Here is a 72,089-nt window from a genome sequence, read left to right on the forward strand (position 1 = left end):
CAGTCATTGACAACACGAGCATCGATCCATGCAATTGGGATCGATGACATGCCACAACCAAGTCAGCGAGCCTGACCACCCGATCCCGTTAGTCGCCTCTTACAACAAGCATAGTCACCTTTTACGGCAAGCATGGGTTGCTGAAGACCTATTCTACCCCGGATATCACGGGCTAGACGGGATGCGATACCCTTGATCTCTGACAATCAAAGCGGACGGCGGATTTGAGTTTCCTTGAGGTAACGTACAGCTTTATGGATAACAAATTCTGGTTTATTGCAAATGGCGACGTTTCCATGTAGATTCTTACACCGTTATCCAGCTCGATTTTATCATTTATACATTATACACCAAGTTTGATAACCTGGAGATCGGTTGACAAGGGATTTATCGCACCGACATTCATTCACAGACCCGGAATATATGTCGTAAGTTTCATCGAGTAAAAAGATTTAGTTCGGCCATTTTGACAGCTGGCAGATGAGAAAAAAAACCAAGTTACTTCCCTTTACACAATGCATTCGGATCAGCTCAACAATACTTATGCGAGATAAACAAGTTACCTAAGGTGTATTCCGATTGATTTATCAGCGGGGGTACATGAGCGGGCTATATTACCTGCTCCTCGCCCAATCAGAAGCTAGTATTTTAATGTAAGATGAGATAATGATGCATGTACCACCACATTCACGCGCCGATTCCAAGGTCGTTTGTGCAGAAGCAGGGTATCAAATGTAATACATGTGTGAAGCCGTTTTCGTAATTCACGGTGGTGTTCACCTACATACCAGTTTGTGTATAATTACTGTTTGCGACTATTTAATCAGAGGCGCTAGATTTAGTGTCGGTTGGAACAAAGCCACACCCCTATCTTGATGACTGAGTTGCTTGAGCTGGGTACTCGTCAGTCACAAGGCTTGAGGTGGCCCAGTTGCGACGTCTTCCAACCTGTCGAGGGTCAGAGACATCATGGTCATACTCGAACGCCGTACCATCTGTAATCAACTTGTCATAGCACATATAGGGGAGGGGGCACGGGTGGCCCAGTCGTCTAAGGCGCCGCGATTCGCTGTGCAGAGTTGCGTCCCTTGGGCACACCAGAAACATATGATTCTCGGTTCGAATCCCGGTTCGCCCCGATTATGTTTCTAGGTTTGTCAGCACCATACCCGTGCTCGTGGGTTTCACCGAAGTGGTAAACGTCTGAGACCTGCATCACTTCGAGCTTTCCTTCCACATTAAGCTGACACGCCGTGATATAACTGGAAACCCAACTCACTCACTACGATCTAATCTGTGGCACTCGCTCAGTTGAAATCCCCAGACACTCTTAATTGTTCATTACTCCAGCCTCCAATATTTCAGATTTATTTTTAAAGAAGGTACCTTTGTCAATCACAGGTCTGTTCCCACTGGGGGCGGTCGGGCAGCCTAGTGGTTAAAGCGTTCTCTCGTCACGCCGAATACCCGGGTTCGATTCCCCATATTGGTACGATGTGTGAATCCATTTCGGGTGTCCCCCGCCGTGATATTGCTGGAATATTTCTAAATGCGGCGTAAAACCACACTCACTCAATCTGTGTGCATGCATCTTGTGTGCCTGCTCAATGCTCGCTGCGCTGACGGCGTTTACGTTTAGTGAGGCGCTCATAAAATCCTCCATTTGTATCCCTGTCTCACTCCATGCTTCACCCTTTCCGTCAAAATCAACCTGAAGCGCAGGGTGATTGAATGAGTGAGTATGGTTTTACGCCGCTTTTAGCAATATTCCAGCAATATCACGGCGGGGGACACCAGAAATGGGCTTCACACATTGTACCCATGTTGGGATTCGAACCCGGGTCTTCGGCGTGACGAGCGAACGCTTTAACAAAGGGCTACCCGACCGCCCCTGAAGCGCAGGGACTGAGCCTCCAGAATATCAGCTTTTATTTCTAGATCTGATACGCGTTTCCTCAACTTGTCGTTTTCCTCCTGTAAGTATCAGGTCTCTCACTATCTTACGAAACCCATCGAACTTCGTCTTGAAGGATGTCATGTGTCAGGATGCTGTTGAGCGATTTCGTGAGGTTACAAAGAGCGCTCTCAGCATCTGGGCCCACTTGCACAAAACGATCTTAGCGCTAAGACTATCGTAAACCTATGTTAATGTATAGGAGTTTAGATCATCTTAGAGCTAAGATCGCTTTGTGCAAGTGGGCCCTGGAGTCACACATTGGCCTGCACGGTAACTGGGAGATAACCTACTTTGTGTGGAGAATCGAACCCGGTTTTTCGGGGTGACGGGCGAACGCTTTTACCTCTACGCTACCCCACCGCCTCACCTAGTATGAATCCCAGCATGGGGAGAACTCTGGGTGTCTCAAGTGGGCCAGGGTTAGATCCAACGCCACAAGGCGTCTAAAAAATTAGTTGCGTCCCGTAGGCGTGCCAGAAACGTGTGGTCGTGTCCCAGTTTTATACTGATCGTGGTGTCATTGGTTGGTTGGTTTGTTGTTTAACGCCGCACTCAGCAATATTCCAGCTATATGACGGCAGTCTGTAAATAATCGAGTCTGGACCAGACACTCAAGTGATTGGTATCATGAGCATCGATCCACGCAATTGGGATCGATGACATGCATCAACCAAGTCAGCGAGCCTGACCACCCGATCCCGTTAGTCGCCTTTTACGACAAGCAAGCATGGGTTGCTGAAGACCTATTCTACCCAGACCTTCACGGGTCTATCGTGGTGTCAGGTTTGCCAGCATCATAACGGTACTTGTAGGTTTCACTGAAATGGTAAACATCAAAGAAATTCATCGCTTCGGGCTCTCTACCCACATCAAGCTTAAACGTCGTGACATGATTCAAAACATCACCGCCAGAGAATAATCAGTCTCGATTATCTACCAAACAGATTTCGCTGGACGTAAATGGCAAATTAAGGATGAACATTATATGACTTCATCACTAAAAATCAGTGATGACACAGGCGTTCGCAAAATTAAAGGGTTAAGCATATCGTGCTTTATCGAAAGCACTCACCACATTCACAATTTCCATAAAAAACCCATGTTTGTTGACTGAAACTGCAACCAGAAAGAGTCCATACGATGGGGACCAACCGATTTCAAACCATACAATCCAGTGATTAGTACAGCTGACTTTCATGTCTCTTCCTGTACATAAACAAAACAAAGTCTGAATGCTTGACGCTTCTCCCCGAATTATTCTGATGATAACGGTAAATGTTTTGTTACTGCACACACACACGTGTTCACGAATTCCTTTTATAGATTGGCATGCATTCCATTTGCTGGGTGGGCGCGAGGATCACCTTCACATTTGACTGCGTAGATTTGCCTCCCTTACTGGATGACTGGATGTGCTGGTCGAGAGTTCGAATCTCGTACTCGTTCAATGATTATTATTATTCTTGGTCTGTCAGCACCTTTCACACGCTTACATATTTGTCCTAAGTTATAAACGCCTAAAGTGATTCCATATGTGTCAGCAATGAAAAAAAATCTTATTCATTTCTAACCGTTGCATTTCAGACAGACTTCGTGTCACCACGAAGAAGGTATTTTACGTAAGCTTCAGACAGTACGCTCTCTGTAGAGTGGTTGAGTCGGATCCTTGTCACAAACATTTCCCACAACTCACTGTTATTTATGTTTCATAATTGATATGATGTGGGGGCACAGGGTATATTTTCAGCATATTTCTTAAACATTTACCACTAATTACAAGAGGTGAGGTGAAATTGGGTTTGACGTCGCGTCCAAGATTATTGCACTTATATAGCGACATGCATCTACGTGTGTGTGTTTGTGTGGCGGCTTGTACTAGTCCGGACTGATGCCGATTTATAGTGCTAGCCCACTGAGATACCATGCCGGTGTTTAACATGAATACCCCACTCAGACACAGTATACTGACACCGAGCCGACCAGTCCTTGTTTTAGCCCCTTAATGCCGAGCGCCAGACAGGGTAACAAGTACCATCTTTTAACGTCTTTTGGTATGACGCGGCCGGGGATCGAACCCCGGACCTTCCGATCTCCGGGCGGACGCTCTACCACAAGACCACGGAGGCGGTCTTCTCTGTAGAAAGTTCACAAGATGTTAGTGGGAAAGTAACCTTGTTGTCAGGATTTTGCGTGTCGAACCATTTGAAAAGTTGAAATGCGAAACTTTTGTTCATATTTTACAAGATACCTTTGACATCTTGTGCAGCCTCATGTACAGAAATCCCAGTGGTCTGGGTTTCATGCCTTGGACGTGTTCGAGATTCGCTCAAACAATTATGTTAACTGACTACAAAAGTCACGTTTCCGCCCTTGCCGAACTACGTGGCCGTTACGAGTTATGTCCCTTCTGTGTCCAGCTATTGACCAATCATGTTCCACCTCTCACATCACTTGCATTTGCTTCAATCAAAATGGCGTCGTTCAGTCAAGACGATCTGATCGATAATCAAGATCTATATTGTAATAAAACGGGCCTTACCTCGGGAAATGCTTCACATCATGGGCGCACCTTGATTTAAAACATGAACAGATTTGGAAACTATCTGTCGTCGCCCGGTTGGCGGACACATGCGTCGCAAATCCTGTACTGAAGATATCGAAATCTGCACTTGAAATCCATGCTGTCTACAAATGGGGGTGTCTAGTTCGTTGAGCGATTTTCATTTCAGCCAAAATGGGACTCCAGAATTTCAGCCTAGTTCGGAGAGGGTGGAAACTGGCCTTCACAGTCAGTTAATTCCCTTGCCTCGGGAGATGTTATATTTGCTGCGTCATCACCATCACAAGAGGAATGTACCTGAAGAAGGGACCCGTGAAGATCCCGTATAGAATAGGTCTTTAGCAACCCATGCTTGCCGTAAAAGGCGACAATGCTTGTCGTAAGAGGCGACTAACGGTATCGGGTGGTCAGGCTCGCTGACTTGGTTGATGCATGTCATCGATCCCAATTGCGTTGATCGATGCTCATGATATCAATCACTGGATTTTCTGGTCCAGACTCGATTATTTACAGACCCTCGTCATATAGATGGAATATTGCTGAGTGTGGCGTTAAACAACAAACAAACAAACAAACAAACAAACAAACCTGAATTAGGAGTAACTTGATGGACCAGGTTGTATTGTGAGGTGAAGTGAAATTAGGTTTAACGTCGCGTTTAGGATTGTTAAACTTAAATAGCAAAGTGCATGTACGCGCGCGTGCGTGCGTGCATGCGTGTGGATGTGCGCGCTTGTAACAGTCCGGACTAAGGTCGGGTTTGTACCGAGATACCAAATGGGGGTCTAACGTCGTGTTCAAGCTAAGATTACTTCACTAAGATTATTGTGGCTGGGGCGGTCGGGTAACCTAGTGGTAAAAGCGTTCGTTCGTCACGCCGAAGACCCGGGTTCGATTCCCGACATGGGTACAATGTGTGAAGCCCATTTCTGGTGTCCCTCGCTGTGATATTGCTGGAATATTGCTAAAAGCGGCGTAAATCTATACTCACTCACTTATTGAGGCTGCCCGTGATTGTCTGGTCTATAGCCGATTTTATAGTGCTAGCCAACAAAGATACCATGTCGTAGTTTAACATGCTATCCAAATCAGCCACATCCGTACTATCCGAGGGGGCACGGGTGGCCAAGTCGTCTAAGGCGCCGCGGTCCGCTGTGCAGATCTAGAATTGCGTCCCTTGGGCACGCAAGAAACCTATGATTGTGGGTTCGAGTCCCGATTCGCACCGATTATGATTCTAGGTTTGTCAGCACCATACCCGTGCTCGTGGGTTTCACCGAAGTGGTAAACGTCTGAGACCTGCATCACTTCGGGCTTTCCTCCCACATTAAGCTGACACGCCGTGATATAACTGTAATACTGTTAAAAGCGGCGTTAAACCCAACTCACTCACTCACTCACTCACTCACTATACTATCCGAGCCGACCAGTCCTTGTTTTATACCTTTAGTGCCGAGCGTCAGACAGGGTAACAACTCGTACCATGTATTAACTTATTTTGGTATGACACGGTCAGGGCAGACGCTCCGTCCACTAGACCACGGAGGCGGTCCACGTGGTAAGATTGAATGCTTTTTGCGTGTATTGTTTCGCGATGGGGAGGATCATTGCTCATGTCTTCAGTCTATGGTGAGTGAGTGAGTGAGTGAGTGAGTGAGTGAGTGAGTGAGTGAGTGAGTTTGGTTTAACGCCACTTTTAACAGTATTCCAGTTATATCGCGGCGTGTCAGCTTAATGTGGGAGGAAAGCCCGAAGTGATGCAGGTCTCAGACGTTTACCCCTTCGGTGAAACCCACGAGCACGGGTATGGTGCTGACAAACCTAGAAACATAATCGGGGCGAACCGGGATTCGAACCCACAATCATAGGTTTCTGGCGTGCCCAAGGGACGCAACTCTGCACAGCGAATCGCGGCGCCTTAGACGACTGGGCCACCCGTGCCCCCCTTCAGTCTATGGCTGACGTTGCCTGTACATTTGTCGTGACACAGCTCTTGTGTTGCCAATAGGGGCTTGTGATATCATAGTCATTGCTAACCGATCTTTCATTCAAAATAGTGTACCCCCTGTGTTAATTTTTGTTAACAGCAATAGTCCGTATCCCAACTGCGTAGATCGATGCTCATGGTGTCAATCACTGGATCGTCTGGTCCTGACTCGATTATCTACAGACCGCCGTCATAAAGCTGGAATATCTCCGAGGGAGCGTTAAACAACAAACAAACAAACACAGATTGTCACAAGCCCGGCTAGTGACAGACCTAACAAAGGATATCTTCACTCACTGAAACTCTGCTCTATTGTCTCTCAGGCTTTCCGAAACACTTGATGGCAAAGATATCAGTGTTGCTGCACTATGCAATTAGAATCAACCGTTTTGCTGGAACACTTGGGACTGGCACGAGCGATGCACGGCAATCAAGGAAGCCAAATGCGCCCCAGTCAGGACTAATCATAGAGTCTGATGTCCAATCAACCAGAAAGACACCTTATAACACGATGTTAGGTCTTTTCCCAAGGCTTGGGGACCAATAATTATGGCTTGACGTTAGCGATGTCTGGGACAAGATCACATTCGTGTCACAAACAAATCGATCATAGAAGATACCCAAGACACCGTTTGCCTGTTTTGTAGAGCTAGCCGTTTGAGATGCCATGGTGTAACATGGATACCCTACTCTGACATCATGTACTGACTCCGAGCCGGCAAGTCCTTGTTTTATCTCCTTAATGATGACTGAAAAGCAGGGTAACCAACACGTAACAACGTCTATCGATTATCTGGCGAAATAGAAGCCATTGGACGTAAAAGGCAAAATATTCATGCAGATTACAAGAATGATCACTGAAACTCGTGTCACGCTGTCAGGACACTTTTTTACAAGGTTGACTGTTAATAATTGTGTCTATGCCATGCAAACCGGTGGGTGATAGCATGAGCAGCAATCCACGCTGTCAAGGTACGATGACATGTCATCGTATCCCAATTACGTAGATCGATGCTCATGATGTCAGTCACTGGATAGTCTGGCCCAGACTCGATTATTTACAGACCGCCGTCATATGGCTGGAATATTGCTGAGTGCGGCGTTAAACAATTAAGCAAACAAATCAAATAGTACCTTAGGACGTGTTCTGTTCATGCTGTTCCCGATTGTAACCAATTAGGTATCTGTCTTTGCAGTCTTAGAGTTAAAGCTTTGGGGTCAAGTTGAAAGATATTTATGGGCAATTATTTAGGGTTCTAGAGTGTAAAAGAATGAATTATCTGCATATAAGGGTTTCCCAAAGGGATAAGGATAGATAAATTGGATTAAGTTGCCATTGCCTGGGGAAAGATGTGCTCCATTAGGAAAGTAATCCCGGTATTGTTACCCTTCTGTACCGTCTCGTCTATCGGTGACACTGATTAAGAACTGAGGCCTACTAAATAATACACTGATACGTCAAATTATTATTCGGCAATCAATTCCACATGTGAAATCTGATTGCGACACAATTATTGACAATACCCATGTCAATGAACCGTGGTCTCGAGTGTCATTTTCAGCTAGCTGAGTATTTTAACACATGGTATTTCCATACAGGACCATTCCCGACTTCGGAATTCCCCACTCAAATTAGAATATGTGTTGATACAACAAAGGCCCAAGTGAATATTTAGTTACCGCCTAAAAGGTAACTAAAGCCGCAAGGGAATTGGGCCTTTAACGTAGTTACATAAGTCATAGAAATAAAATAAACAAAAACAAAAAACACCAAAACATTGGGACGGGCTCTCAGTCGGATCCTTGTCACAAACATTTCCCACAACTCACCGTTATTTATGTTTCATAATTAATATGATGTGTGAGCACAGGGCATATTTTCAGCATATTTCTTAAACATTTACCACTAATTATAAGAGGTTAGGTGAAATGCGGTTTAACGTCGCGTCCAAGATTATTGCACTTATGTAGCGATGTGCATGCACGTGTGTGTGTGTGGCTGCTTGTACTAGTCCGGACTGATGCCGATTTATAGTGCAAGCCCACTGAGATACCATGCCGCAATTTAACATGAATATCCCACTCAGACACAGTACACTGACTCAGAGCCGGCCAGTCCTTGTTTTAGCCCCTTAATGCCGAGCGCCAGGCAGGGTAACAACAAGTACCATCTTTTAATGTCTTTTGGTATGATGCGGTCGGGGATCGAACCCCGGACCTTCCGCTCTCCGGACGAACGCTCTACCACTAGACCACGGAGGCTGTCCACTAATTATAAGAGTGAGTGAGTGAGTGAGTATGGTTTCACGCCGCTTTTAGCAATATTCCAGCAATATCACGGCGGGGGACACCAGAAATGGGCTTCACACATTGTACCCATGTCGGGAATCGAACCCAGGTCTTCGGCGTGACGAGCGAACGCTTTAACCACTAGGCTACCCGACCGCCCCACTAATTATAAGAAGATATTGGGATAGAATATAACCGGACCAGTATAACCTGCCATGTTGACTGACTGTTGATAGGATTTGGTTGATGCATGTCATCGTATCCCAATTGCGTGGATCATGACGTCAATCACTGGATTGTCCGGTCCAGACTCGTGAAGATCCGGTATAGAATAGGTCTTCAGTAACCCATAAAAGGCCTTAAAAGGCGACTATATATGTTTGTCGTAAGAGGCGACTATGCTTGTCGTAAGAGGCGACTAACGGGATCGGGTGGTCAGGCTCGATGATTTGGCATTTGATGCATGGCATCGTATCTCAATGATCGATGCTCATGATGCTCATTATGTTAATCACTCGAATATTTACACACCGCCGTCATATAGCAGGAATACTGCTGAGTGCCTCGTTAAACAACAAACAAACAAACATACAAACAAACAAGGTCTGTTGTGCAGAGTCAGGGTGTGAAATGTAATAAATGTGTCAAGTCGTTTTTTGTGATCAGTGCGGCGTTAAACGGACATGAAAACAAACAAATATGAGTCTCATTACCGGCTGATCCTACACAGGACAAACACACTTCAAGCTGCAATGTCTTTTGTCTGAGGAGACACCGCTTATAACATGTACTTCAGTGTGGAGCAAGAGCGAAGCCCCTTCATGATTTTTTTTTAATACAAGCAATGTTTGACCCATCGAAATCCATCCAAAGATGTTAAAGAAAGACTCGGCTCCATTTCCAGTATTGCCTGTCATATCGCCTTACATTGGCGTTCGCATGACCTACGTATTAATGCTCTCCTTGTCCTATTGCTCCTAATCATCCCCAATCAATGCCCTCCTTGTCCTACTGCCCCTAATCACTGCCTATCAATGATATCCTTGTCCTACTGCTCCTTATCACAGCCTATCAATGCCAACCTTGTCCTACTGCTCCTTATCACAGCCTATCAATGCCCTCCTTGTCCTACTGCTCCTAATCACTGCCTATCAATGTCCCCCTTGTCCTACTGCTCCTAATCACTGCCTATCAATGTCCCCCTTGTCCTACTGCTCCTAATCACTGCCTATCAATGTCCCCCTTGTCCTACTGCTCCTTATCACTGCCTATCAATGCCCTCCTTGTCCTACTGCTCCTTATCACTGCCTATCAATGTCCTCCTTGTCCTACTGCTCCTTATCACTGCCTATCATTGCCCGCCTTGTCCTACTGCTCCTTATCACAGCCTATTGATGCCCTCCTTGTCCTACTGCTCCTTATCACAGCCTATCAATGCCCTCCTTGTCCTACTGCTCCTTATCACTGCCTATCATTGCCCGCCTTGTCCTACTGCTCCTTATCACAGCCTATTGATGCCCTCCTTGTCCTACTGCCCCTAATCACTGCCTATCAATGATATCCTTGTCCTACTGCTCCTTATCACTGCCTATCAATGCCCTCCTTGTCCTACTGCTCCTTATCACTGCCTATTGATGCCCTCCTTGTCCTACTGCCCCTAACTGCTGCCTATCAATGCCCGCCTTGTCCTACTGCTCCTTATCACAGCCTATCAATGTCCTCCTTGTCCTACTGCCCCTAATCACTGCCTATCAATGTCCACCTTGTCCTACTGCTCCTTATCACAGCCTATCAATGTCCCCCTTGTCCTACTGCACCTTATCACAGCCTATCAATGTCCCCCTTGTCCCAGTGCTCCTAATCACTGCCTATCATTGTCCCCCTTGTCCTACTGCTCCTTATCACAGCCTATCAATGTTCACCTTGTCCTACTGCTCCTAATTACAGCCTATCAATGTCCCCTTGTCCTACTGCTCCTAATCACTGCCTATCAATGTCCCCCTTGTCCTACTGCTCCTTATCACAGCCTATCAATGTTCACCTTGTCCTACTGCTCCTTATCACAGCCTATCAATGTCCCCCTTGTCCAACTGCTCCTAATCACTGCCTATTGATGCCCCCCTTGTCCTACTGCTCCTTATCACAGCCTATCAATATCCCCCTTGTCCTACTGCTCTTAATCACTGCCTATTGATGCCCCCCTTGTCCTACTGCTCCTTATCACAGCCTATCAATATCCCCCTTGTCCTACTGCTCTTAATCACTGCCTATAGATGACCCCCTTGTCCTACTGCTCCTTATCACTGCCCATTGATGCCTCCCTTGTCCTACTGCTCCTAATCACTGCCTATTGATGCCCCCCTTGTCCTACTGCTCCTTATCACAGCCTATCAATGCCCTCCCTGTCCTACTGCTCGTAAGAGTAGAGATAGATAGATAGATAGATGTTTTTTATTTCCTCCAGATATTGAACATACATATCATATATGATATTATGTATAATTACAGAGCTGTACTGTAGTACAATGTAACAATATTATGAGAAATGATAATTACAAAATGCATGACAATCAAGTATGTTATAACTGCTTTGTAACAGATACAGCCATTTCCTACAGTATCTTGACACAATAACCATAAGGTCACCCCATAGACATTGAGATAAAGAGCTAACACTCTCAGGCACACCGCCAAGTATTACAGACATGCTTATATCATCGTCCTCACTACATAGTCTTGCAAATGTAGAGACATCTATCACATCAGAAATGATTTCAAATAGTTCATTTCTGTCATTCATATTCAATGTACAATACAAAAAGACATGCTTAATAATATCATGAGCTACAATTCTACATCGACATTCCCTAGATTCTATATTTAGGCATCCCAGCCGTACGAGATGAGACAGGTTTGGGAACTGTTCAGGACGTTCAAGTGCAAGCAGCCAGAGTCTGTGATCTTTACCATTACGTAGCGAAACATATCTATTTAAGTTAAGTCTAGATAGCAGCTTAGAGCATACAGCAAAAATACTTCTTTCCTACATTTCCTACATTTAATTAGATAATTTTCTATTTCTGCATAGAGATTGTATTTTTTGACAAGTCTAAGCATGTTATATTCAGGTGACAAAGCTGCACCCGTTGATAGTGAAAATATGCAAAACGTAAAGGCTCAGAGCGATTTTACTGCATTATGCAGAAGTGGCCAAATCATGAATGACCACCAACCCACGTTCACGGAGGTACAAATGCAAAGTTTCTGGTGTGTTGGAGTGTTAAGTGTTGGTTCCGGAACCGTTAATGTCTCTCTCATTGTCTAGAAGTCTTTTTTTCAAAGCTGACCAAAGACCGATCATACCATTCATATTGGATGATCCCCTACTTCTTTTGGGGAATATATATTAGTAACCACTTTCTCTTAACGTTTCCCATGTGCATATGCACTTCTCAAAGTTTGCTAAGGATAACATTTGCAGTACATGAAAAAAAAACCCTTTGAAAAATACAAATGACCAGGGACTAAATCGTGCAGATAAATGTTTAATTGAAAGGAAATGATTTGAATGTGTTGAAGAAAATGCCAAAGCAAAAAGTAATCGACCAAATCACGGAACAAGTCACTGAGCATTATACAACAACTGTCAACAGCGGGTGTGTGATCCACGAGATGCGATAACAGCCTGGCACCGTCGACTCACGCTTTCAATAAGCGTCTGGGTGGATGCCAAGGGACAACTGGTCAACTCTTGGGTGAGATATCAGAGTTTTTGAGGAGAACCTGGATACACAGGACGACGTGAGATGGGCACATGAAGCATGTTCAAAGGGTGTTCGATCAGGTTGGGGTCCGGTGAACCAGCTTGCCACTCCATACGGACGAACGTCTCTTGTTTAAGGTAAGAATCAACCATTCTTGCACGATGGGGGCGTGCATTATCGTCCACGAGGATGAAGTCAGGACCAACTGCACCAGCATACGGTCTCACGTACACATTCAAGATCTCATCCTCGTAACGCACACCTGTCATCGTGCCCCTCACAACACAAGGAGATCAGTTCTCCGAGCCCGGCTGATTCCACCCAAAACCATTATGAGCCACCTCCCTATATGTCATGTTCGGCTACGTTAGCATTCTGAAATTGCTCTTCTGCTCTACGCCACATCCTAGCACGTCGACCAGTGAAGTCTAAACAGTACCGTGACTCGTCCGTGAAAAGTACGGTCCAATCAGTGATTGTCCAATTTACGTGGTCTTTCTCCCATTCCAAACTTGCCTGTGACGCTGGGTAAGATGAATACTAATGCATGCTCTTGTTGAACGAAGACCAGTCTCCCGCAGGCGATGACGGACTGATTTAAAATGTTTACTCCAGCGGCGTTCCGCAGTTCATTTCTGAGCGTGGTTGCAGTCATCAAATGATAACGTCTTGCAGAGAGCAAGAAAAACTGGTCATCTCGCTACGTGGTGGAACGTTCCCAACCACCGCCATGTCGCTGTGTACTAGAACCTTGAGTCTTCTACCGATTCCATGCCCTGCAGAACATGCTTCGACTCACACCAAGGACGTTGGCAACGTTGCGTTGTGTTGCCAAGTTTCAAGCATCCCTACGCATCTGGCTAATTCATCGACTGTCAAACGACGCCGTTGACGTTTAGGGGACATGTCTGATTTCTGATTGCAATCAACGCTTTTCAAATAACGGAGTGCAATGACAAACAGTCACAACAGAGGCAGCTGTGGTTATCATGCATCACGTGCATAACGTGCATATGGTGTCCATCACTGCATGCCTTTACCAAACATTGTGTACCGGGTGTTATTCCAATATGACTTCATATCATTATTTCATGTTGCATTAAGGGCAGTCGGGTAGCCTAGTGGTTAAAGCGTTCGCTCGTCACGCCGAAGACCCGGGTTCGATTGACGACATGGGTACAATGTGTGAAGCGCATTTCTGGTGTCCCCCGCCGTGATATTGCTGGAATATTGCTAAAAGCGGCGTAAAACCGTACTCAGTCACTCATGTTGCATTAAAGAAGTGATCCTAAGCAAACTTTGAGTAGTATATGTGGTAGAAACCGACATGTTCCTGGAGACCAATAATGTCGGTGTCTGAGTTTTGGTACTAATAATCTGATGCTAATGATGAACTGGACGTATCAATACGCTCCTGTTACCCACAGGGAGATTCCCTTACCAGCTGAAAGTAAATATCAGTTGGGTTGTTGATTGATGTACAATTTGCTCCCGGTTCCAGACTCGTGAACTGTCAACGGAACTTTTCATGTGTCTGTGGTGAGGTGAGGTGAAATGGGGTTTAACGTCGCGTCCAAGATTATTGCACTTACATAGCGACGTGTGTGTGTGTGTGTGTATGTGTGTGTGTTTGTGTGTGTGTCAGTGTGTGTGTGTCTGTGGCTGCTTGAACTAGTCCGGACTGATGTCGATTTATAGTGCTAGCTCACTGAGATACCATGCAGCAGTTTAACACGAATACCCCACTCAGACACAGTATACTGACTCTGAGCCGACCAGTCCTTGTTTTAGTCCCTTAATACCGAGCTCCAGACAGGGTAACAACAAGTACCATCGTTTAACGTCTTTTGGTATGACGCGGTCGGGGATCAAACCCCGGATCTTCCGCTCTCCTGGCGGACGCTCTACCACTAGACCACGGAGGCGGTCCATGTGTCTATTGAAAGGTTGCAATTGGTTGATGTTGACGTTCAGATTCATAGTCATAATCAAGAGAAGTCTTTCCACTTAAGTCCCGACATATGTGTTTTCGGCGTTTGTCGGCGAAAGAACAAGTAATGGATCGGTGAGTTGGGTTTAACGCCGATGTGTTTTTTATTTCAATGAATCAAGTTGTTTCGACGTGTCTGCTTCACGTGGGGAGAAATTAAGTTTGTTTTGATTTTCGTTTTTAACGTCGCACTTAGCAATATTCCAGCCATAGATAATTGTAAATAACTGAGTCTGGACCACACCACCTTGTGATAATGAACATCGATCTACTTAAATGGGATTTGATGACATGCATCAACCAGGTCAGCGAACCTGACTATCCCATCCCATTAGTCGACTCTTACGACAAGCATACTCTCCCCTTATGGCAACTATATTTATTGAGAGATAATGCAGGTATCCCATGCTGATCAATATACCATTCCATCTAAATGATCTGGTAGTGATCACGTACCAGAACACGTACCATCAGTCGGTCCGTGAAGACCCGGGGTATAATAGGTCTTCAGCAACCCCTTCTTGTCGTAAAAGGCGACTTTGCTTGTCGTAAGAGGCGACTAACGGGATCGGGTGGTCAGACTCGCTGACTTGGTTGATGCATGTGTGCATCGATGCTCATGATATCAATCACTCGATTGTCTGGTCCAGATTCGATTATTTACAGACCTCCGTCATATAGCTGGACTATTGCTGAGTGCGGCGTAAAACAACAAACCATCAAACCAACCAACCAACTACGATCAGTCACACCAACGAAGTGAGTGAGTGGGTTTGGTTTAAAAGCGGGCTGAGTTAAACGGTATATTACTTGTATCTCAGCCTGTCGACTTAATGTTGGAGGAAAACCCGAAGTGTAGCTGATCTTAGATCTTTACCACATTGGTGAAAGCCATGGGTACAGGTTTGGCGCTGACAAAAGTATCACCATAATCAGCGCAAACCAGGATTCCAGCCCACGCGTCATTCCCAGGAGCCTGACACGCCTAAGGGTGGTAACTCTGGTTACTCGTGTTTTTAATATCAACTCTGAAATTGGAGTCAGAAGGAGCACTGAAGCCCCTAAGCTACTACGTCTTCAGGGAAGAGAAGAGACACAAGAGATGAGAGCTAGTGTAAGATGACACTCCGGAACGCAACTACCTTCCTCTTAGCATTGAAACGAACGCAAGGTAATACATTCAGCTCGCGTTACTACCCTTGCTGACACACAAAGATTTTACAATCGGAATATTGTGGATTGCTAACGTCGTGTTGATGAGTTTTCACAATGTTGTGGATACATTCTGGATCAGTAACGGCGTGATATTTGTACAGTAAACTACGGTTATAACGTACACGCTTATAACGAACTGACGGATATAACGAATTTACTTTTTTGGTCCCGACTATTTGCTGTGGTTATGCTGTATATGTGCTCATAACGAACTACGGTTATAACGAACTAACATTAGTAGTCCCTTTGAGTTCGTTATAACCGTAGTTTACTGTTTAACGTCACTTTGCAACGTTGTTGCCGGTGAGGTAGCCGAGTGGTTAAAGCGTTCGATCGTCACGCCGAAGACCCGTGTTCGATTCCCCACATGGGTACAATGTGTGAAGCACATTTCTGGTGTCCCACGCCATGGTATTGCTGGGGGCGGTCGGGTAGTCTAGTGGTCAAAGCGTTCGCTCGTCACGCCGAAGACCCGGGTTCGTTTCCCGACATGGGTACAATGTGTGAAGCCCATTTGTGGTGTTCCCCGCCGTGATATTCTGGAATATTGCTAAAGGCGGCGTGAAAGCATACTCACTCACTCACTCACTCACTCACTCACTCACTCACTCACTCACTCACTCACTCACTCACTCACTCACTCACTCACTCACTCGCTCATGGTATTCCTGGAATGTTGCTGAAGCAGCGTAAAACCAACCACTCATTCACTATTGCACAACGGTATAATGTATATGGGTCATCATTCAAGGGAATTGTAATTACCTAATTGCAGGTATAACAAGACAATATATGGCATGCATTAGTTTGTTATTTTTCATTATTCATACTTGGGACAAACAGACACACTGGCAACGTCTGGATGCTGCCTATGCATCACCTCATCAATGCTGTCACCCTGGCTATTATCTTCAATGCCGCCTCATCACACATAACACATTTCATCTTCAATATTCAATTCGACACCGGAAAATCCGCAGCTTCACCGCTCAACGATACAAGATTTTATCAGTGACAATTTGCTTCAATTTGTAGGCACTCAGCCTACTTCAGACGCATTCCCTTCGACACATGTAGACTTGCGTGAGTGGTATAGCCACCCAGACGCCTCTGACTTCCAGATTCTCCTGATTGTCAGTTCAACTACGATCCAAACGTAAATAACCGTTACTTACAGTTTCGCAAACGTACCACTACCGCGATGGCATCGCCAATCTACGGTATACTAACAGTGCTATGCTACTGTGGTATTACTACCATCGTACCGCGGACGTATCCCATTGCCATCGCAAAGAATTCGCGCAAAGTACGCGCAGAGTTCGCGAAGGGAAGTGGCAAATGCTATGAACAGTACGGGAAATGCGAAGAGAAAGAGCACCTTTTTACATTAGTACAGTAATGTGCCGATCTGTACATGTAAACTGTCGGAAAATATATAGGCGTCAACAAAAAATGTCGCCGCTGCATCCTTAGTGAGTGACGTCCATGTTGCTGCTCTACAACGACCCAGTCTTCGTTACAGAAGACGATCCTGTCGCTACTGATGGTATGTTAATCCTTAACTACGTGTGTTACCTGTGATGAATAATTAAGTGTAAGTGATCATGACATACAGATGCGATTTCTTTGCAAATGTCCATATGTATTTCAGAAAAGTGACATTGATGATAACGATACGTTATTTACTGCATGATATCGCTTGATCAGGATAAAAGGATATCCGGTTTTGAATTGTAATATAGTATTTTTTTGCGGAGCATGAGATGGGGATGAGGCATGTCCAAATAGCTTTAATCCTGCATGCCTCGACATCGAGGTGACGGTTTCTGAGAGGAGACAACACGTCTAGAAAAAACGACACCCCCATTTATTCAATATATGACCATTATTCAATAAAGAGTCAACTTCAAAGTGTGTTTTGCTTTTATGGAGGTATAAGCGTAAAAACAACATATCCGAACACTATTTGTATTTACACAATGTGCACACAAGTTTTTTTCACCTTTGTACCTCCCAAAACCCCAAAACAAAACACAAAATGCAAAAAATTGCTTGGTCTGCCAATAAAAAAACATGGAATTACTTGCAATTTCATGACGGAAGTGAACGGTGTGTGAGAAGTCTTACAGTTAGGTATTGGGAATCTTCATTCTCATAACATCCTACAGCTCTGATGTTAAACTTTTACTGGCCATATTGTTGAAACATATATTCTCTGTCAGTTTTTGTTTATCATGAATTACGAGACTAAACAAATGAAACTGAAATGTCGCCCTGTGGCCTTAGATATCGAATAAAATGTCATTATGTCGGTCCTGAGTGAAAAAAACGTGAACTGCCGGAACGCTTATGATAGGTAGTTTTTCAAAGTTTCGTTTTACTAAATTATATTAAATTGAAAAAAATAATTAGCATGAGTATGTTGCATTCGGGATTCGAACACACGATCAGCCGAACCTGGTAGGACTAAGGAAGCAGTAAATTATAGACAACAACTCATCCAACACTCCGACCGATCATGGTGCTGTAGTTCTTAGTGCCTTATAGGTTTTCATATTTGGTGCAGGTTAAGCATAAAGAACACACAGGAATGCACTGCTAGATGTGGAATATTTGCCATTTGTAAGGTTATAATAACTATCATCAGTATTTTCGATGCAGCATCATTTCCCAGAATTCTCACAAATCGGTCAAACTTCCCTTTCCAGCTTACACACAAAACAGTCAAACTTCCCTTTCCAGATTATTCACAAAAAATCAAACTTCCCTTTCCAGATAACTCACAAAAATTCAAACTTCCCTTTCCAGATAACTCACAAAAACAGTCAAACTTCCCTTTCCAGATAACTCACGAAACAGTCAAACGTCTCTTTCCAGATAACACACAAAACAGTCAAACGTCTCTTTCAAGATAACTCACGAAACAGTCAAACTTCTCTTTCCAGATAACTCACAAACAGTCAAACTTCTCTTTCCAGATAACTCACAAAACAGTCAAACTTCTCTTTCCAGATAACTCACAAAAACAGTCAAACTTCCCTTTCCAGATAACTCACGAAACAGTCAAACTTCCCTTTTCAGATAACTCACAAAACAGTCAAACTTCTCTTTCAAGATAACTCACGAAACAGTCAAACTTCTCTTTCAAGATAACTCACGAAACAGTCAAACTTCTCTTTCAAGATAACTCACAAAAAGTCAAACTTCCCTTTCCAGATAACTCACAAAACAGTCAAACTTCTCTTTCCAGATAACTCACGAAACAGTCAAACTTCCCTTTCCAGATAACTCACAAAACAGTCAAACTTCCCTTTCCAGATAACTCATAAAAATTCAAACTTCCCTTTCCAGATAACTCACAAAACAGTCAAACGTCTCTTTCCAGATAACTCACGAAACAGTCAAACTTCCCTTTCCAAATAACTCACAAAACAGTCAAACTTCTCTTTCAAGATAACTCACAAAACAATCAAACTTCTCTATCCAGATAACTCACAAAACAGTCAAACTTCTCTTTCAAGATAACTCACAAAAAGTCAAACTTCCCTTTCCAGATAACTCACAAAACAGTCAAACTTCTCTTTCAAGATAACTCACAAAAATTCAAACTTCCCTTTCCAGATAACTCACAAAACAGTCAAACGTCTCTTTCCAGATAACTCACGAAACAGTCAAACTTCTCTTTCCAGATAACTCACGAAACAGTCAAACTTCTCTTTCCAGATAACTCACAAAACAGTCAAACTTCTCTTTCCAGATAACTCACAAAACAGTCAAACTTCTCTTTCCAGATAACTCACAAAAAGTCAAACTTCTCTCGAAATTCCCCACAAAACAGTCAAACTGGTCTGTGTCGTTTACTCACAAACCAGTCAAGCTGCCTTCCTTTGCAGATACAATTAACTGATACACAATGCCACCAGCTCTTGTGAACTTCTTGTGTACCTTTTTATACTTTTCTCATCTTGGGATTCACATGTCAGGAACAAAAAAGTGACATTCTTTCCACTCTTACGCACTGCCCATAAATTACCAAATTGGACAAGACAGATTTTCAATTTGTCATGATTAGAAAGGATGTTGAGCAAATGATGATAAAGTAGTTTGTTTTCAAATTAAAGCCGGGCAAACAAACTATCAAATTAAAGGACAGAGGACACGTCGATGTCGTCAACAGGCTATCAGTTTTGACATTTTAAAGGTTTTCAAATTTCAGGCGCACTTCACAGAAATAGTAGAGCCATTAATCGCTTAGCTTTCATTATAAGCAGTCAAAACTGTACATTGTAGCTGAGGTTTCAGTCCAAAATGTACATTGAAGGCAAGAGCTTTACTCGGTGCCAATTCATATTGTAAATGTATGTAAGAACTTTACTAGGTTTGTGTCGGGGAAACGGTTGGACCAGTCGTCTAAGTTGTGTCCCCTTGGCACGCCAGGAGACTGTGGTTGTGTGTTTGAATCCCGGTTTGTTCTAATTATGTTCCGAGTTTAATTTGTCAGCACCATAATCGTGCTCGAGGGCTTCCCTCATACATTAAGCTGACACGTCGTTATACTCGAAAACTGCTGCATTAAAGTCCAGTTCACTCACTCACCCACGAGGTTGCAGCCTTAAGTTTACACAATACATTTTTCGATTAATGTCTTTAGTTTATTCTCTATTGCAAGTGTGAACTATACAAAGGTTAAACACCGATGGAGCACATTGTACGTTATATCGGTTGATATTTTCTGTTGAAAAGATTTCCCATTACCTCGTGCGATTAAACAGAAGGGGCAGAGTTCTCAGTTCAGCTGGTTGCGTGTCATCGTAATCGACGATGTGGATGATTTGATCCTGTATAACACGATTATTTATAAGCCATCGTGATAAAGTTGGGCAACAGCCTCCTGTGGCAAATAACATACATGTGCATTCATAAATTCACTCGCATTGAAGATAATAGCATCCGCATGATATTACAATTCACAGTTTCTGAAGAGGAACTCGGACTTTTTTTTTAATGTATCGAAGTGACATTACTATGATTTGTTAATTAAACTAAGATCTTCCATATGTTGACTGTGGTTCCCATGTAGTCTTAGGCGTCACAATTATATATGCAGAGTTGCTTCCCTTAGGCGGGTTCGAATCCCAGTGTTGTTTCTAGGTTTGTCAACACCAGGGTCTGTGGGTTGCACCAAAGTCTAAAGCCTACATGATTATCATCCCCAGGGAACTTGACATGCTCTGATATAACTGAAATACTATTCAAAGCGGTGTCGAACCCAGCTCATCCACTGATAGCTTCACTTCGTGGCAGTGGTAACGGCGATGATATTGCAATAATTGTGTTCTCATCTTAGATGGTAGTCGAACCCACGTCCTTCAATTTTATCAAAATACAAAAAAATATATCGCCTCATCCGTATTGGGGGGCACGGGTGGCCCAGTCGTCTAAGACGCCGCGATTCGCTGTATAGAGTTGCGTCCCTTCGAACGCGCCAGAAACCTATGATTGTGCGTTCGAATCCCAATTCGCCCCGATTATGTTTCTAGGTTTGTCAGCACCATACCCGTGCTCGTGGGTTTCACCGAAGTGGTAAACATCTGAGACCTGCATCACTTCGGGCTTTCCTCCCACATTAAACTGACACGCCGTGATATAACTGTAATACTGTTAAAAGCGGCTTTAAACCCAACTCACTCACTCACCCATCCGTATTGTGGTGACATATTTACAATGAACGTTTCAACACTTGACACAATATTTAATATTTATTTTTTTTAAAGGGATTTATATTTATAAAGGAAAGTGACAACGAGGTTATGTTTAAATGGAAAATGTTTCCAAGTGCGGCGAACCTTTACCGCTCAAAATATTTGATCTGTAATGACTATTCGTGAAAAAATAATCTTATTTTGACATAGTCCAATAGACAAAATATAGAGCAGTTTCTAACATGACAACACGCGACTGCTCACTTCTCTTGACTGCGATATCTGACCAGCGGTCGTTCAACGGAATCCCATATCAAAGGAGTGTTAAATCGTATTGACATGCGAGACGTCAACGTAACGTACTGGGCACCAGATTGACCTCGTTTTCGTTCTCGACAAAAGACGACGTCACGAAACTGCTTCCTGAACCGTCTTGCGCTGAACGAGTACAGATAAAAGTTCACGGCGTGGGTAGAATCGCACATGACGTAAGCGAGCGTGTCCAGAAGGTACACAATGGCTCCTTTCGTCGTGGTCATGGGGGCGGTTAAGGACGTTGAGAGAATGAGAAAGACGCACCGAGGAGTAGTGAGGAGGATCATCACAAACGCCGACGTCACTAGCATGACGGTAATTTGACGTTGCCTATACGACGTAAAATGGCCATTGTCCTTTGCCTTACTTCGGTTTAGATACCTGCTTACCCTTCTAGACATCACAATCCCTGCAACGATGAGACTGTTGAAGAGCAAGAGCAAAGCAAAGGGTAGGATGGCATAGATCGCGACATTAATCCAGTACCAACATTCCGTGATGAACCCAACGTATTCTGCATGTACGCCACAGTAAGCTGTGTTGGGTGGGTCTGCGGGGACGTAATCAGTCGTCCAAAACAAATGAAGAAAAAGAGCTATCAAAGGAACCGTTATTCCTCCGACAACAATCAAAGATTTTTTGAAAGTCCAATTCTGACCAAGTTTCAAAGGGTACCACACTGCAGCGAATCTTTCCACAGACAAAGCTACAAGAATCCAGTTGCCAAGGGTGATGAGAAAGTTTCCACAAAAACCAAGAAATTTGCATCCAAATGAACCGATGTCAACTCCATGATCTGTCAGAACAAATATGAGAAGCTTGATGACGATGGCGAGGTTGTCGACGATGGCGAGGAGGGCGATGTATACGGTGAGAGACCGTGTTGGAGACATCTTGATGATTGTGATGATCGTTGCACTGTTGCCAGGAAACCCCAGGAAGAGGATGACCCACAGGTAGTACGTCTCGATGTTGTACGCTACGTTATCAATAGCTTTCCAGTTGCTTGCATCAGTGGCCTCCGTCGTTGAAGACGTTGTGGAGTAGGTAAAGTTGAACGTTGTCGATGCCATTGTGGTGATCAGATTGTGGCCCCTGTAAACAATTACAAAGAAATATAATTCATACAACTAATTAGTGTATTTTACCAAAACACAAGACTTCAGATGTGACAGGAAGGGTGACTTCAATTGTCCAATTGTCCCTTCAAGTTAAGCAAAATTCCAGCAAAAGTTGTTTTATCGGGTTACAACAATCAAGGCCTGGCAAATTGGGTAATCTGTGACCAAAATCATATCCGATACAATTCCCTCGTTTGACTTGTACCATGTGTTCCCGTCTTTTTGCTGGTAAAAAGATTATTGCCATTGTATATATGTCTCTGTAGACGTTACATCATACGAGGTAGCATGCTCTCAACTCTTTTTTTCTTGTACCATCACTATATGTTTTTTTGGTGTTGTTTGTTCTTTAACGCCGGAATATTCCAGCTATATGACGGCGGTCTGTAAATTAACGACACTGGACCAGGCAATCCAGTGACTGACATCGTGAGCATCGATCTACGCAATTGGGATTGTTGAGATGCACCAAGCAAGTCAGCGAGCCTGACCACTCGATCCCGCTAGTCGCCTCTTACGACAAGCATAGTCGGCTTTCATTTCAAGCATGGGTTGCTGAAGACCTATTCTAACCCGGATCTTCCCGGGTCGCCCATAATGTAGACAGATGCTGCACGTGCCAGTATTAGTATTATAGTATATTGTTGTTTATTCCATATGTGTTATCATAAGGATGGCAGTACATCAGGTATAACATTTTGTGAATATGTGCTTAATGTTCACCAAACTTCATGTACTTTTACTATTCATAGTGAACCCGTTAGTCGCCTCTTACGACAAGCATAGTCGCCTTTTTACGGCAAGCATGGGTTGCTGAAGCCCACCATCATTATATGATATATGACTAATATATATTTACTAATTATCTAATTTTGATATTATATTACTAATTAGTCATTCATAAACACATGCTCAGTACATATCCGTGATCGTACAGTGGTCTTCTTATTAAGACTAAAGGTAAGCGCCACACAAAGCGGTAATATCAAACAGGAAGGACATGCTCAGCCAAAATCTGATGGGACGAGGATGCCGAAGTCATCTGTCCACAGTTGCGCGACAGAGTCGTGTCGGAAACGAATGTAGGTTCAAATCCAGGATCGATCCCGATTATATTACGTTTGCCCAGCACTGAAGCTTTCAGCCAAAGGGGTAAACGACTGAGACCTGCATCACTTTGAACTTTCTTCTCCCATCAAGCTGACACACCGTGATGTAAGTGAAACAGTGTTCTCAGCCGCGTTCAACCAAACTCACTTACATGGCGTGGATATGACACGGATCAAGATTGAATCGAATTGAGGCGTGGGTGTAGGCTGTTCGTGAACTGCTTCGAAACGGCACCAGCATTGCATTTGTCTTGCGAAAGGTGCACCAGAATGGGCCAGTAAGGCAGCATATAATTTATTATCCATACTTAAACAATTGTTCAAATTCTACTGAATAACAGCAGGTCTGTAAATAGTTCAAAAGTTCACGACGCATTTGGTTGGTTGGTTGGTTGGTTTGTTGTTTAACGACGCCGCACTCAGCAGTATTCCAGCTATATGACGGCGGTCTATAAATAATCGAGCCTGGACCAGTCAATCCAGTGATTAATATCATGAGCATCGATCCACGCAATTGGGATCGATGACATGCATCAACCAAGTCAGCAAGCCTGACCATCCGATCCCGTTTGTCGCCTTTTACGACAAGCATAGTCGCCTTTTCGGCAAGCATGCAAGACACAGTTGCAGCAAAACTTTGCAGTTGTCGTTTTCGTCAACATCGCGCCGTATCTGTAACCCTGTTGAGTCTTAGACTATTATGTACCCCTTCCACAGTGAGACCTCGGTAACACACACACGCTTCTCTGGGTTTCTATCGCCTGAGAGGCTATACAACCATGGAAAATGTTACATCGAGTGATCATGACGTTAGGCCACACAAACATGTTTTTATCATGAAAATTAATCCAGATTGAAAATTTGGCAAGGTGACCAATCTTTTACAAACAGCGAATGAAAGATGACACCACGGGCTAGATACTCCAAAATAAGAGTGAGTATAAAAAATAACTCTATTTGACGATAAAAACCTAAAATGTGAAAATTAGGAATGGCTGAATTCGGAACTTTGAAAGCAAAGCAAGGACCGGCTAGTTTTAAAAATATCCGCACGGCAATGAGGAAAATGTTTTATTTAATACTTTTACGTTGTTGTAGTTTTCAATATATACTTTGATAAAAACGAAATTCGCATAAAACACAAGTGCTTGTGGGTATCTCAGACATCTTATCTTTGAAAATCAATAAATTTCCTCTTTTTTTTCGGCACAAAGGTCATGCTCATGTGGTTGCAAATTCATTTTTTACATAAGACTTCATTGAACCAGTTTATTTATACATAAAATTATCAAGCAACAGAATATTTTTAACAAATTGTTGCAGGATTGCGTGATGGTTAAATAGACATAATCACATTCAACAACTGTTCTTTCAATTTTCAATTACATAACAAAAACTCATAACTCTCTATACTTTCTTCAGCTCCTTCGTTTATAAATCACATTACAAGCACGTGTTTAATGTCAAATACTCTGGATACCTGCAAATGTGCTTTGGCAAATATCGCTAAGATTGTCCACGAACTAGATATCTTACTCTGGAACATACACCATCAACGCCAACGTCTCGAATATCGGCCGAAACAGATTACATTGGCCGTAACAGCATATCGATATTGGCTGAATGGAGTTGGTCCCGATTGTTGCATGTCTGTAGGTCCCAAATCGCGGAAGGGTCCGACCCCTAACTGCTCTAAGGTAGAAACTTAAGATTTCCTGCAGAATCCGAATCAAATCTTAAAAAAAAGATTCAAACCCAGATTGCAAAATGATCCGAACAAAAACGCCATGTTATCCGAGCCAAGTCCCGAGTGAGTGGAATTCAGTAATTTCAGGGGGGCACGGGTGGCCCAGTCGTCTAAGGCGCCGCGATTCGCTGTGCAGAGTTGCGTCCCTTGGGCACGCCAGAAACCTATGATTGTGGGTTCGAATCCCGGTTCGCCCCGATTATGTTTCTAGGTTTGTCAGCACCATACCCGTGCTCGTGGGTTTCACCGAAGTGGTAAACGTCTGAGACCTGCATCACTTCGGGCTTTCCTCCCACATTAAGCTGACACGCCGCGATATAACTGGAATACTGTTAAAAGCGGCGTTAAACCAAACTCACTCACTCACTCACTCAGTAATTTCAGTAGAAATTCAGTGATTGTCAGTGATTGTTTTTTGTATTGGAAGAATGACATAAAGTACGACTACAGTAAGCTACGATTATAACAAACACTCTTATAACGAACTGACCGATAAAACAAACTTATTTCTTAGTCCGGGCCATTTGTGGTATATATGCTTATAACGAACTACGGTTATTACGAACTAGAATTAGTGGTCCCTTTGTGTTCGTTATGACTGTAGTTTACTGTATTTGTGTTGAATTGGCGGACAGTTAATATGTTAATAATACATGCATGTTCTACAGTCAAGTCACATGTATTGTCAATTGGATATATAGTATTATAGAAATAGCAGAACTAACACCATGGGAAATCGCAGTGACATAGATAATGTATGTTGAAGATAAGAAAGTTGTTTGATGGACGTAGTTCAAATGTACACGTCACATCATTATGACGTCACGACGCAGGCCTTCCAGTCAGCGAGTGTCCAATCAGATGGCTAGATTCGTTAAAGACAAACACATATTGAGTAGCGCGTTGCTGACTCTCCGTGCTATGTCTGCATTTACTGAAATGAATGAGTGAGTGAGTGAGTTGGGTTTAACGCCGCTTTTAACAGTATTCCAGTTATATCACGGCGTGTCAGCTTAATGTGGGAGGAAAGCTCAAAGTGATGCAGGTCTCAGACGTTTACCACTTCGGTGAAACCCACGAGCACGGGTATGGTGCTGACTAACCTAGAAACATAATCGGGGCGAACCGGGATTCGAACCCACAATCATAGGTTTCTGGCTTGCCGAAGGGACGCAAATCTGCACAGCGAATCGCGGCGCCATGGACGACTGGGCCACCCGTGCCCCCTGAAAATGGAATGAGAATGACGTACAAATCGCACCAAATTCTCTCAAACAAGCATTCACTAGCTCGCTTATGTTTTGTCTGTGTATTCATATTCTTAAGAAATCTCTGCCAAAAACAGAATGCCGAATGTACGATTCCGACTAAGTCATGAGCATGTGTTTATGAATCACTATCAAACAGTGACGATACCAAGTGTTCGCGAAAGGGTGTGCTTATCCTGCCCCACTGATGGCACCGTCAAAAACACATGCAAAGGCAAGTTAAGGGTTCACTCTAAACAATACGGTTGCAGGTGGCACCCAGATCGTACCCATGTTGGGAATCGAACGCGGGTCTTTTTAACCTATAGGCACCTACCGCTTCCCTGACGTAACGGTTCTTTGAAATCTTAGTAGAAAGAGCACGCTCAAATGTACCTCAAAAGTTGTGAAATGTAGACAATGTAGACACCAATCACCTCTTTTAATGAACAACTTTTTTGTCATACTGAATTTATATATGATGTATGATGATTTTGCGAATACCATCGAGAAATGTCCATTAAATTATCCCATCAGAACACAATTTCTCGTTTGAGGAGAGAGAAGCACCAGCGGGCATTATTGTAATTAAAAAAGGCCGATACATGTGGAGCTGTGTTCATTTTCGATTCTGCAATTTATGAGTGTACAAAAAACAGTGTCCAGATATTTCAGTGAGTGAGTGAGTGAGTTTGGTTTTACGCCGCTTTTAGCAATATTCCAGCAATATCACGACGAGAGAGTGAGAGAGAGAGAGAAAGAGAGAGAGAGAGAGAGAGAGAGAGAGAGAGAGAGAGAGAGAGAGACTACGAGCGAGTGACTTTGTGGTGGGTTTTAACAGTATCTGGGATTCCAACGTCCTCAATGGACGACTAGAGAACCCGTAACCTCCAAATGGAAACCTCCAAATGGAATTACACAATGATTTTGCAATAACAACATGAAAATTAATCCTAGTCTAATTACCAAAATGAATTTTGTTCAGGCGCATCGAGTATGGACCAGACAATCCAGTGATTGACATCATCAGCATCGATCTACGCTATTGATATACATGCATCAATCAAGTCAGCCAGCCTGACCACCCGACCCCGTTAGTCGCCTTTTACGACAAGCATATCGCCTTTTACGGCAAGCATGGGTTGCTGAAGATCTATTCCACCTCGGGTTTTCACGGGTCACGTCACGCCTGCACACACACACATTATTCCGTTATAAACTACCGTTAATCTGGACACGTGTCAACCCGAGCTGATTGACTCGACACTGCACCGTCCGGAATAACGGGATTTCATTGTACAAGTATCTCTTATAGATATACAATGTATCACTTGTGTTCAGAACACTTAACAGGCGGAATACTGTATTCCAGCCATAACGTTTAAAATCCGAAGCAATATTGAAACAAACATGAACACATTCTATTTAATGTAATTCGTAATAATTACGATACGACGTTCCTCGCGTTTCCTCGAATCCCAATGTCGTAGATCGATGCTCATGATGTCAATCACTGGATTGCCTGGTCCTAGACTCATTTATTTACAGACCGCAGTTATATAGCTGGAATATTGCTCAGTGCGGCGTTAAACAACAAACAAACAAATCATGTATTGTAAGAGTCAGATTATACAGTATCTCCACGTTCTTTAGGCTAATTGCTTTTCACGTTATTTCATTAAAACACTGATATTGCAAGTATCCTAGGCATGCAAGTTAAGAAGGACTACTTACATTGACGGTGAGGAGATGGCAAGATGAAGTCAGCTCTCAAAGACGCCAGAACTACATGTGATAACACAATCGATCACAGTCGCGACTCTGTCGGGTCTTATTGAACAGGATCCCCGGAGGGCCACACGGATCAGGCGTTGCTTCTTCTGCTGCAGCAGGGGTTTATTGCGAAATAAATAAATAAATAAATAAATGTTTCAAAGCATGTGTTTATATAAATAAATAAATAAATAAATAAATAAATAAATAAATAAATAAATAAATAAATCATGTGTTTATATGCATTAATAAATAAATAAATACATAAATCATGTGCTTATATGCATAAATAAATAAATAAATAAATAAATAAATAAATAAATAAATAAATCATGTGTTTATATGCATTAATAAATAAATAAATAATTAAATCATGTGCTTATATGCATAAATAAATAAATAAATAAATAAATAAATAAATAAATCATGTGCTTATATGCATAAATAAATAAATTTAAAAAAAAAAAAAAAATAAATAATGTTTCAAAGCATGTGTTTATATGCACAACATAACATAACCGCTTTTCTCCATCTTCCTTTTTACTCCATCGTCGTACATGTATATGTGTTCAAGTGAGGGGCGGGGCTTGCTGAACGCCATGATCTCAATGGAATACTTTGCAAAGCAGTGTTAAACCCAACTCATTAACTCACACATAAGCCAATGGTTCAGATGATGTCAGACGAGCAAAGACCCGTTAATCATGTATTTGTATAACTGAATTTTTACATACCTGAACACATTCAAAATCGTTATTTATTTTGTTGCTTAAATTTACCACAAAACAAAATCTTGCTTTACAACATCGTCTACAACGGATGAAGAATATCGTCACACATCGAATATCCTAATCTTGGATAATGTTTCAAATTTACAATTTCCTTGTTTTTTTCTCGCAAATATAAACTGCCAATGCAAGAAAAAAACCAGTCTTGATTATCCGCCGAAACAGATTCCATTTAGCGTAAAGGCTCAATGTGAATAAGTCACTAAAATCAGTGATGACACTTGGTGCTCGCGGAAAGGGTTATCATGTCCTGTACCCGTGAAGATCCGGGGAAGAATAGGTCTTCAGCAACCCATACTTGCCGTAAATGGCGACTATGCTTGTCGTAAAAGGCGACTAACGGGATCGGGTGGTCAGGCTCGCTGACTTGGTTGATGAATGACATCGATCCCAAATGCGTGGAGACCCGTGAAGATTCCGGGGTAGAATAGGTCTTCAGCAACCTATGCTTGCCGTAAAAGACGACGATGCTTGTCGTAAGAGGCGACTAACGGGATCGGGTGGTCAGGCTCGCTGACTTGGTTGATGCATGTCATCGATCCCAATTGCGTGGATCGATGCTCGTGATATCAATCATTGGACCGTCTGGTCCAGACTCAATTATTTACAGACCGCAGTTAGATAGCTGGAATATTGCTGAGTGCGGCGTTAAACAACAAACTTACCAACCAACCAATTGCCTGGATCGATGCTCATGATATCAATCACTGGATTGTCTGGTCCAAACTCGATTATTTACAGACCGCAGTTAGATAGCTGGAATATTGCTGAGTGCGGCGTTAAACAACCAACCAACCAACCAACGAACCAATTGCGTGGATCGATGCTCATGATATCAATCACTGAATTGTCTGGTCCAGACTCGATCATTTACAGACCGAGGTCATATAGCTGGAATATTGCTGAGTGCGGCGTTAAACAACCAACCAACCAACCAACGAACCAATTGCGTGGATCGATGCTCATGATATCAATCACTGGATTGTCTGGTCCAGACTCGATCATTTACAGACCAAGGTCATATAGCTGGAATATTGCTGAGTGCGGCGTTAAACAACCAACCAACCAACCAACGAACCAATTGCGTGGATCGATGCTCATGATATTAATCACTGGATTGTCTGGTCCAGACTCGATCATTTACAGACCGAGGTCATATGGCTGGAATATTGCTGAGTGCGGCGTAAAACAACAAACCAACCAACCAACCATCATCATGTAGTGCCCTATCGGCACCCGCCAGTCACACAATTTGCATTAAAAAGCTCGCGTTCCCCGTATGATCCTCCACATATCAACCGATGTCAAAATGCTAAAATTTACAACCGTCGACGGCAACCAATAACCTGCTGAGATTTAATGATCACGGTTCGCATATATTAATGATCAAATTAAGCATGTCTTGGTTAGATTCGGGGACACATACTTAAACTGAAAGCTACGAGCTTGTACCTTTGTCCTGTGCTCAAGACAACGAACTTAATTGACAAGGAGCGATAGTGTTGAGAAGTGGTTAGTGCCCTTTCAATGCGGCTATTTCCAGAATAAACAGCCAGACTCTTGCAGACAAGTGTCAGCATGAGCAGTGTATTGGGATATGTGCCAGTTGATGACAATAATCATTGGCGGCCTTTACATTTCTCTAGTGCAATGTGGCCCGACAGATTAATGGTTTGTCATAAAGGGCATTCATCCTGCCTCATCAATGTGTCTCAAAGTCGATCATCTGCAGAGGATATCCCTACAACCCTCTTGTTATACTTGGCTTAACAGATGAGCTACCCCAATCGTCTGAGGCTTTGCAATTCGATGTGCACAGTTGCCTTCCTCGGTCCTACCTACAAAGAGAATACTACACTCATTCTCGTTAGATACAATTTTTTACGAAACGAGTGGACTTTCTATGGTATCTGACCGAGCGAAAGCGAGATCATATAACATAGAAGTGAGGTGAAATAGGGTTTAACGTCGCGTCCAAGATTATTGCACTTATTTAGCGACGTGCATGTACGTGTGTGTGTTTGTGTGGCTGCTTGTACTAGTCCGGACTAATGCCGATTTATAGTGCTAGCACACTGAGATACCATGCCGCAATTTAACATGAATATCCCACTCAGACACAGTAAACTGACTCCGAGCGGTCCAGTCCTTGTTTTAGCCCCTTAATGTCGAGCGCCAGACAGGGTAACAACAAGTACCATCTTTTAACGTCTTTTGATATGACGCGGCCGGGGATCGAACCCCGGACCTTCCGCTCTCCGGGCGGACGCTCTACCACTAGACCACGGAGCCGGTCTATAACATAAAAATGGTATCTAACGAGAATGAGTGTGGTATTTAATTTATTACCCACGTTAAATATGTATGTAAGTGTAAATACATAACAACTTTGTTCGTTGGCAGACCAAACTAAAACCGGTTGCAAAATCTAGAATATTGATATATGCCCAAATATGGGCATTTTTGACATTCCTCTGCATACGCATTAACAACATGCGCCTGCAGTTGTGTTTGCAAACATAACAGCACCGACGCTCAAGATCCTTTTGGAAGAATTTCTTCGACTTATGAGAATTCAAGCGCCATGTTGTTAGTACGTAGGACACCTATAAGAAAATTTGAAAAGTCACATTAGCGCCGCATTTTGAATATCGGACCAACAGTCGGGGTCCCGTCTGTGCATTCAAAATGGTTCGGTTTCCTTGATCTATCACGTGAATTTATATCATATCCGTACCATTTTGGAAGAGGGAAATCAGAGTGTTCGCCAAAGACATTCATATTTAATGTACCACCCTTTACTGAAGAGGTGAAAATGAACACGCTCAAGTCTGCCTGCATGTCAGCTTCGAACGAAGGGCAACTTCACTACCGGAATAAGAAAAGACAACCGTGATCTAGTCAGCGTTTTACGCTAGAGTTAGGAGATGTTATTGTTCACCTTTGGGATATTTTGGGCCACATAATTAGAAATCAGGCACACTTCGACGGAGTTTTCGAATGATTTGTATCGGAAATGTTCGCTTTGAGTGATCTGGTTGTGCAGTCGTGAACAAACAACTCCGAAGCAGTGCCATAAAATACGCTTCGACGAGGACACCGATGGCACAACCGGATCATCCCAAATAAGTCTACATATCATTCCAGATAGTTTAAACTGACTTCATTTCACCACGCTTATCCTTTTACGTTAAATCAAATTGGAAGTTGCGAAAGTAGTCGGGTGCGTCACGCTCATTGGGACCCTCGATCTATTGAACTCTATTCGTACATTGTAAATGGATATAGCTGGATTGTGTGGAAGCACAATGCATAACTTATATAGGATGCAAACCGAATTTGACGCGTGTGACTATCTTGTTTGATTTAATCAAGTGTTTGTTAATATCCCTCGCTCACATGAGATTGCTTCAGTTCTGCCTTGTAGTTGCAAAATGAATGACGTCTCGCTATTTTTTATGAATGAAAAAAGTAGTCCCGGTGTGACAGAGGTAACGGTTATCCAATCAAAACGAATAAAACAAGGTCAACCTTGTACGACACACGTGTGACGTACGGATTTAGTATCTCACCACCTGTATCTTTACCACGTGTGTAATAAAACCCAATACGTCGCCCAAATTATATTACTGGGTTTGTCAGCACCATACCCTGCTCGTGGGTTTCACCAAAGACGTGGATGTCTAACGCCTGCATCCCTTTGTATTTGGGCTTTCGTCCAACATCAAGCTGACACGCCGTGGTGTGACTGAAATACTGTTAAAGCAAATTCACTTACTCACTCGAGACCAATATAATCAAACCACCCTGAAGCATTACGACATCATCCTGTGAGTCTCGGCTCTAACGCAGTCTGAACACCGAAACTATAAACTTAATGTGGGCCCAGATGGAGAGAGCCCCACCAATTAAACATTTGCATTAGATATACTCTAATCACAGCCCTTTACAAAAAAGCACTGATCTACCTTTTGATCGTATGGCGGAAGTGATAGCGATTGAAAAGTGAAACGTTTGGGCTTTGGGTAGCGATGATGGTGATGTTTGTTGTTTAACACCGCACTCAGCAATATTCCAGCTATATGACGATGGTCTGTAAATAATCGAGTGATTGACATCATGAGCATCGATCCACGCAATTGGCATACGATGACATGCATCAGCCAAGTCAGCGAGCCTGACCACCCAATCCGTTTAGTCGCCTCTTACGACAAGCATAGTCGCTTTTTACGGCAAGCATGGGTTGCTGAAGACCTATTCTTTGTTGGCACCACAAAGCCAGTGAACCATAAGTGTGTAAAAGACGTATCCAGTGATATGAAGTGTAGTAACGGACCAAGGTGGATGGGTGTTCCTGTTAAAGGTTAACTCCATGCTTACAAATAAGAATAGTAACGCGGGGGCCTGCGTCGATCTAAAAAAGCAATCAGTTATCAAAATAACGGGGGTAATGCAGGAGAAAAACTAGTAATATGAGGGCTTTGATGAAAACGATGAGTACACAGAACCCTCTATAGTTCATCCACAGGTTGGCCTGTGGCAAATCGTAGCAGGACTATTTGAAGCATGAACCATTTTATTTACCGACACATGGTGAACCTAAATGAAGCACTCATACGTCAAGACAAATAATGCAAAGATGTGGCAATATTTCTAGCACTTGGAGACACAGGCAAATATGTCCTGCAGCGATAAGTCTACATTAGCAAAGGTTGTTGGTTTGTTTGGTTTGTTGTTAACGCCGCACTCAGCAATATTCCAGCTATATGACGGCGGTCTGCACATAATCGAGTCTGGACCAGACAATTCAGTGATTATCATGAGCATCGATCCACGCAATTGGGATACGATGACATGCATCAACTACGCCAGCGAGCCTGACCACCCGATCCCGTTAGTCGCCTTTTACGACAATCGTATCTAACTTGTGTAGATCGATGCTCATGATATCAATCACGAAAATTGTCTGGGTCAGACTCGAATATTTACAGGCTGCGGTCACATAACTGGAATACAGCTGAGTGCAGCGTTAACCAACCAACCAACTTCAAGTTCAAATATAACGTGAGTCGTACTTTAACATGGCTTCGGAATTGTTCCAGGAACTACAAAATATAACGTGAAAATCCGGAGTTACATGATATTGCTTGTATCTTTGTCTAACACTGAAACAGCCATGGTCCATTTTAGTCAAATCTTAGCTTTCTGGGGATAAATTCTCTAGGAAATCCTGATTGTGGAATCGGTACGTGCGGACTTCATCCTGGGACACCGTGCATACTACCGCCAAACACTTAACCCAATTGGAATAAGCACACATCACTGATTCGTGAATAAAACTGACACTAATCATGAACATATGTCAATTATCCATGGACAGTTTGAATATCCAAGGCCGGATTGCTGACCAGACTGACGCAAACGTTCAAAGAGAAAGACAAGTTGGACATAATCCTGTTTCACATATGCAGGCGACTATGAGTCTCGGAAGAACACAATTGGCGTGACAGGAGTATTTTTAGTCCTGCACCATGACCGTGGAATATATTTATTTTATGAAAAAATAATAATCTAGAAATGCATACAAAAGCAAGTCTAGCCAGCTCAAGCTAGCTCTATTCCACAATGGAATTCACAATTCTGAAATCAGCATAGGGAATTTTTTTATTTTTAGAGTCAAGAAGGATATTGTGTAATATAAGATTTCAGAGACTAAATGTTAGTCTAGAGTATTTTTTTCTTGCTGTTTAAAGCCACTGTCAGCAATATTCCAGATACAAGACAACGGTCTGTAAAAGATCGAGCCTGGACCAGACAATCTAGTGATTGACATCATGAGCATCGATCAATGTAGTTGGGATACAATGACATGCATCAACCATGTCAGCGAGCCTGACCACACGATCCCGTTTGTCGCCTCTTCGGCAAGCAAGGGTTGTTGAAGACCAATTCTAACCCGGGTCTTCACTTGTTGGTTAGTTGGTTTGTTGTTTAACGCCGCACTCAGCAATATTCGAGGTATATGACGGCGGTCTGTAAATAATCGAGTCTGGACCAGACAGTCCAGTGATTAATATCATGAGCATCGATCCACGCAATTGGGATCGATGACATGCATCAACCAAGTCAGCGAGCCTGACCACCGATCCCGTTTGTCGCCTTTTACGACAAGCATAGTCACCTTTTACGGCAAGCATGGGTTGCTGAAGACCTATTCTACCCCGGTATCTTCACGGGTCTCTTCACTGGTGACCTTGTATACAGATATATAAATATAAACAATATACACCTGCATCTACCGACCGAGAGAAATAAGTTGATTGATCAGCAGGTCATGGTACGAATCCTTGGTTCGCCAAGATACTTAGCCCTGACTTACAGCATCATACTCCAGCTCGTGGGTTTCACGACCAACGCCAATTTGGTTTCTTCTCCAGATGAAGGTGATCTGACACACTGTGATTTAGCAGTTAAGATGTTCAAAATGGCGTTAATCACAACTGGCTCCTGATCACACACATATGAAGTGAGGTGAAATGGAGTTTAACGCCGCGTCCAAGGTTATTGCACTTATATAGTGACGTGCTTACTGTATAGTTACTCCGAGCCGACCAGTCCTTGTTTTAGCCCCTTAATGCCGAGCGCCACACAGGGTAACAACAAGTACCATCTTTTAACGTCTTTTGGTATGACGCTCTCCGGGCAGACGCTCTACCACTAGACCACAGAGGCGGTCACCACATATGAACTTATCAGCGTTGATCTGAAATAGTTTAAGACATAACGAATTTCTTGCTGTTGATATGCCGTACGTATTATGTTGAAAGATTGCACGGATTTTTGCGGGGGGAGATTATAGAAGCGTATATCCATTCGATATTAATGCGTATCCCGTTCAGCATCTGATCATTGGAATCGATGGACATCTCACAGATTGCCGTTTTTCATTCTTAAGTGTAAACATTCCCTTTACCTGTCTCGCGATATTGGCAATCAATTTCGGACGTTCCCTCCCTACATACAACACCACTGACTCGTCAAACCTCATCATAATGATGTACGAAACGCCGCAAATAGCAACTGAAGCCAACTCCTGGTGTGGTAATAACCGTGGTAATGATGTTCCATATTTTTCACCCCACTATACAAACAACCTTGCAGCCGCATCCCTCGACAAACACTCTGCGCGTCCCTATTACGGAGTTTGACATTTGGAATACAAGACACTACACCCCGCGGCAAAAACTCCATTAGAATCCAGCTGCGATGACAAAGGGCCGATAACTTTTGATCACGGACCTGTCAGATGCGATTCTGATTCAACTAGTCCTTCCGTCTCACTTGTCGATCGTGTAACTGAAATCGATTTCTAGTTCCATTGATCAGTATGTATTTTAAGATTTGTGTTTCTGTTGCCATTTCCCCTCCCCTCCTTTCAATGGGAAGCACTCGCTGACTTGGCTGTCATCGATCCCAACGCTCATGATATCAATCACTGGATTGTCTTCTCCGGACTTGATTATGTATAGACCGCCGTCTTATAGCTGGAATATTGCTGAGTGTGGCGTTAAACAACAAACATCATCACAAATTGGGATACGATGACATGCATCAACCAAGTCAGCGAGCCTTGCCACCGTAAGTTTTTCGCCTCTTACGACAAGGGGCGGTCGGGTAGCCTAGTGGTTAAAGCGTTCGCTAGTCACGCCGAAGACCCGGGTTCGATTCCCGACATGGGTACAATGTGTGAAGCCCATTTCTGGTGTCCCCCGCCGTGATATAGCTTGAATAGTGCTAAAAGCGGCGTAAAACCATACTCACTCACTCACTCTTACGACAAGAATAGTCGCCTTTTACGACAAGCATGGGTTGCTGAAGACCCCCTCTACCCCGGATCTTCACGGGCCCAGCTTAAATGGAACATCTGACACTACAAGTATTTAACAGATTTCATAAAACTGTCTATCCAAAATGATATATTTCCTTATTGGCTCTGGGGTTTCAGTTTTTCCCCTGACCGTGTCCATCAAGTATCTTTGAAAGTGTTCCACACTAACAGAAGCGCACGTTAAAGGAACGTCTTTGTTTCATATATCAGCCGGTGTTGCTGGTTTGACATGGATGATCATGACGTCCGATGCGGTGGGTCACGAGGCTGCGACTTAATGTTGCCCAGGTTTTCACAGCAGTACCCCTGACCCCCATATTGTATAATCAGCATGTGTGTGACAGTCGTGGGTCAGGTTGATGGATCTGCCAACACCTGGAATACCATCAGCCATGCTAGTGTCACGCGACGGGGGTTTGGAACATTGAGAAGCAGTTTTCACACCTTCTGTGTTGTTCTGGGGAATACAGTGATATGGCGTGATCTCCATTCGAGAGCTTCGCTGTTGCATACAGCTAAAGGCGGAAAGAAAGAGCGTATGTCACTCAGCTGAAGCGTATGCCATTGTGAGATGGAATACCAGTATAAGGGTGTAATGAATAGTTTTAGTCAGCGAGAGTTTGGGAGGTTGTGACTGGTTATGATTGTCATCATGTGATGGAGATTGTGATGGTGATTGTGATGGAGATTGTGATGGTGACTGTGGTGGAGATGGTGATGGAGAATGTGATGTTGATTGTGATGTTGATTGTGATTTTGATGGTGATTGTGATGGAGATTGTGATGGTGCCTGTGGTGGAGATTGTGATGGAGATTGTGATGGAGATTGTGATGGTGATTGTGATGGAGATTGTGATGGTGATTGTGATGGAAAATGTGATGGTGATTGTGATGGAGAATGTGATGGTGATTGTGATGATGAGTGTGATGGAGATTGTGATGGTGATTGTGATGGTGATTGTGATGGTGATTGTGATGTACATGTAGATTGTGATGTAGATTGTGATGGTGATTGTGGTGGAGATTGTGATGATGAGTGTGATGGAAAATGTGATGGAGATTGTGATGTAGATTGTGATGGTGATTGTGATGGAGAATGTGATGGTGATTGTGATGGAGATTGTGATGGTGATTGTGATGGAGAATGTGATGGTGATTGTGATGTAGATTGTGATGTAGATTGTGATGTTGATTGTGATGGAGATGGTGATGGAGATGGCGATGGAGATTGTGAGGGTGATTGTGATGGAGATTGTGATGGTGATTGTGATGGAGATTGTGATGGTGATTGTGATGGAGATTGTGATGGAGATTGTCTTGGAGATTGTGAGTGTGATTGTGATGGTGAGTGTGATGGAGATCGTGATAGTGATTGTGATGGAGACTGTGATTGAGATTGTCTTGGAGATTGTGAGTGTGATTGTGATGGTTAGTGTGATGGAGATTGTGATGGAAACTGTGATTGAGATTGTCTTGGAGATTGTGAGTGTAATTGTGATGGTGATTCTGATGGTGATTGTGATGGTGATTGTGATGGAGATTGTGATGGTGATTGTGATGTAGATTGTGATGGTGATTTTGATGGTGATTGTGATGGTGATTGTGATGGAGATGGTGAGGGTGATTGTGATTGAGATTGTGATTGAGATTGTCTTGGAGATTGTGAGTGTGATTGTGAGTGTGATTGTGATGGTGAGTGTGATGGAGATTGTGATAGTGATTGTGATGGAGACTGTGATTGAGATTGTCTTGGAGATTGTGAGTGTGATTGTGATGGTGAGTGTGATGGAGATTGTGGTAGTGATTGTGATGGAGACTGTGATTGAGATTGTCTTGGAGATTGTGAGTGTGATTGTGATGGTGATTGTGATGGTGATTGTGAGTGTGATTGTGATGGAGATTGTGATGGTGATTGTGATGGAGACTGTGATGGAGATTGTGAGGGTGATTGTGATGTAGATTATGATGGTGAGTGTGATGGAGATTGTGGTAGTGATTGTGATGGAGACTGTGATTGAGATTGTCTTGGAGATTGTGAGTGTGATTGTGATGGAGATTGTGATGGTGATTGTGATGGAGACTGTGATGGAGATTGTGAGGGTGATTGTGATGTAGATTGTGATGGAGATTGTGAGGGTGATTGTGATGGTGAATGTGATGGAGATTGTGATAGTGATTGTGATAGAGACTGTGATTGAGATTGTGAGGGTGATTGTGATGTAGATTATGATGGTGAGTGTGATGGAGATTGTGATAGTGATTGTGATGGAGATTGTGATGGAGATTGTGAGGGTGATTTTGATGGTGATTGTGATGGTGATTGTGATGGAGATGGTGATGGTGATTGTGATGGAGACTGTGATTGAAATTGTGAGGGTGATTGTGATGTAGATTGTGATGGAGATTGTGAGGGTGATTGTGATGGTGAGTGTGATGGAGATTGTGATATTGATTGTGATGGAGACTGTGATTGAGATTGTGAGGGTGATTGTGATTGAGATTGTGATTGAGATTGTCTTGGATATTGTGAGTGTGATTGTGAGTGTGATTGTGATGGTGAGTGTGATGGAGATTGTGGTAGTGATTGTGATGGAGACTGTGATTGAGATTGTCTTGGAGATTGTGAGTGTGATTGTGATGGTGATTGTGATGGTGATTGTGAGTGTGATTGTGATGGAGATTGTGATGGTGATTGTGATGGAGACTGTGATGGAGATTGTGAGGGTGATTGTGATGTAGATTATGATGGTGAGTGTGATGGATATTGTGGTAGTGATTGTGATGGAGACTGTGATTGAGATTGTCTTGGAGATTGTGAGTGTGATTGTGATGGAGATTGTGATGGTGATTGTGATGGAGACTGTGATGGAGATTGTGAGGGTGATTGTGATGTAGATTGTGATGGAGATTGTGAGGGTGATTGTGATGGTGAGTGTGATGGAGATTGTGATAGTGATTGTGATAGAGACTGTGATTGAGATTGTGAGGGTGATTGTGATGTAGATTATGATGGTGAGTGTGATGGAGATTGTGATAGTGATTGTGATGGAGATTGTGATGGAGATTGTGAGGGTGATTTTGATGGTGATTGTGATGGTGATTGTGATGGAGATGGTGATGGTGATTGTGATGGAGACTGTGATTGAAATTGTGAGGGTGATTGTGATGTAGATTGTGATGGAGATTGTGAGGGTGATTGTGATGGTGAGTGTGATGGAGATTGTGATATTGATTGTGATGGAGACTGTGATTGAGATTGTGAGGGTGATTGTGATTGAGATTGTGATTGAGATTGTCTTGGATATTGTGAGTGTGATTGTGAGTGTGATTGTGATGGTGAGTGTGATGGAGATTGTGATAGTGATTGTGATGGAGACTGTGATTGAGATTGTCTTGGAGATTGTGAGTGTGATTGTGATGGTGATTGTGATGGAGATTGTGGTAGTGATTGTGATGGAGACTGTGATTGAGATTGTCTTGGAGATTGTGAGTGTGATTGTGATGGTGATTGTGATGGTGATTGTGAGTGTGATTGTGATGGAGATTGTGATGGTGATTGTGATGGAGACTGTGATGGAGATTGTGAGGGTGATTGTGATGTAGATTATGATGGTGAGTGTGATGGAGATTGTGGTAGTGATTGTGATGGAGACTGTGATTGAGATTGTCTTGGAGATTGTGAGTGTGATTGTGATGGAGATTGTGATGGTGATTGTGATGGAGACTGTGATGGAGATTGTGAGGGTGATTGTGATGTAGATTGTGATGGAGATTGTGAGGGTGATTGTGATGGTGAGTGTGATGGAGATTGTGATAGTGATTGTGATAGAGACTGTGATTGAGATTGTGAGGGTGATTGTGATGTAGATTATGATGGTGAGTGTGATGGAGATTGTGATAGTGATTGTGATGGAGATTGTGATGGAGATTGTGAGGGTGATTTTGATGGTGATTGTGATGGTGATTGTGATGGAGATGGTGATGGTGATTGTGATGGAGACTGTGATTGAAATTGTGAGGGTGATTGTGATGTAGATTGTGATGGAGATTGTGAGGGTGATTGTGATGGTGAGTGTGATGGAGATTGTGATATTGATTGTGATGGAGACTGTGATTGAGATTGTGAGGGTGATTGTGATGTAGATTATGATGGTGAGTGTGATGGAGATTGTGATAGTGATTGTGATGGAGATTGTGATGGAGATTGTGAGGGTGATTGTGATGGAGATTGTGATGGAGATTGTGATATTGATTGTGATGGAGATTGTGATGGTGATTGTGATGGAGATTGTGATGGAGATTGTGAGGGTGATTGTGATATTGATTGTGATGGAGATTGTGATGGTGATTGTGATGGAGATTGTGATGGAGATTGTGATGTTGATTGTGATGGAGATTATGATGGTGATTGTGATGGAGATTGTGAGGGTGATTGTGATGGAGATTGTGAGTGTAATTGTGATGGAGATTGTGATGGTGACTCTGGTGGAGATTGTGATGTTGATTGTGATTGAGATTGTGATGGAGATGGTGATGGAGATTGTGATGGAGATGGTGATGGAGATTGTGATGTTGATTGTGATGGAGATGGTGATGGAGATTGTGATGTTGATTGTGATGGTGATTGTGATGGTGATTGTGATGGAGACTGTGGTGGTGATTGTGATGGAGATTGTGATGGTGTCAGTGTTTGAGATTGTGATGGAGATTGGAGCGTTGTAGATACCCACTTGCCAATCTATTTAAAGGTAGACTTGTTTATTTTGGGGTTAAACCCTTGACAGAATAAGCCTCAAAATTATCAGTTTTAGTGTATAAGCATATTTTTAATGACAGTATTTACGGAAAATGTTATCTCAAATAGAATATGCTTGTTAAAAAATATGCTTGTCAGTTCTAAACTGAAACATATATATGCATAGGCAAACACGGATAGCAAGCATAGGGTTAACATTTAACTTTGCGACATCTCCAGATTTAATATATGAGCAGTATTTATTTGACTTGCAGGAATCTAACTGGAGAATTTTACTAAAATTCAGGATATCAAAGAGGGTACAGATGGCCTAGTCGTCAAAGGCGTTGCTTTGCAGAGTTGCATCCCTTGCGCACGCTAGAAACCTTTGATTGTGGGATCGAATACCGATGCGCCCCGATTATGTTTCTAGGTTTGTCAGCACCATACCCGTGCTGGTGGGTTTCACCTAAGTAAAAAACGTCTGAGACCTGCATCACTTCGGGCTTTCATTAAGCTGACACGCCGTGATATAACTGTAATACTGTTAAAAGCGGCGTTAAACCAAACTCACTCACTCACTGGAAATGTTTTGTTCATAAATAGTCAATGTTAAACAAAATGTATCGTACAGCTCAATAATTAGGAACACACAAAAAATCGTCTAAATTTTACAATCATATTATGGCTACATTTAGAAAATGAATTGTATTACTCTATATTCTGTATGCATTTTGTGTGTATATACTTGCTAGCACCAAGCGCAGATCTGTACATTTTGGTCTGGTTTGTTGTTTAACGCCGGACTCACCAATATTCCAGCTATATGACGGCGGTCTGTAAATAATCGAGTCTGGACCAGACAATCCAGTGATTAATATCATGAGCATCGATCCACGCAATTGGGATAGATGACATGCATCAACCAAGTCAGCGAGCTTGACCACCCGATCCCGTTAGTCGCCTCTTACGACAAGCATAGTCGCCTTTTAGGGATCTTGACGGGTCAGATGGCACATGCATTTTATAACAGTCGACTAAATATAGATCGGTGTGGTTGTCTTCCATCGTACACATCGTCATATACATATAACTGGAGTATTGCTGTGTGCGGGGTTAAACAAATAAACAAATAAACAAACAAACAAAGCATGTGCCACCTGCTGTGTGGACCTATGTATTTTAATCCAAGATATCAACCACTGTTCTTTCCTGCCTTGATTCTATTGGAATATTGCTGGAAAAAGTTAAAAAAAACATGGATCATTCATGTACTGTGGTTTGATCGTAGAATTACACGTACTTTCTTAAAAAATATAACAAATCAGTCCTGTTTAAGGGACCTTCATCTAACATTCTACAAGTAAGGGTACGTTATGACCATTGTGTCGTAGTCGCCTTTTTACGGCACAAATTTGAATCTAAAACTTGTCATTTACTCTATGCTTATGTGTAGCCCTACCCCATGCAGTTCTTCCCACATACATGACGCAGAAGACTTGTACAATTCACTGAGAAATCAGTTATACCTTCAAAATGATGGAATTGTTGCCTGTACATGTGTGGGAACATTGTGTCCAGACCCTGGCTTGAAAGAGGAAGTGGGTGCAATCAAACCTCGGGCGTCATTGCCTCTACTGAAAACTCATATAGTAATCTTGTAACTTGTTCATGCATACTAAATGGTCGTCTTGGGACCAATACCTTTAAATATGTTACTTCACAAGGCAAATCTGTGATTGATTATGTCATTGTCCCTTAAAGGCAGCTCCCAGTCTGTATTGGGATGAGGAACTTTTCATAAGAGACCCTGAGTACACAGTATAGTAAACTACGGTTATAACGAACTCAAGGGACTACTAATGTTAGTTCGTTATAACCGTACTTCGTTATAAGCATGTATACAGCATAACAACAGCAAATAGTCGGTATCAAAAAAGGTATTTCGTTATATCCGTCAGTTCGTTATAAGCGTGTTCGTTATAACCGTAGTTTACTGTATGTTATTAAGACATGATGTTTGCCTTCTGTAACATGGTTGCTGTATAAGCATTAAGTACTTTTTGTTTCAGGAGACATTACATTTACAATTTGCAAATGTTTGCGTAAGTGTAATGCTTTGGTGGATAACAGATACAATCTCTGGCGTGATTTGAAGCTTGAAATATGAACAGTAACTTGAGGATTTCGACTCTAATATCATTGTACTACTCTTGTTGTGGTAAAGGGCGACTATGCTTGTCGTAAAAGACGACTAACGGTATCGTGTAGTCAGGCTCGCTTGGTTGATGCATGTTATCGTATCCCAATTGCGTAGATCGACGCTCATGATGCCAATAACTGGATTGTCTGGTCCAGACTCGATTATTTACAGTCCAAAACCAGAATGGAATAAGCTATAGTTCCCACAATCATAGGTTTCTGGCGTGCCCACAATCATAGGTTTCTGGCGTGCCCAAGGGACGCAACTCTGCACAGCGAATCGCGGCGCCAGACGACTAGGCCACCTGTGTTCCCGGAAAAACTAGCAAACTCTATTTCCATTCCTAAAACCAAAACAGTTAAAAAATAACTACGATCCATCAATTGTGAAACAATATAACTAACAAAGCAAAGACACAATAACCATTGAGATGTAAATGTTAATTCACCAACGAAAAATCCATGACATTATGTCAAACAAACTTTGTCCTCTCAAAACGGCGCAGCACTGAAAACGCAGCAAAAAATCGTTTAAACTGTCACGTCGATTTCTGGTGCATATTTGTCTGGGGGGTTCAAATTTCAGGGCTTTTCAGAAACATCGCAAGTATCATGCTTTAAGACCATAGAATGACAGTGTTTTGGTGAGGCTTAGCATCACTACGACAAGCAGAGTGCCAGGTTTCATATAGTGAGTTGGTTAAGCAGTTTGTATCACTTATCGGGATGGACGGTGAGGTAGCCTAGCGGTTAAAGCGCTCGCTCGTCACGCCGAAGGCCTGGGTTCGACTCGCAACATGGGTACAGTGTGTGAAGCCTATTTCTGGTGTCCCCCTCTGTGGTGTTTCTGGGGTATTGCTAAAGCAGCTTAAAACCATACTCACTCACTCACTCATCGGGAAGTGATGTTGCCTTGTGGTAAGAGCCTTCGCCATGTCGAAAACCAGGTTGGCTACATAGAACACGACCCGTGAAGTTCCGGAGAAGAATAGGTCTTCAGCAACCCATGCTTGCCTGAAAAGGTGCCCATGCTTGTCGTAAGAGGCGACTAACGAGATTGTGAGTGAGTTTGACATCGCATCGGCAATATTTCAGCCACGTAGGTATTAGATTTAAAATATCTGTATCTGACAGTAAATTAGTAAGGTATATCACAGTTTTTAATAAAACAAACTAGATCATATTTTTTAAAAACCATATAGCTATACATAGATTAAGTCTTATCAATTAAAACATGACTATAGACCACTAATAACCAAAGTTAGACCATCTTACTGGAGTGCGTTGGGTTTAACGCCGCTTTTAACAGTATTCCAGTTATATCGCGGCGTGTCAGCTTAATGTGGGAGGAAAGCCCGAAGTGATGCAGGTCTCCGACGTTTACCACTTCGGTGAAACCCACGAACACTATTTTTCTGAACTCTGATTTTGACTATCTCATACTCACGTTCCCAGCTTGGACATGACTTTGATGAAGATGTATGGTCTCCGTGGCAGTTTGGAGGTGTCATACAATCAGAACTCGCATGGGCGTCTTCACCACATCTGTAGCATGTCATGCGATTCCTGCAAGACTGGGCACCATGGCCAAACTTTTGACATTTGTAATTAACATCGAAGTGGATTTGGAATATATTGTCCCACCCCGATGTTACAGTATCCTGCTTTGATACATTTAGGATGTGTAGGTTGGAAAACGAAAGTAAGTATATTTTTGTTTGTATAGTCTCTCCATTTCTCTTAGACGTAAAACGTTTGACAGTCGTTACACCTTCACCTTGCAATTCTGCTTCTATTTCCGATACGCTCATATCCGAGAGCCAACGGTCCCGGTCTCTGATGATGCCTTTACTACTGTTCAGAGTATTGTGCGGTGAAACTGAAACTTTGATATTCACGAGGTGTTTTGAATTTAGAAGAGCCGTTTTACACTCAATCAGAAGAGAGCCATATCGAATCTTTTTAACAGTTTGCACGTCACCAACTATGCCTTAAATTGCTTTTGAAGTTTCCAATGGATTTAATTTTAGCGGTTCCCCATCAGCAGAAGATATCACCACACATCTGCTCCAGTTATCAGGTCTGTTTGAGGACAAACACTCATCCAATGCTCGTTTGCGTTCTTTGTGTTGAGCCATGGTTATTAAAAGAGGTTTCACCATCCCAGCTCCCCACCCACCACGGAGTATCATAAAGACAATGCTATATGCCAGTGGGTCTCCAGCTGGCAGCACCAAGGATACTGAGATGGTATACTCAAGTAGAGTAACTAAAAAATAATCAATCCACCAGATTGGCCCATGAGCCACCGCCTTCTGGGCATACGACTCTAGGCAATTCAAATAATACACGTTGTTCAAAATCAAATAGTGTTTTATAAACGAATCTGGCCAAGACCTAAAGTGTAAAGACAAGTCAAAAATAAAATTTGTGCACATATAATTAATTCACAGGGCTTGGCATGACCAGCCGCTTGATAGAACCGGGCCCATTCTACCACCCGTCTAGGCGAAGTAAGGGTCAAAGAAGTGTGTTCGGCAAAGGAACACTGTTCCTGGAACCAGTGCCCTCAACTACCAGACTCCCGTCCTCCGCCGACACAGGGGCGCAACCCACGGCAAACAGATTGCCCAATTTGGTCGCATTTTACGACCAGCAATGGGCCCGGGGTGCTGAGGACACATTCTACTCCGGGTCCACACGGAGGAAGAGCTATTAGCGTTACCAAGCACTCACCGTCAGGAGGTTGCTCTTCACGAGTGCCCTAACGGGATTGGGTGGTCAGACACGCTGACTTGGTTGATGCATGTCATCGATCCAAATTTGGTGGATCGATGCTCATGATATTAATCACTGGATTGTCTGGTCTAGACTCGATTATTAACAGACCGCCGTCATATAGCTGGAAAATTGCTGAGTGCAAGTTAAACAACAAACCAACCAACCAAAATAGAACACAAATTAACACATAGTGTCAAATATGAAGTGTACATTATTTGTAACAGTTTTAAATGTTTTCAAACATTGAACAGTACCAGTAGACGCCCCACTGTTTTGTAATTGTTGACAGTTGGCAAACATACCGATTAAATTTTAATGTAATAAGACATTTACTTGGTATATTTACTTGGTATATGAACCCTTCTGATGTTCTCTAATGAGGACCAAAAAACACCAAAAGCTGAAGGTACTGCGGTAATACATACTGCCAACAAATTTAGAAAATAAATTATACCAAAGTCAACCTTTAAAGAGTATAGCTTTAAAAATGATGGAGACAAAAAGCCGAAGTTTTCGGCGCAAACAAGCAGGAAATCAATGGGGCGATAACAGTGACAGGAATATTTCGGGATAGCTTCGGTTGTGTTGTCGCTAATTAAACAATGGACATCTTTAATCGGTTAGTATGTTTCAATAATTTGCTGATCACGACACAAACACGAGTTCATGGTCTGATATTGTTCTTAACCAATTAAATGATCTGTGAGGACAAGTAACAAAGACAGGCCAGACCTGAACACTCAAAAATGATACCGTCAACATAAGGAGAGGAGAGCGCGGTTTTCAGTCGTTCTAAGTTCTCCCCATTTAGTGACGAGCCTGGTCGGTCTGGTCCAGTCGTGTATTGATAGATGGATTGAGAGTAAGTAAAACTAATGGGAGTATAAAGCTGGTGTTGCGTTTCTTTATTATCCGAGTATAAATGCTGATGGAGACAATTCGGAGTAAGCGTCATTAGACCAATCACTCCTTGACTGAGCTGAGCCGGTGCTAACAAGGCGAGCTTCAAAGTCATGACTTATAACTGACCATGGTGACAAGGAACGACGATGCGTTTAGGTAACTGTTGTAGGTCCCACATGACATCCTCCGTGGTCTAATGGTAGAGCGTCCTCCCGGAGAGCGGAAGGTCCGGGGTTCGATCCCCGACTGCGTCATACCAAAAGACGTTAAAAGATGGTACCTCTTTGTTACCCTGTCTGGCGCTCGGCATTAAGGGGCTAAAACAAGGACTGGTCGCCTCGGAGTCAGTATACTGTGTCTAAGTGGGATATTCATGTTAAACTGCCGCATGGTATCTCAGTGGGCTAGCACTATAAATCGGCATCAGTCCGGACTAGTACAAGCAGCCTCACACACACGTGCATGCACGTCGCTATATAAGTGCCATAATCTTGGACGCGACGTTAAAGCCCATTTCACCTTACCTCACCTCTTGACATCCGAAAGCAATTACGACATTGTGGAGGATGCGTTTTTTTCTTGAACAAAATGTTTAAGATGATACCATTCTTTGTTTATCCTATTGTCGTTCTGTGAGTTATGTCCATATGACGGACTTTCCTTCCACCTTGAAGTTTTCAATAATTCAGGTCTGTGGATAACATCATTATTCAAAAGTCAATTGTTTTACCTCGCATTATTGGCGACATTAAAATAGAACAACGTTTCAAGTTGTTGTCGATTTAGCGTCACTGATTTTAGGCTTTGATTTCCTGATACAGCAAGACGCAGTCATGAATTTTCAATATAATACATTGGCCGTTCAAAATGATTCAACTGTTGCTCCTATCTGGGTAATCATAAATGGTTCCTATCTGGGTAAATGGTACTTTGTTATCATCTGTTGATGGTCAACAAATAGTGACCACAGAGCCAGAACAAATTCCTGTTCTCTCGCTGTCAAATATAACAATTCCTCCATAATCAAAAACAATAAGTTACTTCACTTTCGCATTTCAGTATCGATCGGGCAAAAACATGCCACCAGAATCCGACGACACATTTTGTGATGTTTCCTCTTTGTTCGCTACTAATAAGATCTGTGCAGGCAATGATCTCGCCCGGTCGGCTGCCGAGGAAGACAAGATATCGATCTTGACTGTACCAGATATATTATCAGAGTTGTATGATGGAGGTACAATTCGTTACCGTCTTAGTGTAATCTCAGACCTCATAGAAATTAGTTGACAGCATAAAGGCAATATGACGATTCAAGTGAATTGCCACATTTTACCTATAAACTATGTCGTTGTAATTATCACAGAGTATTTAAGTTTTGGACACGCGAACCGACTTAAACGGTTTCTTAACACGAAAGATAGACCAACTACCCAACTTCCAGCTGGTGCTACGTATACGGACAACCAAACGATTCCGTCTCAATCTTACGAGGATAAGCAGACATTAACTCCCAAGCAGGCACAAAATCCCGACTTTGATTTACAGGAGGACGACGTTTCATAGTAAAACGAATCTTAGCGCATAAAATAGTCAATGGAGAGAAATATTTCAAGATTCACTGGGAAAATCTCATATTACAGGAGGCTTTGTGGTAACCCGAATCTAATATCCCTCAAGGATTGATTCGCGATTACATGATGCAGAAGTAATTTAAAATTAAAGAAGCGCAAGCGTTAGAAATCTCAGTATATATTTCAAATGGTGTTTCAGATTAATTGTTATATTTTCTTTTCAGTTCCTGCACTGCATATTCCGTATTGGAGACGTCTTATATTGATTTTTTCAGTTTTTTATTTCAAAAGTACATGATGCTATATGCATGGAGCACGGCTCATGTCGATACATGCTATAGATCGTTATTACATTTTTAGATGACTAAATTGTCAGAAGGTTATAGGAACATACACTCGTGCATATATGTTGAGAATGTGTATTGTTTTTGTTAAATATTGTGTTTTGAATACTCCAAATACTCGGATCATTTACAGTTATGTGTTGGTTGACATTGAAGAATACAAATCATGTTCGTGGGTTATGGCTGCACGTGTATTTCGTGGTCCACTATAAAACAAGTTCGCTTTGTGTATATACGAGAATACAAATGAGATACAATATACGAGAAGTGGCGACTAAGGGTCGCATGGTTATATACTACTTCTACGAGATGATTCTGGCGGCACATGTATTTCGCAGGCCACTATAAAGAAAGTTCGCTTTGTGTATATACGAGAATACAAATGAGTTACAATATACGAGACATGACGACTAAGGGTCGCATGGTTATTTACTACTTCTACTAGATGAGTATGGCTGCACATGTATTTCGCAGGCCAATGTCAAGTAAGTTAGCTCTGTTTATACAAGAACACAAATGAGTTACAATATTCGAGAAATGGCGACTACGGGTCGCGTGGTTAAACGATATGGTAACAAATACAGTGAAATGAAATACAGTCATAAGAATCGAGATATGGCCATGTGAACTGAATACAGGCATGTGAAATACAATGACGAGACAATGAATAATGCTGTGATGATACATGTTGATACTGCAACAGAAGGTCACTATTGTTGGATGTTGCTTACTCTCATGGTTCCTAGTATGAGGTTATATATTACCTACTTGTGTCAATTGTTATGCCTTATTGATTCTAATCGCGCTTGTTGTCATCCAGGATCGGGTGATTTCCGTGCATACGCAACCCCGACTTCCATGGGGAGTTGTCTTCGTACATATGTCACGAGTCGACATTTCTCAATGGACAATAGGTCAAAATATCGAGGCTTTTGTACAACCTATTCTTTGGCTTGTTATGCCGTGTCGGCGATAGATGCTCGCGTATTGGACAAATCTCCATAGAGACAGAAACATGTTAATTCCCCATACTAACATATTCCACAAAGATTCCTGCACGAAACGAGCAATGTTTCGATATAACGAGCGTTTATTGGTTCAATACTTCGCTCGCTGTTTGGTTCTGCTGCAGTCGAGGATGTTGAACGACTAGCGCACTATGTTAAACAATTGTCGTTGCATGCTGCTAATACTTCTCGTACTTTTCAAGCCCAAGTTCGTCAGTTATGGATGAAACAAATGAGCGCGTTTCATCCACTCTCGCGGGTATTGAGACAGACCATAACGATATTAAACTAGTCACTGAACAAATACAAGATGTGGAGAGATGTATTACGTTTAAGATCTTGTTGGATCGCCCCACGTTCCTAACTACAATTAGACAAGAAATTGATGAAATTTGGGCATTCAACAGTTAGTTAATCAACTATTGTGTTTATCTTTACTCCCAGTTTCGGAAGTATAGAAAGCGTTACAAATGATTCCTAAACGTCTCAATGCAGAATACCCGTTGTTTTACGTTGCACACAAAGATCCAGGTTATTATTATCGGGAACGCACTGTTCACCCTTCTCGGACTTCAGATTCAATTTTCATTTCGTTTATTGTTTTATCCTACTCTTGTTTACGAATATCGAATTTAATCTTTTGGCTTACCACTTAATCAATCAGACCCGTGAAGTTTCCGGGGTGGAATAGGTCTTCAGCAACCCATGCTTGCCGTAAAAAGGTGACTATGGTTGTCGTAAAAGGCGACTAACGGGATCGGGTGGTCAGGCACGCTGACTTGGTTGATGCATGTCATCGATCCCAATTGCGTCGATCGATGCTCATGATATTAATCACTGAATTGTCTGGTCCAGATTCGATTATTTACAGACCGCCGTCATATAGCTGGAATATTGCTGAGTGCGGCGTTAAACAACAATCAAACCAACCAACTTAATCAATCAAGTACGCATGTCACCCAGGTTATGAAATCACCGGATTATCTTGCTGGTTCGGAGGCGAAAGATCAGTATATTGAATTTTGAACTAGGGATTATCAGACATGCTATGTTTGATTGCCACAATTTGCAAATTCAAAGCCCGACACAATCGATATATATTTCGGGACGAATTTATGTAAATTGGCTAATGGCGTTTCGATTAAAACGATTCCTTCCTTCCACGACAGATGTTTTTATGATGCTTCAACGTTGTGGAGTCGCTTTTCCGTTACCCCTGACATGAATCATATTGCGGGCAGTCTCTTTTAACCTTTTAACTTTTTGCCATTTCCATGAGAGGATAATGAATATCATTCCTTTATCTAGATAGGTTATTCTTGCCCGTAATATCTCATATTGTTATGGATGTGTTTTAATCATATTACGGAACAGTTATTTGTGAGTGTTATAAACGCTCGTTAGTAGGGTACAGTGAGATGATTAGGCTATAAAATGGTTCCGAATTTGAAATATAATTTTATCCAATACGTGTTCCATGTCCTAAAGTTAATGTAAATGCGATTTGTTCGTGCTTATTAATGTACTTTCAATATTATATTGGTCTACTAAGTGAACATGTCATGAGTAGTTCACAAATTCGACTCATGACATCGTATTACTTATATACTTTTAAACATTTTCCACAGGATTGTTACTGTTTCCATGGTCTTATGTTTAAAGGCAGAACCCTGAGCAGCAAAAAAATATTTCTCTAGTTTGTATGGCATTATTCACTTGTTGATCGTGAATTTCCAGGTTTTTTAAGTGTTGTATTTTGGTTTGGTTGGTTGTTTTACGCCGCACTCAGCAATATTCCAGCTATATAACGACGGTCTGTAAATAATCGGGTCTGGACCAGACAATCCAGTGATTAATATCATGAGCATCGATCCACGCAATTGCCTGACCACCCGATCCCGTTAGTCGCCTTTTACGACAAGCATAGTCGCCTTTTGCGGCAAGCGTGGGTTGGTGAAGACCTATTCTATCCCGGATCTTTTTAAGTTTTGTAGATGTGTAGATGATGGCCGTTCCGCATTCTATAGGGCGGAGAGACAAACATTCTCCCCGCTGTCGTCCGGTCCATGCCGTATCATTAATCTGGCTTCTGGCTACATGCAAGCTTGTCGAGGGTATACCCTGTCCTTCAACCTCTGCCGCCGAACACCGAATTTAAGCCACAGAGGGTGATCATTATCTGTCAGCACTACTAGATTCAGATTCAGATTCAGATTAAGATAATTCTCAAAGAAACCACCACCGGTATAAGAAATATTTCAAACATATGGGTGAGGAAAGCCCGAAGTGATGCAGGTCTCAGACGTTTACCACTTCGGTGAAACCCACGAGCACGGGTATGGTGCTGACAAACCTAGAAACAAAATCGGGCCGAAGCGGGATTCGAACCCACAATCATAGGTTTCTGGCGTGCCCAAGGGACGCAATTCTGCACAATAACTAAATAAGAATCAGTATTATAAAAAAAGATCCTTGGGAGATGATGATTTGAAATATTTATTCCTTCCGATGGCAAAATCCATACAGTCAAGTAGGACATGCTTGACCGTGATTTTCTCATCACAAGGGATGCAAAATGGAGAATCTTCACCTGTCAACAAATATTCGTGAGTATATCTGCTGTGGCCAATACGACATCGTCGTAAAATGACCTCCTCAAATCTGGACTGACAACCCAAGTAGGTGTAACCGATATTTGGGTTAATTTATTGATACCTACTTTGGTGTCCCACTTCTTTTCAGATCACGGATGTAAGATGTAATTATAGGTATATAATCACTATATGGGATGAGAAGTGGTGTCAGAGATTTGCCGAGTGCTGCTTTAGCAGCAGCATCGGCCATTGTGCTACCATTGATACCAACATGGTCTTGGTAAACAACAAAAGACGATGTACTGGCCAGTAGCAAGATCATTATGTAGTTCTATAATTGCACGTAAAAGTGGACGTTGACAAGATATATTCTTAATTGCCTGAAGACAGGAAAGTGAATCAGAAAAGATAATGAACCGTTTATGTTTAGATTTAGTATTTATATATTTGAGAGCAGTTAATATTGCATGTGATTCTGCTATAAAAATGGAACTGTCATTCGGTAATTTAGATGATAAGGTTCTGGATCCAATGACAGTGGCGCTGGCAACAGCGTCACCATCCTTGGATCCATCGGTATCGGTAAATATGGATTTGTAAGTATCATAAGTGTTCCTTAATTCATTATATTGTTGTTGATAAATTAGTTGATTTGTTTCAGATTTTTTTAATTTGGTTAATGTGAGATCTACCCCTTCCCTTACCATTTGCCAAGGAGGTGATGAAAACAGTTGAGATGGAGCAATATGTTGCAGTTAAATATTTGAAGCAAACATAGCAGACTGGATTCTGATTCCGAGTGGTGGAACATAAGAGGATTTTTTATTGTAAATATCTTGGTAAAGAGGACTTAAGACGCAATTGAAAACTGGATTTGACAAAATACTGCCTTGTGGGACACCCTGATCCTGATGATAATGATCAGACAGTGTAGAACCCACGCGGACCTGAAATTGTGTGTCAGATATGTGTCTCAATCCCAAATCATGTAAATCCTTTAAAATCCCGTCTTTCCACGTTGTGTCATACGCTTTTTTTAAATCGAAAAAGATAGACACTGTATGCTGGTTATTAATGATTGCATTTTTCACCAATGATTCTAACCGTACTAAATGGTCAAAGGTACTTCGATTCTTTCGAAAGCCACACTGAATATTTGTAATTAAATTATTTGATTCTAAGTACCATGTTAATCTATTGTTGACCATGCGTTCCATGGTTTTGAAAACGCAACTGGTCAATGAAATGGGTCTATAATTTGAGGGATCACTGTGATCCCGTCCAGGTTTCAGTATGGGAACAACTACAACAAGAAGAAGGAAACTTACCTGATGTCCATATATCATCAAAAATTAACAAAAGGGTTTCTAAACACGGTTCTGTAAGTGCTTCAGGAGTTGATAGTGTATATTATCAGCTCCTGTAGCAGTATCATGTGCTTGTCCAAGAAGTTCATGGATCGAAAAGATTTCATTATAATCTTCCCTATTATCTGATTTAAAATTTATAGTTTTCTTTTCCTGCTGTTTTTTATTTTTTTGGAATTGAGGGACATAATAATAAGAAGAAGAATGTTTAGCTAACGTTTCACCTAGTTTATTTGCAATATCCGATTTATAAGTAAATAGTTCATCCCCATTCTTATGATGGTGGATGCTACATTTAGAACCCTTACCTTTAGTTTTCTGTATCATGTTCCATACCTTGGACATGGGCGTTCGTGAGTTTATTTTGGAAACATTATGTTGCTAAGATTGGCGTTTATTTTGTTTAAACGTACGCCTGGCTTTAGCATTTAAGATTTTATATTTATTCAAATTATGGACCATAGGATGGCGACGGAAATAGTGCTCAGCCTTTTGCCATGTCTTCCTAGCCTGTTTGTTTGTCATTGTTAAACAATGGTTTACGGATGTGTGGATTTGTAGAGGACTTAGGAATACATTCATCAGCGATTTTGTTTAATTCATCAGAAAATAATTGTACAGGGCCAGTAGCGTCAAGAAACAGATCAGGTGTTAATTTATCGGATGCAAGCATTTCAAATAAAGGCCAGTTGGCCTTAGTAAAGTTCCATCTTGTTGAAGGAGGAACATCTGAAGGTAAGACAGGTTTAAATTTTATGGTTGGGAAATGATCACTGCCACAGAGGTCGTCGTGGACGGACCATTCAGATTCGCTTAATTAATCAGAGTGAGTGAGTGATAAATCAAGAGCAGAGTAGGTACCTGTACTGGGATGTAGATATGTGTTTGAACCATCATTATGGATACACAAGTCGTTATTCGAAATGAAATCTTCCAAGAGTTTACCCTTGATATTTGTCTGAACACTACCCCAGTGTGGATTGTGCCCATTTAAATCACCCATAATAATACAGGGCTTGGGGAGTTGATCATATAGAGCTTGAAGTTCAGACTGTCGAAGGGAAGAAGATGGTGGAATATAGAGCGAACACAAAGTAAAAACTACGTGTAAGGTTACACAGACGGCAACAGCTTGAAGAGGAGTAGCAAGATGAACAGGGCTGTGGATAACGCCCTGTTTTATTAATCTCGAGTAGCTTTTGAACCTGGAGGTGAAAAGACAGTGTAGGAGGTATAACCTCTTATATCGAATTTATCAGTGTCTTTGTAATATGTTTCTTGTAGACATATCGCCGATGGTTTGAAATCCTGAATTAAAAGTTGTAAATCATTATAATTATTCTTAAGTCCTCTACAGTTCCATTGTATTAAATGTGATGATTGAGTCACGGTGGCTCAATGGGTGATCTCTCATGTGAACGTGAGGAAGAACTCCTACCGCTACTGTCTGACGATGGATTTACCTCCATGTCAAAAGCACTGAAGGAGTTGTGGAGAGATACTTCTGAAGGAGACGGGGTACTGGGTGTCTGATTTCTGTTTAACTTTAATCTTTGTTTGTGGGATAATTTTCGGTCCAGAACAACTGGTTCTTCAGGAGGAGTCTGGGACAAAATCTGAGTCTCTGCCTGAACGCTATCGGGTGGTGATGCAGATTGACAGAAGTGATCCATGTCAAATTGGTTTGCCAATGAACAGATGAAGTGGTTTTAAAGGGCTTTGCCACAGCAGCAGAGTAGTTTAGAGTTGGTGAGGATCTTGACTGATTGACAAGCTTCCTAGCATCTGCAAAAGATATGTTTTTTTCACATTTCAGTTTCAGAATTTGTGTTTCCGTTTGATACACAGGGCAGGATCTGGAAGAGGCCATGTGTTAACTTTCACAATTGATACACTTAAGATCTACACTACAGTCTGTACTGTCATGTTTGCCACCACAACGATTACAAACGATTGATCGTGTACAAGTTTTCGAAGCATGTCCAAACTGTTGACACTTATAGCATCGGAGTGGATTACATACACCTCCACTCCGATGTTGACATAACCAGCTTTAATAGAGTTCGGAACCGTTATTCGTGCGTCCGTGATTCCCGGGCAACCTTTCGATTTGAGTTGATTTGTTCAACTGTGTCATATGGCCCTGTCACGCAGGGGTAGGCTGTTACAATGAATGCTCGTTCCACCCGTCATGAACAGGTCTGGTTAATGTCGATGAAATATAGTGATAGCTAAATAGACAGATTTTTTATTCATGCACAGATTGTCTTCAAATGTAATATACAGTTATGTATGACTGTTCAATAATCTCATACCAACTTTGACTGGAGTAGGTCCAATGGTTTTTCAGATATTGTAGTAAACGTCGGTACCTTAAATTAACTTCCAGACTATAGGAGTACTGTCAAATGTATCCAGACCTGGGTCTCATTCTCCGTTGAGCAGTCGATATTTATCCTTCGCATTTGTTACCGATTAAAAGGGATTCATGGTTATTAAGAAAGATTAAAAACAAAAGGGGTAACAGAATCATCTTCGTCTTGTTTGGTGTTCTCATTTATTTTTTTGAAGAATCCAAAGAAGCTAACAATATCTCCGGTATATTTTTCTTTTCCGTTATACATTGTTTATTTAATATTTTCCAAAATTCTTTTGGCGATTGTTTGATATATTTGCGAAAAGCTTAGGTCAGTTGGTTATTATAATTTTGAATATGTTTGTCCATGGATTGTTTTTTAGCTTTCGAATGCTGTCGGTAGACACTTTTATTTCTTACTGTACTATTTTTCTTAAAACGACGTTTGGCTTTGTTAAACATTTTTCTTGCCTTTTTGCATTCAGTTCCGAACCATGGTTTATCAGTTTTACAACGGAGCGTAGCTTCACCACTTCAGCTTCTTACAACTAGTGCCGCGACCCGTGAAGATTCCGGGGTAGAATAGGTCTTCAGCAACCCATACTTGCCGTAAAATGTGACTATGCATGTCGTAAAAGGCGACTAACAGGATCGGGTGGTCAGGCTCGCTGACTTGGTTGATACATGTCATCGATCCCAATTGCGTGGATCGATGCTCATGATGTCAATCACTAGATTGTCTGGTCCAGACTCGATTATTTACAGACCGCCGTCATATAGCTGGAATATTGCGGAGTGTGGCGTTAAACAACAAACTAACCAACCTCACCTCCGTCCTCATGAACCTGATTTTACAACATTAGTATTATCATTATCACTTTCTGGAATACAATTCTCTGCAATGTTATTATGTTTAGCAATATCATTGACCCTTTTATTTACCTGCTTGTTTATGCAGCCAATTGTTTGGATGTTTTCAGTGGGAGCCTCAGACATATGAAAAATAGATTTTGTTTGAAATAAATTATTTTGGATAAGATTGACTGTGTCACTTGTAATATCAGGGGATGGTAGATTAGAGTCACATTTCAACACATCATCATCATCATCATCATCATAGCCATCCCCTGCTTGTTCATGCAGTCAATTGTTTGGGAGTGATCAGGTGGAGACTCATACATATGAAAAATAGATTTTTCTGAAAACATATCACTTTCGATGAGAGTAACTGTACCATTTTTTCCATCAGAGGGTGATAAAAGTGAGTCAATTTTCAACACATCATCATGAGTACATTCGACAACAGACGGGCAATCCTTAGGTAGATCTGAAACATGAAGAGGATCATAGTTGTCAGTACATTGGTTAATGATACACAATGTTATGTTGTGAACAGCAGAAGAAGCTGAGTTATCATGATGAGATTGTTCTGGACGGTTGGTTCTATTGCTACATCTAGATGTTTTACCCCAGGGGCTAGAGTCTATACCAGAATCAGTCTTGTAAGTACGAGGTGTGCAAAATGCCAGAATAGTCACTCGTGATATCGTGTCCACCGTCCCATTCCTACGTTTGACTAGATTGTTTGCGGGAAGTCCTGTAGGGGGGTGGGGTGTGAACATCCTGAAGCACTCTGTGGATGTACAGCTTATTAACCACAATGTAAGCTTGCTTACTCTTCTGTCGAGCCTCTCTCAAAAGTGGCATTAGGACTTGTCGCCTAATACTGGCTCTCCTCTTCAGGAAATTGCTCCACGATAGAAAAGTGTTTACCCTTCAATTTATTTCCTGCTGCCTTCACCGAATTTATTTCCATCGTGCAGATAAACCTTGCTATCAGGCCACGGGGCCTGACAGTATCTCCAGCATATCTTGGGGGTTGGGGCCTGCCGATTCTGCGAACTCGTATAAATTCCATGTTTTCAGCGTCTAAATCCAGATGTTCTTTAATGAAGTCTTTCAAAATTTTCTCACAATGTTCAAGACTCGCTTCGGGTTCGGCTTCTGATAAATTGTTGAAAATTAGATTATTTCGCATTGAGCGACAATGTTTATCAACAAAGGATTCTTTCAGCGAGAGATTTTCTGCTTCAAATTTGGAACGCATCTTTTAATGCCTTCATGTCGCGTGTCGAAACAGTCACTCATAAACTGGTTTGATTCCGCAGTATCATCTAATCGCCTTCTCAATGTGTCTATTTCTTGTACTTTATGTTGAAGTTTGGACATGTTTGTTTTGATGGAAAGCACATCTTGTTCAATAGCGTCTAGCTTTGAAAGTTTCTTGCAAATGAGATCATGCTTGGACAAGATGGCTGACGTATCTGGGCTCTGAGGTCGGGGTATCTGGAATGACATGTAACGACTGGCAAATGATTGAAACTGACCTCGGTTTGGTGTAAATACTTGTTGGTGATGAACTTCGGGTGAGTAGACTGTGTCAAGAGACTGTCTCACGGCGTTAGCTGCGTCTATCCCGGCGGTTCGCTTGCTTGATGGAGCGTCCCCTGTAGTCGCACTCGCGAGGTGGAGTTTTTCTTTCTTTTTCGTGTTTTCTTTTGGCGTGAGGGTGGTTGAGTCATAGCTGTTCATATTTTGCGTCGGTATAGCTCTGATAATGCATTCATGGAGGTGGTATTAGATGATAATCAAATGAAATGTGAGAGAGCTGTTTCGCGTCACACCTGCTCCCGCCATCTTGCCACGCCCTCTACATCTCCATTTGCTTAGCATAGAACATCTGTACATATTTAGACAGCGACCAGTCAACACTCACGCAATGTCAAGAAAAGAAGTCTGCCTCTCGCTTCATCACCCCAGCCGAGGACCGGTCTGAGTGAATAGGCCATGTTATAAGGTGAAAATGCATCCCCAAAACCTTTGAAAATTATACCAAAATCAACCTTTAAATTGATGAGTATAGCTTTAAAAATGATAGAGACAAAAAGCGGAAGTGTCGGCGCAAACAAGCAGGAAATCAATGGGGCGATAACAGTGACAGGATATTTCGGGATAGCTTCTGTAGTGTTGTCGCCAAATAATCAATAGACATCTTTAATCGGTTAGTATTTTCCTATAATTTACTGATCACGACACAAACATGAGTTCATGGTCTGATATTGTTCTTAACAAATTAAATGATCTGTGAGGACAGGTAACAAAGACAGGCCAGGCCCGAACACTATAAAATGATACCATCAACATTAGGAGAGGAGAGCGCGGTTTGCAGTCGTTCCAACTTCTCCCCATTTAGTCGGTCTGGTCCAGTCGTGTATTGATAGATGGATTGAGAGTAAGTAAAACCAATGGGAGTATAAAGCTGGTGTTACGTTTCTTTATTATGCGAGTAAATGCTGATGGGGACAATTATTAGTCTGGAAATTGATTAAAGGTACCGACGTTTACTACAATATCTGAAAAACTATTGAACCTACTCCAGTCAAAGTTGGTATGAGATTATTTAACAGTCATACATAATTGGATATTACATTTAAAGACAATTCAGCTATCACTATATTTCATCAACAACCAGACCTGTTCGTCACGGGTGGAACGAACATTCATTGTAACAGCCATCTGCATAATGCTACCCCTGCGTCAAAGGGCCATATGACACAGTTGAACCAATCAACTCAACTCGAAAGGTTGCACGGGAATCACGCACGCACGAATACGGGCGTTGGGCGTCTCAAGCAGTTATTTAATAATATTTATCCAATTATTTTTGCATTCTTTTTCAGGTCAGTGTTACTGACTTGAATATATCATTCATTGCCACATTATTATATTTCATGCATGATGTTATTAGGTGTAATATATCATTCGTAATTATTCATTCAGACAAATCATTGTTTTATGGTTTCGGAGAAAATACTGTAATATTTTCGTAGATGGTTCGAGACTTTCGGGGCTGTTTCGGGTGAAAGAGAATCAAATTCTGAGCCAAGAATTGCGAAAGTCGACAAGATCCGATTACGACATATACTACAAAGCACGAACCTGAAATTCGTAGACGATTCCTAGAAATTCTTTGATAAACAAATTTGTTTCTCACGAATCCCATGAACTACAAGAATGTTTGGGAATCAAATAAGGTATATTTAAGATTCTTAAGAAATGATTAAGAATATGTACGAATATGTAAGAATTCATATCCGTGGTAATTCAGGCTATTACATGTCGTTGTGAAACAGGGGTATATGTATTGCATTATTCTTGGTCCAGTGAAATGCCCTCGTCGTCAGAATCGGAGTCTGTGCTGTCACCTTAATGAACAACAACAGGCTGGACAGTATCTGGTCGAATACTGTCTTGTTTCCAATACTCTCCCTCAACTTTGATAACATGTTGGACACAGTTTGCCCAACGTACATCTGTAATTTCTCCCATCTCTTTCAAGACAATCTGCTTGACGTCGGCAAGCTTGAAGGTCTTATTTTGTCGTGCGACCATATTTTTCAAATCACCCCAGATTAGTTCGATGGGATTCAAGTTACAATGGTAAGGAGGAAGTCTTAAGCACTTCGTGACCGTGTTCTTTAAACATGTTGTCAATCAAATAAGAGGGCGAGGGTTTGTTCTGAAGAACCAGTTGGTAGTTGTCAGTTTTTTTTGGCTTTTGTGGGGACGAGCAATGCGGTTGTTGTCCAACCGCTGACATAGCTCACCGTTGGTGGAATTTGAGGTTGGACAACGGTTAATAGGATCTCGACAACTGTGATAGGGAGCATTGTCCATAACCACCAAGGATTTATCAGACAGTGCTAAGAGGAGCTGCTCTTCAACATACGCAGTGAAAACCTGACTTCATCTCGGTATGGTAGTCTCTGCCATCTGTAGATCTGGATCTGAACACTAGATCACACCCAGGGAGGAAACCTCTGTGGGAGCCTGCATGGACAATCAGGCGCTGGGTGGAGACCGCCTCCGTGGTTCAGTGGTAGAGCGTCCGCCCGGAGAGCGGAAGGCCCGGAGTTCGATCCCCGGCCGCGTCATACCAAAAGACGTTAAAAGATGGTACTTGTTGTTACCCTGTCTGGCGCTCGGCATTAAGGGGCTAAAACAAGGACTGGTCTGCTCGGAGTCAGTATACTGTGTCTGAGTGGGGTATTCATGTTAAACTGCGGCATGGTGTCTCAGTGAGCTAGCACTATAAATCGGCATCAGTCCGGTCTAGTACAAGCAGCCACACACACACATACACGTGCATGCACGTCGCTATATAAGTGCAATATTCTTGGACGCGACGTTAAACCCCATTTCACCTCACCTCACCTTACCAGGTGGGATCTTGCGCTGTGGCTCTCTGGTATCTGGGTGAGACCATTTGTAAGCCACTGTGTGGCAGGCGTTAACCCAGGTTTCGTCCAAATAGACAGGCTCATAGCCTTGTTCTCGTTTCTTTTTACTAGTGCGCAAATAATTGATACGCAAACGAATGATATCAGGTCGTTCACACATTGCTAGTTTCGACCCTTTCGTCTTTTTGTACTGATATCCAAATTTGGAAAGGAGTTTACAAATGGTCTCTTTGGAAATATCTCAGTCATGCTCTGTGAATTTGCTTTAGTTTTCGTGTTGAAATAAATTCATTTTCTCGTGTTAACCGCCGAATCACGTCCGTGACAACTTTCTTATCAAAGGAATCTGTTTTGAGATGCCCCCTAAGGGATGTGCAGGGGAGCATGTGTTTTTATGAGAGCTCAAAAGCGGTTGTTTGGGAAGCTGTAACGCATGAATTGTTCTTTTCGTGTACTTTGAGAGAAATGTCAAAGAAGGGCGAACGTCTTTCACTTTCAGCTTTAAAGTATTCAAATATTTTAACAACGAAACCTTTCGCATCAGCGGAAAGATGCCTGCGCTGAGACATCATGAAATCTAATGCTAACACCGTATTTGTGCGTGCGTGATTCCCGTGCAACCTTTCGAGTTGAGTTGATTGGTTCAACTGTGTCATATGGCCCAGTGACGCAGGGGTAGCATTATGCAGATGGCTGTTACAATGAATGCTCGTTCCACCCGTGACGAACAGGTCTAGATCTGGTTGTTGATGAAATATAGTGATAGCTAAATAGACAGATTTTTTGTTCGTGCACCGATTGTCTTTAAATGTAATATCCAGTTATGTATGACTGTTAAATAATCTCATACCAACTTTGATTGGAGTAGGTCCAATAGTTTTTTTCAGATATTGTAGTAAACGTCGGTACCTTAAATTAACATCCAGTTTATAGGAGCAAGCGTCATCAGACCAATCACTCCTTGACTGAGCAGAGCCGATGCTGACAAGGCGAATTGCAAAGTCATGACTTAACTGACCATGATGACAAGGAACGACAATCCGTTTAGGTTGGTTGGTTTGTTGTTTAACGCCGCATTCAACAACATTACTGCTATATGACGGCTGTCTGTAAATAATCGAGTCTGGACCAGACAATCCAGTGATTGACATCATGATCATGTATCTAAACCATTGGGATGACTGACATGCATCATCTAGTCAGCGAGCCTGATCACCCGATTCCGTTAGTCGCCTCTTACGACAGGCAAAGTCGCCTTTTACGGCAAGCGTGGGTTGCTGAAGACCTATTCTACCCCGGATCTTTACGGGTCGGTGTATGTGTCATTTAAAGTATGGTGTTTTTAATGATGAACCAATAATAGGTGTAGCTATTTCTAACTTTGTCTTGTTAAGCCATTTCGATTTGCTTCGTCAGGATTATCATAACAGCTGTGGTATATGTAACAAGAAAATAGAAAGAAACATCAGGGGTAGTTTCATTGTATGCAGTTTGTTTGTTGGTTAACGCCGCACTCAACAAAATTCCAGCTATATGACGATGGTCTGTAAATAATCGAGTCAGGACCAGACAATCCAGTGATTGACATCATGAGCATCGATCCACGCAACTGGGATTGATGAGATGCACCAACCAATGCAGCGAGCCTGACTACCTGATCCTGTTAGTCGCCTCTTACGACAAGCATAGTCGTCTTTTATTTCAAGCATGGGTTGCTGAAGACCTATTCTACCCCGGATCTTCACGGGTTTTGTATGCAGTTGATTTTGATAGTATGTGGTTTTGATAGTATGTATGCAGTTGAAAGTATGGTTTTGTTAGCAGTAGGGGTTGTATTTGAAATTATGTTGGTCCTTCGTCCTTTCAACAACGTCTATTTTTTCGATAATTGTTTGTATGTTTTTTAACGCCATATTATTCCAGCTATGTGACGGCAGTCAGTGCTTGACATTATGAACGACCCGTGAAGATTTGGGTGGAGAACAGGTCTTCAGCAACGCATGCGTGCCGTGAGATCGATGCTCATGAAGTCAATCACTGGATTCTCTGGTCCAGACTCGATTATTTACAGACCGCCGTCATACAGCTGGAATGTTGCCGAGTGCGGCGTTAAACAACAAACCAACCAACCAGACTCGATTATCTACAGACCGCCGTCATATAGCAGGAATATTGAGAGCGGTGTTAAACAAAGAAACAAACAGTACCGCCCAGCAGTCAACCCGCCGGTAGCCTTCCTCAAAGTCGACACCCTGAAACAGCGATAATGGACTTAAACATCCTCATCCCCCAGAAGATAGCACTGTATGGAAGGAGGCATGAATATCGATCACCCTTGGGTATAGTGCGTGCTGATGTGAACAGACGGTTGTATTTGTGAATCGACTGTTGGAGGCGACAGTTGGATAATGCTGTTCTCTGAATCCTGGCCAGTTCACGATGGTAAGTCGTAAATAGTGAAATAATTGTTCCCCTGAGAGGGTACGTAAGTCCCCCTTCATTCAAAGTATGTTTCATTTCCATGTTTTTAATCGTAGAATTCTTGTTGATTTTTAATTATTTGGCTAAAACTTACTAACAATCGCCGGTGGCAAGAGGGATGGTGTAAATCCTGCTAAGGTACCATATGTAGGTAGCAGAAGTACCGTAAGTCCCCATGGTACCTAGTATGGTGACCTACCTTTGGTTGTTGGTGATCTATAGCCCATTTTTATTGTGTACTGTTGTGAATAGTTCAAATTGTATGATGATATGCTAGTTTTAAATCTACATCTGTGATAGTCTAGTGCTTTTACTGTCCTTTGTCGACAGATTTTAATGTCTATATGTATTAATGTATAACTTGATTTAGTCACTATATGGCTGAAATATTGCCGATGTGACTTTAAATCGTAACTCACTCACTCACTCACTCACTCACGTACGTATCTGTAGACATCATGTAGGAAACAAAAAGCTATTAATTGCAAAAGCATATTAAACTTTTTTGTAATGTATTTGTTCTATTATGTCAGTAATATGTTAATCTACACTCAAACCACTGACTGACCAACAGACCTTCATTATCAATCGACCCGTGAAGATCCTGGGTAGAATAGGTCTTCAGCAACCAATACTTGACGTAACAGCGACTATGCTTGTTGTAAGAGTCGACTAACGGGATCGGATGGTCAGGATAGCTGACTTGGTTGATGCATGTCATCGTATCCCTATTGTGTGAAACGTTGCTCATGACATCAGTCACTGGATTGTGTGGTCCAGACTCGATTATTTACAGATCACCGTCATGTAGCTGGAGTGCGGCGTTAAAAAACAAACAAACAAACAAACATCATGAAGGTCTTCCCATGTAGAATCCAACCATGATGTTCGGTGTGGCACACATATCATTTCAATATTCATTTATACTTCTGTAACATTGTAAGATTTCATATAGGGTAGATAGTCGCCTGTGGTTGATTTGAAGTCGCAGAAGAGAATCGCATGAAGCTATTATGGACAACTTCTTTATTGTTGTGTAAGAACAAACGTCAACGCCAGAGGTTGACCGTTTTCCTCTTATCGTACCGCTTGATACAGACTGCCATCATTTGTAATTCCTGGGATCTTGTCTTTACGGTGAACACATTGTAACCACAGCGTGTAATTTAATGTCCAACATTTTTCATCCCTTGCTTCCCTATGAGCAGAAACATATTCAGTAACGTTTTAACAAATCCATCATTGAAACTTAAGAGCTATATGACTGCTTTTCCCTCATAAATCACCGTTATTGATTTGTACACATTTTGATATTATCGTTATGCACCCTCTGAAGCCAAACTAAACCTACAAGTACACCGGTTTGCCCCTGGCGATGAAGGGATATGACCAGTATCTCTTACGACAAGGAGCTGACGGGTAGCCTAGTGGTTAAAGCATTCGCTCGTCACGCCGAATTCTCGGGTTCGAATCCCGACATGGGTACTATGTGTGAAGCCATATTTGGTGTCCCCCGCCGTGATATTGCTGGAATATTGCTAAAAGCGGCGCAAAATCATATTCACTCACTCACTCTTACGACAAATCTGTTCTGATCACCATGTACATCGCGTTCCACCGTGTATTAAATCATTGTTTTTCAGTGTTCCATTCATAAAGTAAAAGGCGACTAACGGGATCGGGTGGTCAGGCTCGCTAACTTGGTTGATGCAGGTCATCGACCCCAATTGCGTGGATCGATGCTCATGATGTCAATCACTGGATTGTCTGGTCCAAACTCGATTATTTACAGACCGCCATCATATAGCTGGAATATTGCTGAGTGCGGCGTTAAACAAACAAACAATGTTTAAAATATGAATCATTGGAGTGTCTGCTCCAGACTCGATTAATTACAGACCGCTTTATATATTGCTGAATGCTACGTTAAACAACAAGCACAGTATTTCAAATCATGCCACTTAGACATCTTATGAACTTTTAAATCTTAAAATGAATCTCCTTTCAGAATTAGATTCAGACACAATACTGAGGAAACCATAAATGGAACGAGAAGACGGAGAAATTCATCTGACGGCCCAATTTACCAGATGCTATTACATCCCAACATATTTCAGACGTAATAGTAGCAACTGACATGGATGTTTCCCAGGAGAAATAACTTTATCCTATACAGCAAAGCAAACACAAATTGCAAAAATGGAACGGAATTCATCGCTGGAGTTGGGAATAACATCGTGGTCCCCATCGCAGGAGAACAACTGGGTAAACATAGACGCTTTAGCATATGACATAGAAACGTATTACTTGTGGGCAATACTTGCCTTGGGGTTTCCAGGAAACTGTTTCACCATCATCACAATCATCAAGATGTCCCCTCCCCGTTCCCTCACAGTCTACATCGCCCTCCTCGCCATCGTCGACAACCTCGCAATCGTCAACAAGCTTCTGATGTTCGTCCTCACGGACAACGGAGTTCAAATTGGAACATTTGGCTGCAAGTTTCTTGGATTCTTTGGTAACTTCCTCATCACCTATGGCAACTGGCTGCTTGTTGGGCTCTCTGTGGAGAGATTTGCTGCGGTGTGGTTCCCCTTCCAGATAGGCAAGATCTGGACCTTCAGGAAATCATTGACTGTCGTAATGTCTATAACCTTGCCCCTTGTTGGTCTCTTTCTTCATCTTTTCTGGACGATGGATTACCGTTACTATGGTTCCACCAAAAGCGTGTTCTGTAAAATCAACGAGAAATATATCTATTTCATGGTTCACGTATGGTACTGGATCAACGTTCTCGTGTATGCCGTAGTACCGTGTGTCCTGCTTCTCGTCTTCAACCTTCTCATCATTGTGGGCATTGTAAACTCTACTAAGACCCACAGGTATCTGAACAGAAGCGGCTTGAGCAGTGACGCCAATGCCCCAGCTGATCGACAGCGTCAAATCACCATCATGCTCGTTACCTCAGCGATTACCCTTGTGGTTTTAACTACACCAAGATGTGTCTTGCTTATCATGTCCCCGTACCTGAACCCACCCAATAAGTCAATGGAGGGAGCGGTTCTTTATCTCATCGACACGATCGCCTATATCTTGTGTGACTCAACCCATGCTATCAACTTCTACCTCTATTCCTTGAGTGCTCGGCGATTCAGATGTCAATTCCTTGAATTTTGTTGTAAACGTAAATCTGCCAATGTGACCTCCCAGTATATCAGTATGTGCAGTCGTCCTTCCGTACACAACTCGACACAATGGCCGCACAGTGCAGACACTGAACTACAGCTTAAATCCGAAGAGTGAGCGAGTGAGATAGTGACAGTGGGTGAGTAGATGGGTGGGTGTTTGATTGATTGTCTGGGTGAGTGAGTGAGTGAGTTGGGTTTAACGCCGCTTTTAACATTATTCCAGTTCTTCACGGCGTGTCAGCTTAATGTGGGAGGAAAGCCCGAAGTTATGCAGGTCTCAGACGTTTACCACTCCGGTGAAACCCACGAGCACGGGTATGGTGCTGACAAACCTAGAAACATAATCGGGGCGAACCGGGATTCGAACTCAAAATCATAGGTTTCTAGCGTGCCCAAGGGACGCAACTCTGCACAGCGAATCGCAGCGCCTTAGATGAATGGGTCACCCGTGCCACCTTGAGTGTCTGGGTGAGGGAGTTGGTGAGTCTGACAGATACAGAAAAATACATTTTATCCCGATCATAATGGCATCATGGGAAAAATTCTAATGTATCCCGATTAAATGGAAACAAAAAGAGAATTAAGAATTGTTCAGGATATTTTGTGGTAATACATCAAGGTTTCGTGGTCTTCAGTGCAATCTCGTGACCGACGAATCGATGTCATTGAACACTTGACTTTCCCTTGCATGTGTTTGTGACGGGAATACATGGTGTCGTGACTCATGCCTGATATTGATTCATAAGCACATGCTTATTATACTCGGGATCGTACATTCGACTCTGTTTTTAGCAGACATTTCTTACGATCATGGAATGGGTTTTGCTGCTTAAAACTTACATTATTACTCTGGATGAAAAAACTTACTTTCCAAGATAGGAAAGATCATAGAATGAACCTTTATTCTGAACGTTTTTGAGGGGTAGTGTCACACAGACCTCCTTTTCAGAACATGTCCTGATGTGGATTGCATTGGATTATCTGGATTGGTTCGATTTGTATGTTTTGGTAGATAGCTACACTTTGGAAATATGTTTGTTTGAGTATTCCATTTGTGGTCTTGGAATGAGGTTGTCAGAATATGCCAAGTCTTGTAAGTAAATAATTAAAAATAGAATGTATGTTCCTAAGGCTTGTTTTTTTCATGGCTACTGCACGATCAAAGGTTAATAGCTAGCATGTCCAGCAAACCTTTGTTTTATTAAAAAATCAAAGAGTTAGTGTATTTTTCCCAGTATATTATGGAACACATAATCAGGTGCAGTATTTATTTAAAGAGAGACCCGTGAAGATCCGCGGTAGAATAGGTCTACAGCAACCAATGCTTGCCTGAAAAGGCGCCTATGCTTGTCGTAAGAGGCGACTAACGGGATCGAGTGGTCAGGTTTGCTGACTTGGTTGATGCATGTCATCGTATCCTAATTGCGTGGATGGATGCTCATGTTGTCAATCACTGGATTGTCTGGTCCAGACTCGATTATTTACAGACCGCCGTCATATAGCTGGAATATTGCTGAGTGCGGCGTTAAACAAGAAACAAACAAATAAACCTAAAAAGAAGTGATATGCGTGAGAATTATCATTGAAACCTGATACATTCTCAATAACATTTCAGCATTCTCTTCACCAGAGCCGTGACAAACGATGCCCACGTCTATATGTGTTACAATGTCCAATCAACAGCCAACTGCACTTAACATCAACCTCTACATTTTTATTTCCAACGCTCACCCACTGTGATATCTATGTCACTCAACTACTGGGCAACTAAACCCAACTAACACGCAACACACTCACTGACGAATTGATTAACTGCTTAAAACAGCGTCGGATATGTAAAAATGTACATTAACAAAGCAAAGAGTGATTGACAGAGGTATTTGCAAAACATCGACCAACGAATCAATCTCTGCCTTCATAAGCATCGATCCGACTGATCCTTCCACAAAGCCATACATTAGCAGGAAGCCAAGTCATGAAATGTTATAGTTTTTGGTTACGGTTACAGATCCCCGTCCGACGTAGAATGTTTGTTTGTTTGTTTGTTTGCTTGTTGTTTAACGCTGCAGTCAGCAATATTCCAGCAATATGACGGCGGGTTGTAAAGAATCGAGCCTCGACCAGACAATCCAGTGCTTGACATCATGAGCATCGATCCACGCACTTGGGATACGATGACATGTATCAACCAAGTCAGCGAGCCTGACCACCCGATCCAGATAGTCGCCTCTTACGACAAGCATAGTCGCCTTTTATGGCAAGCATGGGTTGCTGAAGACCTGTTCTACCCAGGATCTTCACGGATCTCCAACGTTGTTAGTGCGACTGTACACATTCATACATGAGTGAGTGAGTGAATATGATTTTACGCTGTTTAACCAATATTACAGCAATATCACGGAGGGGAAACACCAAAAATGAACTTCACACATTGTACACATGTTCGGAATCGAAGCCGGGTCTTCGGCGTGACGAGCGAGCTTGATAACCACTAGGCTACCCCACCGCCACACATATTCATGAATTAGCCCACTGTGCTTAATGTTAATGATTTCTTTTCCAAACTTGTTTCGCGATCGAGATGGACATGGGCCCTTTCTGCACATGCCACCACGTCACTGGTTACTGACCAGGGAAGCGAGGCCGGACTTAAGACGTGATGAGCGAACGCGTTCACCACTCGGCTACCTCGCCGCACCTGGTTATGTTGAGCTCAAGACAAGCGGAGTGTCGATATGAGATTTCAGATGACGTTGATAAGAGTAACCATTAACCGCAAAATTACATCATCTCGAACGAAAAATAGACGTAATGATGTTCTAGTTAGTCAAAGTCGCCCCCGTGGTCTTGTGGAAGAGCGTCCGCCCGGAGAGCGGAAGGTCCGGGGTTCGATCCCCGGCCGCGTCATACCAAAAGACGTTAAAAGATTGTACTTGTTGTTACCCTGTCTGGCGCTCGGCATTAAGAGGCTACAACAAGGATTGGTCGGCTCGGAGTCAGTATACTGTGTCTGAGTGGGGTATTCATGTTAAACTGCGGCATGGTATCTCAGTGAGCTAGCACTATAAATCGGCATCAGTCCGGACTAGTACAGGCAGCAACACACACACACACACACACACACACACACACGTGCATGCACGTCGCTATATAAGTGCAATTATCTTGGACGCGACGTTAAACCCAATTTCAGCTCTAGTGTGTCAACTTTCATTTCAGTCTGAATAGTACTCTTTCCAGCAAACAAAGAGGTGGAACTATTTGTCACCAAGGTATGGCAACCACTATTACACAATGAAAAGAATACTGTTTTTCAGCTGTCGACCAACTCCGACTGAAAACATCCCTTGGATAAAAATCGTAGCGTCTCAACTACTTGGTTTTCGGGTTTGAAGGGACAGTAACGTGTATACAGCCAAGTCGTCAAGTGTGTCGACACGACGAGTTCTCTTCCGGATTATCCTTAATATTGTCATCAAATTATCTTCATCGTGAAATATATCTATTGCAAAGTGTGCCGCCATCTTGGATACAGATAAAGTAAGCTCCTGATCTTAGATTTACGACAAACTAACGATATATTAGAGCTGCCATGGTTTCGAATATAGGCTACGACAGTTATCGAGTTCCTTATAATTAGGACAACTTTCCGATAATTTTAGGGCTAAAATCGTTTCCAATATCCAATCCGAAAAAATAGACCCAATTCCTTCTGAGTGCATGTTACTGTTATAGGACTGCATAGTTAGGGGATAATAGACCCGAACAAACAAAACACAACGGTCACATGAAAAAGACGTTTGCAAAC

At 42.3% G+C, this 72,089-nt stretch overlaps 3 protein-coding genes across 3 annotated transcripts; 1 reads left to right on the forward strand and 2 right to left on the reverse strand.

Moving 5' to 3' along the window:
• Positions 1-21,724: 21,724 nt before the first annotated feature.
• LOC139470476 (mu-type opioid receptor-like) lies at positions 21,725-22,810 on the reverse strand. Its single transcript, XM_071252884.1, has one exon. The coding sequence runs from the start codon at positions 22,670-22,672 to the stop codon at positions 21,725-21,727; it is 948 nt and encodes a 315-aa protein (XP_071108985.1). The 5' UTR covers positions 22,673-22,810.
• Positions 22,811-37,744: 14,934 nt separating this feature from the next.
• LOC139470478 (mucin-2-like) lies at positions 37,745-42,553 on the reverse strand. The gene is made up of 5 exons (XM_071252885.1): positions 42,523-42,553; positions 41,914-42,015; positions 38,910-41,560; positions 38,434-38,580; positions 37,745-37,909 (listed from the first exon to the last, which is right to left on the reverse strand). Exons 1-5 carry the CDS (start codon positions 42,551-42,553, stop codon positions 37,745-37,747), a joined length of 3,096 nt encoding a protein of 1,031 aa, XP_071108986.1.
• A 24,739-nt stretch (positions 42,554-67,292) lies between these two features.
• On the forward strand, positions 67,293-68,396 carry LOC139470381 (probable G-protein coupled receptor 139). Its single transcript, XM_071252800.1, has one exon. It carries the CDS (start codon positions 67,293-67,295, stop codon positions 68,394-68,396), a length of 1,104 nt encoding a protein of 367 aa, XP_071108901.1.
• Positions 68,397-72,089: the final 3,693 nt, after the last annotated feature.

The sequence above is a fragment of the Haliotis cracherodii genome, unplaced genomic scaffold (genome assembly GCF_022045235.1).
Source record: "Haliotis cracherodii isolate W230 unplaced genomic scaffold, xgHalCrac1.p SCAF_20, whole genome shotgun sequence".
In the NCBI taxonomy this organism is placed as follows: Eukaryota; Metazoa; Mollusca; class Gastropoda; order Lepetellida; family Haliotidae; genus Haliotis; species Haliotis cracherodii.

What these genes read in the sequence shown, in the direction of transcription:
- LOC139470478 (XM_071252885.1), bottom strand. Translation starts at nt 42,553, where the DNA reads ATGCAACTCTGCAAAGCAACGCCTTTGACGA. An exon ending in CAAAGCAACGCCTTTGACGA is followed by an intron (nt 42,016 to 42,522) that starts CTAGGCCATCTG and finishes CAACATCACAAT; the next exon opens with CTCCATCACCATCTCCATCA. An exon ending in CCAAGACAATCTCAATCACA is followed by an intron (nt 38,581 to 38,909) that starts GTTTCCATCACA and finishes CATCACAATCAC; the next exon opens with CATCACAATCTCCATCACAA.
- LOC139470381 (XM_071252800.1), top strand. Translation starts at nt 67,293, where the DNA reads ATGGAACGGAATTCATCGCTGGAGTTGGGAATAACATCGTGGTCCCCA.
- LOC139470476 (XM_071252884.1), bottom strand. Translation starts at nt 22,672, where the DNA reads ATGTCTCCAACACGGTCTCTCACCGTATACATCGCCCTCCTCGCCATC.